Raw genomic sequence first — 72,089 nt, 5'->3', positions numbered from 1 at the left:
GAATAAAGCATGAAGAAAGGACAATGGTAGCCTAGAGAAGGGACACTATTAGACAGTACTTCTCTTATGTAGAGCTTATATGATTTGTTAATTCCATTGCATGCATGTTATTTACTATATGTGACATTTTTCATTTTTAAAAGTTAAATTAGGATGGAGATTCAACCTTTAATGATAACCATAGCCCACGGGTACTTTTGTTGAGTTGTATTTTTTAAGAGAACAAGGATATGACAAATGTCACATCAGCAAATTAAGTACTACAAGGAGCAATGTGATTTGATAATTTTTATAAATTTGAAAGTTTTAACCATATATGAAATATATTTTTACGACAGTAGATTTACATTATTCTATAACCAAAAAGAAATAAAATAATTATGTTATATAAAGGCAACAAGTGGCAACTATTCTGTAAATCTAGCTACTACAGTTTCGTTCTATTCAAATGATGCAGAACAAATTGCAGGAATCATGGCAAGGATGCACTTTGAGAACAAATGATTTTTTGCGGTGTTCAAGCAAAACACAAAAAATGTTGTGCAATATACTGTTTATCCGAGATTCCTATATTATTTTTATATTATATATATATTGTACATTTGGGTTTCAGTATTGTTTAGTACTGTTTATATTTATAAAAAAAAGCGCTTGCCGTCTATTATTTAAAAAATAAAAATAAATCAAACAAATTTTAATATGTATGCAAGATTTTGTTCTCATTTGTTGTAAATCATAATTGTAAAATATTTACTTGACATATGTGAAGTGTCACTCAAGGCTTATAATTTATATTATCATCTTTCAAGGACTTACAAGAAATACATCACATGGAATGATCCATGTCACTCTCTTTTATCATAATGTAGTATTGGATGATCCTGTTGTCCTAAATCAGAAATTAAAGTTTATAGGAGAAGTTGTAGCAAAAAAGATGAGAGCCCTGTAAAAATATTGATCTATCAAAAAAGTCGTCAAACCCTCTAAATATCTTAACTTTGTCAATTCATCTTTAACAAAATTGATTAACTTAATAGATTTGCTTCAATCTCCTTTATGCATGAATGTGGTTTTAAATAAATCTAAATAAATTAAGGCACTTAAATCAAAATGATTAATAGGATTTCTTGTTTAAGATATCCAACATAAGGGATATTTGTGCAGCTGAACATTCCTCATTAAATGAATGCCTTGTACGTAATTAATTCCTTGCTATTTGCTTATTTGAGGCAATCTTTCCAGCTAGCACTCATTCTAAATTCATGTTTCTTGCCTCAAACTAATTTCATGGGTATGCTATTTGAGACACGCTCTTCATTAGGCATATATCCTAGGTCTTTAATATATTATTTTATTCTACCAAACAAATCCCATGCTATTTTAATGTCAATAATACAACAGGAAAGGTTCCCAAGTGTATGCATTCATGAAAAACAGTAATTTTCTTTTTCTTTTTTTCTTATAATGTTTTCCATTGGTTTACGAAACTATTTGTAAAATTGCCCGGTATCAATATCACTCAGATAGGAAACTATGCACACTAATCAGCACATGTAATCCAAAAAGAATTTCAAATTCAAAGCATCACAGGTTTGCTTGTAATTATCTATGGAGTAGGACAAGTAATAACATGGTTTTCATTCAGTTGGTTGGATAGTTACTACTCTTAGCAAATCTTAGGGGAATTTGGGTCTGTGCAATCTTAGACTTGTCAAACATTATTAAATGGCTAAAAATATTTTTCCCATTCTTAATTCTAAGAGCAAGATTTGGATTGATATCTTTAACTACAAGTATAAAGATTGGTATGTTTGGAATCCTGGCAGAGCTTCCCATTTTTCTTGGTTTTATAAATCAATTTGTAACTCTGCTAATTTTTTAAAACCCTATTTTTATTGAAAACTTGCAATCCTTCTAATACTGATTTATGGAAAGATCCGTACATCTTTGACCTTCCTATTTCTCAAAAGCCTACTTTCTTAAATATGGCTATTCATTTTAAGAATATGCAGTTTTTGGACCTCATTAATTCTGATCATCTTTGCCCGACTAACCTAGACTTATTATTTGGAAATTCTCTGGATTGGGAGTGGTTTTCAGAAATCAGAATTGACCCCCTTGAAAAGAATTATTGGGTTGGTCCTTTCTCCTGTAAGTCTTCCATCGTTGATACTATCTATAATCATATCAACCATATAAATTCTCCCACGAATCCCTGGAATGGTTGGTATGCTATCTGGAAACTTCTAGTTTTACCCCGAGTTAAGATATTTATGTGGAAGTTGGCTCACGGGAGACTCCCAACTGGAGCTTCCTTTACTGTCTAAATATTGGCCCTTTCTCCCTATGCCCTTTATGCGGTCTTGTTGAGGAATCGACCGATCACTTAATTTAGAAGTGCAGCAAAATCCTTCCCTGCTGGCATGAGCTATATAGCAAGCTTGTTTGAATAGAAATGATATAAATAACCTCAGCTTTGGGGCTTGGTTAGGGGAGAGAAGCAACTCCTTTGCTGATAACTCACGGTTTAAAGCTCTAATTGGTAGTAGCTAGGACTCATCATGTTCTCCTTATTGCTTTCCATTCTTAATGACAGAACTTTCTACTCCTCATCTATAAGGAACTAAAAACTTTGGCACTTGGGCATAAAGAACCCTAGAACTGATTTGTTTGTTTTTATGTATATCGACCTTTATATTAAGATTGTGTTAGAGAATCAATTCCATCTTCTTTCCATTATTATGCCATATATCTATAGCAAGCGCTTGATTACATAATGTTGATGTCATTAATGAAATTGAGAGATCCATTAATGATAGACTTACCGAAGTTGATGAGAGTTGTGAGCAATTTTAGGGTAGAAGTCCTTTGCCTCCCTCTTCTAATTAGGGTCAGTCTTACCCTTGAATCTTAATGAGCATAATGCAATCATACTAGAATTGATAAGAGAGATATCCACATTTTTTTCCTCTTGTACAAGATTAGGATCTAATCATCTTGAGAGAGAGAGACTAGCTTAGCTTAGGAGACTTGAATTACCCTTAGTTGCGGGAACCCATTGTGTGTTATGTGATTATATAGATCCTTAGCTAGAAGGAGAGATTAGCATGGTTTTATAGGGAATTGGATGAAAATTACTTTGATAGAGGAATTAGCATACCTTTGGGATTCCCCTGATCCAAACCACCCAATATAAATCTGATATCCTATTATGTGCATAATAGAGAAGTTCTAGGATAATCATTGCCCAGGTATCTCTTTTTATGATTTTGAGTCCCTTTGGTTACTCTTTCTTTGATTCTTTGTGATTTCATTCTTTCTAGATTGTGTGATATAAGACTATTTGGTGCTTGTAATTTTGTTTCTCGTGGGATACAACAACATACTCATCTTTTATTACTTGATACGACCTGTGCACCTGTGGTGCACCACTACCTATTTGGCACATTGCCCATCATCATCTATTATCCTTCTTGGAGGACTATCCATCGAAAAACACTTGATAGTGGTTCATTAGGAGGCTGCTAGATAGGGAACGATCCCAACCCCGACCCCAGTTTCTTGTGTGCTCCACTTTCTATTTGACACAAGAGGGAGATGAGGTGGTAAGTTTATCATTTTTTGCCATCGGTGAAGGTTCACTTTCGCACTGTGTGGCTCTTGCAAGGTCAATATCCTCTTGACTAACAGAGATGAGCTCGAAAAATTGAGATAATACTAGTGTTATATATTAGACAAGAACTCTAAAAACTAAACATAATACATGTATACTAAACATAAACGCTAAATTTAAAGGGGAAACACTTTCTAATAAACAAGAACATTTAATAATAAGCGGAAAATTTTAATATAAATATAAATCTTTAGCGATAAAAGGATTGTTTAATAATAAACAGAAACCCTTTGTGAATGACATAAGAAGACAGATAGATGCTTGTTTTTTGTTCCGATCACCTCGCCCACATGCATGAAATCGGCATGATATTTTATTTTATTTTTTTTGGGGGGATAAAATATGCCTTCATATGCTGCAATTTTGCATTGGCCATAATGACGTTCTTTTTACTCTCCTTGGTCACAAATTCTGTTTTATCTATGGCTCTCAACGGATCTTCTTCGTCACCACGAGAAAACAATAATATATATTTTCAACTAATTTTGAAATCTTACACTAATAAAAATATTTAAATATTTTAGTTTAAGTTTTAATCAATTTTGTATCCTTTTTCATCTAATTTTTTAAAATTTTATAATTTAAAAAATAGGTACCTCATTTTCATTAGATTAAAGTTCTATTTAATAAAATATAAAACTTTAAATTTTATTTACTTATCATATGCACTTTTTTTTATCTTTGTTCTTTCGGTTTTGCTTGCAAATGACAAGTACATAATATACATATATAAATGGATGAACTAATGAATGAGCAAATAATGTTCATTGGATGATTTTAGAAAAAAAAAAAATACTAGGCAATAATACAAAACACATGAACCCCAAATAATTTTGGAAATAGGATTTTATTAAAATATAAAACACAAAAAGAAAATTTAAAACCCCGATTTTGTGCTCTCACATCTAGTTGGCTTTAGTACCTTTTAGCTATCAGTTCATTTTTGGCATCTTCACATCATGTTTTCTCTCATTACAAGATGTAGTTCACTATTGAGATGACAAGATAAAGCCTTTGGGGCAAGGGCATATCCAAGAAATGGAGAAGATTGAATGCAAATATAAGAGAAATCGAAAACAATCAAAAGGAGAAGTTTTGGAAACTGAGAATAGAGAATGTCTTCAAAGGTGAAATTCCAGTAAACGATGGATGATGGCCTCTTTGGAAAAGAAATAGAGAAAATGAGTACATGTGTTTAGAGGTTTTCTCGAGCCACAAACCTTTTTTATATATAAATTGCCTAATTTTTAGAGTGTGACAAGTGACAACTGATGTCATTGTGAACCCAAAATTAAAATTCAAATATTTTAAGAATTTATTTTCGTAGAAGGGCATTATCATTAATTTATATCAAAACTAATCCATTCATGGATGGAAGGACTGAAAAGTAAATTAGGCTGTGTTTGATTGACCATTTTAACATGGAAAATTTTTCTATCAAGGATTTTCCAGTCAAATGGGTTGTTTGATTGCAAAAAATTTTCATGGAAAACTTTTCCACAAAGCTGGTCACATGACCACTTTTTCTCAAATTTGTGGAAAAGTTTTCCTCTCCCAACCTAAAGAAAACTTTTCTATAAAAAACTCAGGTGCTATTTGAAAAAAAAATTGAGCAGCAATTTGAAATTTTTTTTTATAAGCTACAAGCCGGTGCCGTCGAAGATCTATCTGCTACCTCCAACCTCCACAAGACCAGCATCGCAGAGTGTCTTGTCGTCAAGGAACCATCATCTTTACTGCCCGGAATTACCAAGGTTGGATCTTTTGATCTTTTTCTCCCCTTTCTTCATGAATCCATGTGAATGTCTAATTTAGGGTTTTATTTTGCGCATATGCCTGTGAATTTTAAATCTTTGTTAATATCTTCAAGGAATTTGTGTTCTATTTGTTGATATGTCTACTATCTGGAAGTTCATAAATAGTTAATTGTGAGATCCCAACATTGGACAGAGAGATGCATCAACAGTATTTAATGTTTGGGATTTGGCCACTTGAGAGACTCAAGATCCAATGAAGAAATAGCAGTGATTTGCAACTCCCCATAATAATCTTTTATTTAAGTGGTATTTCATTGTAATACTACTGTTTCTTAATTGTTGCCTTTTGACCTGGTTTAACTATATTACATACATCACATTAAACTTCTTGTTACAAGAGTGTAGATGGAATATATATTAAATAACTACTATATACAAATGTTTTAGAAAAAAGGCAATGGTGATGTTAATTTATGCATGCACCTAACGAAATTGACATCATAGCATTATCTGCTGCTTATGCCAATTGACATCTAGTAAATTATGTTATATATGAATAATGTTCATGACATAGATACTTAGGGTAGCAAACTATTTAATTGAGACATTATTTATTTATCTTTATTTAATAATTTACATAGGTTATTGAATGTCGAGAGCATTAATTGAAAATCAACTTTGGGTAGCGTTTTGGATGATGGTCATGCAAGCCTCATTGATCTATAATTATATAAGACACCACTATCATAACAAAATTATCCACAAAGCTCCTCATAGGAATTAGAGAGCTAAGAGAGAGTTAGCATTGAACTGAATGTTCAACACCAGTGATAGGATTTTCCGCAAGCTACTCAAGATGAAAATGGGTGCATTCCACAGTTTGTGCAATCACTTACGTGCTTATGGATTAGCTCGTAGCCGATTTTTGAGTGTTGAAGAGAAAGTAGCTATTTTTGTGCACACAGTTGGCCATGGCCATCGCAATAGAGTTGGAAGTTTTATATTTTTTAGGTTTGGCCAAACTGTTAGCTATTAATTCCATAGAGTGTTAAATGCATGTCTTAACCCCTATAGAGACATTGTCAAAAATTCCAATTCTCAAAACTCCCCCAATGATAAGGAGAATGTTCAAGATTGGTTCCATTACTTTCAGGTTATATGTGTATACCTATAAGATTGTTTCTATTTCTGTTAGGTTAGATATTTATCACTAAAATAAATTGTATCTTTAATAGAATGTTGTGGGTGCAATAGACAGTACTCACATCTGCTATCATCCCTATGGAGGAACAACCTAGGTATCGGAATAGGAAACAAGTCATTTCTCAAAATGTTTTGGTGGCATGTACATTTGATATGATGTTTACTATATGCTTGTCGGTTGGGAAAGATCAGCACATGATGGTCATTTGTTGCATAGTGTAGTCTCATGACAAGGAACTAGGTTGACAGTACCTCTCAGTATGTTATATATCCCTTAAATAATAATAACAAGAACCTTATATGACCATTTTGCTAAAGTCATCCTTATAATAATAGGTAAATACTATCTTGCCAACATTGGGTTCCCCTTGGTCCCTAGTTTTCTTACACCCTATTGGGGTGCGCGGTACCATTGTAGAGACATTCAGGCTCTACTTCCTGAAAATCACAAAGAGCTTTTCAACTTTCGGCACTCATTTCTTCAAAATGTTGTTGGGAGGACTATCGGCTTGTTGAAAAATAGGTTTGCATATCTTAGGCATCAACCCTTTCATGACATAGATACACAATCAAATATCGTCCTTGCATGTTGCACCTTGCATAACTTCTTATCTATTGATGTTGTGCCTGAAGACACACATGTTAATGCAAATCTCACAATCACCTCTGAAGTAGCATGGACCAACCGAAGAGATTCACTGTCTAATATTATGTGGGCTTTTTTCGACGCTAGTAGCTACAACGCGACCTATTATGATTAATTAATATGCTATGTTATGTTATAAATTTTGACATCTTATTTTATATTACATTATGGCATAACTTTATATTATACATTTATGCACTTTTAATTGCATATTTTAGTTACTTATGTTAAGTTTTGTCATAACTTTATTTTACACTTATGTACTTTTAATTACATATTTCAACAATATATGTACTATGTTATGTTTTAATGAATTTTAAAGTGAAATAGAAAATGGAAAGTCAAAATTTGGCAATCAAGGCTTATTTACTGCTTCTAGACCTACTACAGTCTCGAGCTTCTTTGCACATGCATGATGTTGAGGAAATCACTCTAGCCTCTGCCTAAGTAGAAACAAAAAAGCAAGTTTGTTGGTCAAACGATATGGATCAAGCACTAATAGATACTCTTTTAGAGGTGGTGCTTGAAGGGCCAAGAAGAACAGAAAATGAATTTAAGGCTGACGAGTGTACAAAGTTTGTCAACAAAGAACTTGAACATTGCCAAGTGGTTGTAGGAGTTGCTCACGTGAGGGCTAGGTTGAAGACTCTCAAAACTGACTACAAGGAGATCACAGAGTTGTTTAAGACGAGTGGGTTTTGGGTTGGATGAGAACGGACGAGTCACAGCGGATCCTCTTGTCTGGGAGAAGCACCTTCAAGCAAAATCTCCTTTCTTCACATTTATGATTGGTTGTGATTTAGTGATATTTATTTGGAATTTTATCCATGGAATTGATAACATTTTCAGTTTTTTTGTTCATTATTTTATTTTATTTTTGTCATATAACTTGTTACGATTTTATATTTTGGATTTACTTTTATCAATTTTGATTAACTTTTGTTTCTCATGGCTTTTTAGGAAAATCCAGATGAGAAAAATTTGAAGGAAAATTTATGCCCTCGCTATTATGACTTAGCTACAATTTTCGGCAATGACAAACCAGCCAGATATCAAGCTGTCACGAGGAATGACTTTATACAAATGAATGAAGATGAAATCAACAACCCGGTGGGAGTTGGTTTAGGGGATAAAGATGAGATGGAAGAAGCACACCCAATTCACTTGAGCATAGCCAATGCACCTAATGAAGTAGCAAAAAAGAGAAGTTCGAGAGCCAAACATAAATGTCAGAAATCTATGAATGATGTCGCCTCAGTGCTCACAATTATTGCTTATTTGTCACAAAAAAAGGCTAATGCGTTCGAGAAGCAATCAAGTCAAAGTCACATCAATGTGCAAGTCATCCTACAGAAAGTCTGAGAACTGGGTTTTGCGGATGATGATGTTATGGCTCTCATGCAAATATTTGTGCATAATGAAAAAAAGGCTCGTTTCTTCTTTGAGATTAATTATAAAGCATTTTTGCATGCTTGGGTTAATCACAAGCTCGGCAAATGATCCATGTCTCAGATTGTGGTTTTGCTTCAATGGAAGAAATATGTGTACTTTGAATTTTTTTTTTTTTTAGTTGGAGTACTTTGAAACAATAGACATATTTGCAAATATAATTTGAATTTTGTGGTTTACTATATCAATTTTTTAAGGAATATAAATGAGTTACGTTATATGAATGATTTATTATGATGATTTTTTAAGTCGTTAATGCATAAATAATTTTTTTTTTTTTGAATGATCACAAAATAGAAAAAATGGTTGATTAGGATTAATAACATTTTTGGTAGCCAAAAATATAATTTCCATGGAGAATATAAAAAACTTTCCATGAAAAATGTAATTTTTTCTGGGGAAAATTGATGCAATTAAACAACAGATAAGATTTTTTCCATGGAAAATATGAGCAATCAAACAACAAAATAAGATTTTTTATAGAAAATTCTTGAATTTCTAACCTAAAAATAATGCCAATCAAACAACCATTTTTTTGTTTTTCATGGAAACAATTTTTTTCCATCAATTTTTTATGTTGTAATCAAACACAGTCTTAGACTAAAAATGATAAATTTTTTAGAATACTAAAAGGAATTTTTTGTTCATTTACTTTTTAATTTATAAGGGTATATATATATATGTATATCATTAAGAACAAAATAAAACTAATCATAAATAGCTTTAAATTCCATCTAAAACAGTTTCGGATCTATATCACCCACTTAAAACTATTGGTTTGCATATGATGCAATACCCTTTTGACACGAGCCCATCATCTTCTCCCAATGCCATGTTCCACCGATGCACTCGTTTCACATCCAGCTGACACGCTCACTTCACGCTTGCTGAAGCACTTGCTGCTCATCCATGTTATTGTTATCTGTCACCCACATTGCTGTCGTTGCCCACATTTTAGATGTGGCATGACTTCCAAAGCTGGCTATCATCTTACTAAATTGTCACAAATATTCAGTTACTTCTCCATCTTATTGTTGATGGTAAATAGATTTCACAATCAATAGATGTTTCTTTATTTATTTATTCAGAAAATATAAATATATCGATTATAATTATGTACGGGGTCTAGTGAGAGAGAAATCCACTTCTTATCTTGCTCTTATCTTGCGGTATTCTAAAAACTTTTATTCTACATTATCATTGTTTTAAGGGAAAATTACTAATTGTCCCTCATGAATTTCAAAAACTCCCAAATAGACCTCTAACTTTTGCACACCCCCGACAACCCTTCAATTACTTCAACTGGGTCCATGTTATGAAATTTCATTTTTGCCCTTGTAAATGGTGGAAAAAAAACTGCCCAATCACATCATGTCTGACCTTTATGCATACAATTTTGCATTTTTTTCTCTTCATGCTTGTTTTTTGTCAAACAAAGTTTAGAAGGCTCAGCACATCTTCTTCTTCTTCTTCTTCTTCTCCTCATTTGGTTTGTTCGATTTGAGTTCTGCTGGTTTCCCGATAAGGTGAGAATTTCTTTGTTGCTCTCACTTTGATTATTCTGCTGGAGGGAGTAACAATTTATAAAAATGCAGGGTTATTATGGAGAGTTTTTGTGCTATTGCTAGATACAACGGGGAGGGATGAGTGCTAATGTTCACGACGTTGACTTCTTGAGAATCAGTGTTAGCTAAGATATGTGAGCGATGGGGTCTCGATATTTTCCGTGTCAGTGTGAAGTTTATCACACCCGATGGACATAAAATGGTTTGTCCAGTAGAAAATGAGATTGACTTCCAGCGCATGTGTCACGTGTACTCCATCTTCAAATGTGCTATAGTCGATCTTGTTGTTGAGACAGATGATGTGCCATTGTCGTATCCTACTAAAAACGATTTCTTCTCGTTATAAAGCTCTTCTCTTTTATGTTTATCTAGTTGTAGAAGTTAATTATTATTTAACTATCCCAGTTACCGTTTAAATATATTACGTTTACATTTAAATATTGCTTTCTCCACTTAAATTATTTTGTTTCTGTTTAAATATTTGTTTTAACGTTTAAATTTTTTAGTTATTGTTTAAACATTTTATGTTTCCGCTTAAAATATTGATCGCTTTTGTTTAAACTGAAGTGTTAATAGGAATTCAGATTCTGCGACTGTTCCCGTTCCACCTCGTGGCGACCTTGACGATGTGGCATGCCTTCCTTCCTCGTCAAAACAATCTGAAGTGTTGTCATTGGATATCGGACAACGTTTTCAAAGCGTTGAATAGCACTTCAAAATTTTGCAATCAAATGGAATTTTGACTTCAAATTCCTCAAGAACGAAAAATACCGGGTAACTATGGAATGCGCTGCCGATGGTTGTCAATGGCGCCTTCATGCATCAAAGGAATATAATAAAAATACATTCAGAATCAAGACAATGCATCCATCACACACTTGCGGTGGTGGAATTGGATCTGCTTCACATCCGAAAGTGTCCAAAAAATGGGTAAGCGAGTGAGTGATTCAGAAGCTCAAGGACCAGCCCTTATATAAGGCCATAGACATTCAAAAGGACATGTCACGGGAACATGGTGTCCACATTCCATACAAGCAGGCTTGGTTGGGAAAAGAGCATGCCCGAGTGATCCTCGATGGCAGCGACATCATAGCTACAATTTATTACTTTGGTACGTGGATAAGGTGGTTGAGACAAACCCCGGCAGCATTGCGATTGTGGAAAGAGACGATGAGCATTTTATATGTGCATTCTTTTCTTTCAATGCGTGCATCGTGGGATTCAAGAGGGCTTGCAGGCCGTTGTTGTTTCTCGATGGTACCCACCTCCTTGGAAAGTATCGGGGGTACTCTACTGGGCGCCATAAGAAAAGATGGAAACAATGGTTTTTTCCACGTCGCCTTCGGTATTGTCGACAATGAGACCGATGCCAATTGGACGTGGTTTATTTCCAAATTAGGTGATGCTTTATATGATGGAGATTATCAAGAGACAATTACATTTGTGTCGGACAAGTCTAAGGGCCTTGTGAACGCCATTGCGAGAGCCTTCCCTTCTTACCCACATGTATACTGCCTTCGACAGTTGGAAGCCAAGTTTATGAAAGCCAATATCATACTTGGAAATGCATTGAGGAAGGAGTGCTGGTGCATATACTTTCGTATTGCGTGGGCATCGACAGCTAAAGAATCCGATGATACCGTGAATGAACTACAGGCCATATCACCCGAAGCCTATCAGTGGTTGATTCATAAATCAGATATGTCACATTGGTCGAATTATCTATTCAGAGGTGAACGCTGGTGGGAGATGTATTCAAATGTCGCGGAGTCGTTCAATGCGTGGATTAAAGAAGCTCGGCATTACCGGTGACGAAAATGGTTGACTCCATAAGGTATTCGAATGTTGATTTTATTTAACGCTTAAGAATTGTACTTATCCTTTAAAAAGATTTCCTTTCTATGCAAAAACCATTGTCTGTGTTTAACTATCCTTCTCTTCGCTTAATTTTGTATCATACCGTTTAAAAATATTTGTTTCTGTTTCAATATCAGTATCTTTGCTTAAACTTGTTTACTTCTTCGTGTTCTACGTTGTACAGGTTCAACTTGATGCGCATATTATGCAACCACCGTGAGCAAGCAAACAAATGGGAGACCTACTTATGCCTAGAGGTGGGCACGGGCCGGTTAACCGGGCCCAACCCGCCGGGTCCGGTTTATTGGAAACCAGACCCAGAACCGGCCCTTGCTACAAGGGAGACCCGCCGAGCCGGGTTGACCCGGCCCGGCTCGCTTGACCCAGCGGGTTCTTACAATTTTTATTAATTATTTATTATTAAATTTAAATATTTTATTTACAAGTTGTTAAATAACAAAAAAATTGGTGTCATGGGGTTTGAACTTTGAACCTAGGACCTTTCACTTGGGATAATCACATTAACCAATTGGCCTACAAATCTTTCTTGTTTTAGTATAACACATAAATAAATATAAATAAGTTTCAAAATATTTTTTAAATTTAATCCCAAACAACAAAAAATTTAAAATAATTTATAATAAATTAAAAAATTGTAAGACATATCAAAATAATTTTAAAAAGGATAATAAAACCCACATTTTAATTTGTTTATCTATCAAATTAAATTATTAGCACACCTTTATAAGTGCAGCAAAAATTACATATCAAGTAGTATTCTTATTTTAAATCGTAGTTATCATCAACTTATTTATTTATTATAATTAGGGTTGGCTCTATATTTCACTTTGGTCTCTAACTATAAGGTTATTATTGTGCTCATCATGTTGTCTTTGAAAAAAACTTACTAATCAAAATAATATGATGTTAACCATTATTCAAAGATATTTCTTTTTTATTAATATATTTTTTATAAATTGATATACATAATTTAAAAAAAATTGTAATTTTATTTTTTATTTTATAAATTGAAACAAAATAATCTAATATATATGTGACAAATAAGATTGCCCCTATTTAAGAGAATTTAAGAGTGTGCATGTGTAGGGACTTAGTGCTTATTAGCTAAAAAACGATTAACAAAATAATTATTTTTAAAAAAATATTTATGAAAATTTATTGTTTGATACTTTGATATTTTACAGATTGATTTATATAATTTTTTAATTTATTATATGGTCTCTTAATTTTTTATAAATTAAATATATATGTAAAATATTTTGATCCATATCCAACATCCATCTATATATAATTTTTCCCAACATATGTTAAAACCTAGTTGTAGCTCAAGTGGTTTAGTTTTTGCTATCCAAGTTACCCGGTTCCAAATCAGGATTTAACTCGGCGGGTGACCCGCCGGGTCACGGGTTGTGAAAACCCCAAACCGTAACCGGTCCGTCTACAGTACAGGCCGGTTACGGGTTAATGAACCGGCCCGCTGGGTCATTGAACCAGCGGGCTAGTTCCGGGCCGAGCCGGTTTTTCGGACTGCCCGTGCCCACCTCTACTTATGCTCTGACATATATTCGAAGGTAGAGACACTTGTTGAAGAAGGTCGAAATCTTCATGTTGGTCGTTGTGTCAATGATTGTTATGAAGTGATTAACTAGTGCAGCAACTCTGTAGATCTTGCCAATATAACTTGCTCTTGTCGGAGATAACAAGTTTATGATATCCCGTGCAAACATGCTTGCATTGCAATAATTCAAACAGACACCAACGTTCATCGATTTATTAGCGGCTACTTTACCGTCGACAATTACAAACTGGCGTATAAGGAATCTATTTTCCCCATAGCCGATAATGAGAAGCCTACGGATGAAAATCACGAACTACGTTTGCGACTGCCTGTGACGAGAAGGCAACCTAGCCGTCCTAGACAAAAGAGTATCGAGTCGCAAGCGTTAGAGGTCTGCGAGTTACGTTGCAGCCGCTACCACACGTCAGGTCACAATCGTAGATCTTGCAATGAAACTATCACCGACTAGGCATTAAAAATAAACAATTATTTAAAAATAAACAAACTTATTTGAGGTCAACTTTTGATATTTAAACATACATTGCCTCTTAAACGTTTTATTTAAACATTTTGAGAATAAAAAACAACATTTCAAATAAACAAAAAGTTATACAAAAACTCTTAGAATTTAAACAGAGGCAACGACATTTAAATAATAACAACGATATTTAATCAAAGACAATGATTTTTAAACAGGTAGACAATAAACTAAGAATTTAAGCAGAGACAATGATATTTAAACAAAAACTATGATATTTAAACGAGATATAATGTTATTTACACGGTAACTCTATTATACATAATTATATATCAATCTTTTTTAACCCTGGTCGACGAATCTCCTTTTTCAGTTATGCCGACTGCGCTTCCTTCCTTAAGTATGTGGGTAACATACTTTAAGCGCAAGTAAGGGACCTCCGCTTGCGGTAGCCATAGCTTTTCACCATCAAGCAGCTATTTGATAAACCGCATGACAAAAACGGCGCAGGCAACACTTCAACGTTTCTGCCTTAGGGTATTAGTGTCGTAAATAAGGGGGTACGTAAGAGTCGCCAATTCGTCGAGGTTCATATCGACACAATTGTTGAGATTTAATATTTGATATTAGAATCCCGACTAAGAGAGCACTATATATAAAACTCTAGTTATCAAAGTACTTACCATCTCTCCGGCGTTTTGTCGTACTCCTCACTTTTTTCAAAAGTATAGTGCCTGTATTCTTCCTTGTCGTTATCAAGAACGACCAAATGGAAGTGACCATTCGTGATGATTGGTAGGATGACTATGTCAACATCATGCAGGTTATGCGCGGCATCTCCCATCATAGCAAGAACCATTTCACCGGCGTCCACCTGCTTTGACATGAATAGTACCAGCGGTCGCGTGATAAAGGCGCGCTTTGTACATGGATATGGTACTCTCGTCAGAGATTTCTGGACTATGCAAACGAAGGCGTTTATAACATCGTCTGTCACCATTTTTGTCCTCTCCAGCATCGTGTATAAGCTGGCACGTGTAGTGCTGACACAGTCATTCTTCCATACGACAGTACTGTAGTTAAACCGTAAAAGATAAAGTTAAACGGAGACTAACAAGGTTAAATGGTAACTCATCAATTTAAACGGTAAGGAAATATATAAAAGGTAACTCATCAATTTAAACGGTAAAAAAAATATTTAAACGATAACTCATTAAGTTAAATGATATCCTATATATTTAAACTTTAATGGAAATACTTGATACTTACGAATCCATTTAGCAATTTAGGAAGATCTTTAATAACTCCTGCTCGAACATGTTGAGTCACCCCTGTTTAGGGTATTTCTTCTTCTTCGATCGAAAGTCCGTCCGCACTTTCTTGTATTGTTGGTTGGCTAGGACCATACTGTCAACCGCAGCAGCAACACCTATCATTGTTTTTTCGCTGATATTTCCTTACCCCTCATCAGCAGCATCTTTCGGTTCATTGCCAGGTGTTGTTGTTGATGATTGTAGGAGAGTTTCTTCCTTCGGTGCGGCGGTGCCGTGCGCCTGTTTGACCGAAGCAACAATTTTGTTAACAATGCTGTCAACGATCTTATCAACCTCAAGCATGACGACAACATCAACCGGAGACACAATCTTTACTAGTTCTTGTTGTTGAGGGATTGTGATTGTATCTACCTTCGATGCGGCACCGTCATCCATCGGGTCCACCGAGAAGGGGATCTATTTGGCCATTGTATCAACTATAGCTGTAGCTTCTTCCTGAACAATTTCCTGAGACGCTGCCGTTGTAGCAGGCCGATCAATCGCCGGTGGTGTTGCTGTTGTTTCATCATTGAGCGATGGAGAGAGAGACATTATTATTTTCCTTCTTTTGACGAGTCTCTTCCAACGTTGCCCTTTCCGAACAACCATCCCAATGACGCCGTTGTCATCAAAATCCGACACCATCGCACTCACATCCTCGGCTGCATCCAAGCTTTTCTGAGTGGCGTCTGTGACGAGTGCTTCATTTATTTGTAGGGACGGCGTATTAGATTGTGGCCATCCCTCCAATGCCTTCACCCGAGCAACAAGCCAAGGGAACTCGGTCATTAGTATGTGGCACGCCTGCATCAGACGTGCGGTGGCATCATCGCCAAGGGGAGCTGTTCCTGTCGGGGGAGGGGGTCTTTCGTCATGGATGGATAAGGCGGGGCTCTTCTGGTGATGAGGAATTTGTGCGCTGGTTGGGATGTCATCAGGTGAACAGCGTCGAGGGCGCCTTGAAGAGGATGGTCTCTCATCCTGCCTTCAAGCCAGTGGTTCGGAAACAATAACATCCCCCGAAAGAAGATTTATTTATCTGCATTCTTCGTGACCAGCTTAGGAAACTAACATAGTTAAACAACACAATGTCAGTGAAAACCGCGTTTTAAACACAAATAACTAGTTTTTATACGATAACAAATATTTTTAAACATCTAACTCAACAATTTAAACAGTTTACATACGTTTTTAAGGGTTCTTAAAATATTTAAACAGAAAACAGAGAATTTAAACACTAAGTGAAATTGTTAAACACTAAATCAAATGTTTAAACATAAACTTTTAATATTTAAACAAAGACTCATGATTTATTACCTCCTTTCCTTCGAGCGATGACAACATGGCTTTTATCGACGCTTGCTTTCTGTAACTATTTTCACCGTAGTACAGCATCCTTGGGGTCTTGCCAAATCGCACCTTCTTTCCGGTGCTGGTCAGCAAGTAAAACCTAATGTTCAATGCGACCGAGCAACCTTTGACGTACCTAGTGTTCGTCTTCTTCCCGACGCATTTTGCTTGCACTCAAACGGCCGCTTGTGGGACGTCCTTTATTAGCCGCTTGTGCGTCGCTTGCGCCCATGCATACCATCCCATGCCAAGTAGGTCATTGACATAGTCAACAATCAAATTTGGAACCGAGCAGGTGATGTTTGGGGAGAGGATTGTACCCATGAGGTACACCATCAGGAGTTTGACAAAATTTTCTTCTTCTCCCCTCTGCTTAACAAGCTGCTCAAGTGTTCTCTTGATAGAGTCTCTGTGTCTCTCGTAGGTTTTAGAAAAATATCTATCTTCAAAAGCATAGCGTGCTTTCTTCTTCTTCTGAAATATGACTGCGTCTCCATAGCAATGCAGTCCAAGAAACAACAACTTTTAAACATAAACATCAAATGTTTAAATACAATTCCATTACTTAAACGGAAACCTTATTTTTATAACTGCAACCATATCAACGTAAAGGGAAAACCTACATTGTAAACATTACACAGCACAACAATCGAAGTACACAAACGAAAATGAAAACCAAAACAAAACCCTAGCTAATGAATCTCCCTGCAGAATTCAATATCATCTAATAAAAACATAATCACAAAACAAAACCGAAAAATTTCTTTTTCTACAGAATCGTTTAAAAAAAACCATAAACACATCTTCTTCAACGGCATCCACCTCGGCTTAATACCTTAGACCGCGAGTTGATGAAATGCCGAATACTTGAGCGGGAATTCTTCTCCGAGACAATGGCGGAAAGCGAAGTTCTTCTTCGAGACAAGGATGCCCAGGTAAAGACAACTTTGGCAATGGAAAAGCTGAAGAGGCGAAGAGAGAAAAAAAGTATAATCGGCGCCAATAATGGTTGTCTCTAGGGATTACCCAAAACAATAACCCCCCACTCTCTCTCAAACTGGACACATGATTGCACTGCTACAACTTTCCATGCAAGGGGAAATTTCATCCATAAAATTCAAAAGTAACTATGTTACAGCCGGTTATAACTTTTAGGGGTTTAAAAATCATTTACTTTGAAAAAAAGGTGTTTTTAGGAATTGCCAAATTAAGGGGGCATTTTTGGCAATATTACAAAGTTAGGGGTTTTTTTTTATTTTCTTTTTGAACATTATCAATCTTTCTTGCTTAACTCCGTTTCAATTTGAATCAAGTCTCTCATAATTCTCTCTTGTTTTTACTTTCTCGTGACCAAAAATTATTTTGGATTTTGTCCTAATATTCATTTCATTTTTTATATTTTAATAATTTTAGGAATCAGTAATGTATTTTATTCTATTTTTATTGTAAAAAGATATATTTTAATCAGTGGCATTTGTCTGTTGGCACCATGGTCCCTTACATACAGGTGAGATCAGGCTTCGAGTCTCTCATCATACAAGATGAGGATGCATGAAATATTAAGAAAATCACCTGTTCTCATATGTAACTAGTCCATTTTATCAAATATATATATATATATATATATATATATATATATATATATATATATATATATATATATAATTTAAAATTACTTGAAATCGTTTCCATGCTCAATTAAATTCTTTTTAATCGTGTTGGTCATTTCACCAACTACATTAACTCCACTGTTTAAGTTGGTATTTTGAATCAATATACACAGTAGAAATCATGTAAATCTCAAAAAAAACAAAAAAAAAATAATCTACAAATATGAATATTAAAAAAATATAAGAAAATGCACATGTTGATAAAATACAGTGATTAAAATGAGCTGTCTCTATAAAATCTGAAAATAACCCTTTTGGCATGAACCAAACTATTCATGCTTGAACAAAATTTGTGGTGAGATGTTAGTGTGCGTTGCTTTTTTAGCTGACCCCATTGCTGAACATTTTTAGCAAGTGTGAGGTTGATTTGATTATAAACATTCAATCAAAATGGAATTATTCTCATACATAATATTCTGAAAAACATGTGTTTAATCCTTTTTAAGACATTACAAATGAAAGGGGGACCCTCTCTGGAATGGAATTATTATGAGATGTTTGTCGTCAACTGTTGCACCATCTCTGTCTAGCATTGCATGTGATTTGCATTGAAGCTTTGTATGCAGCTTTTTATGGTATATCTGCCCTGTCATGGCCATTACATAAATGCAATTTCAAATGTTTATTTCATGGATGGATGTATATATATATATATATATATATATCCTCATCTAAACCATAAGGCTTTATAAATTTTTTATTTTTAATTTTCAGTAATTTAACCAATCAAAAAGCTTTTGAAACTCGAAAACTTAATAATATCAAAATATTTAGTTGATTGAGAGGGGTATTCGCTTGGGATATAATTATGAGTTTTACTTCATATTTCTAATGTCATTTGATTTATGTAATGGGGAAATGCCTCACTTTACTACTTTTACACATTGTTGCTATATAGTCATTTTTATTTATAAAGATATAAAAACTAGAATAGAGTAGCATGAAATAAATAATTAATGACACTTATTTAGCAGTGTTATTAAATAAAAATAATTGTTCAATCCAATTTATTCAATAACTTCATAAATTACTTGATCACTATCTTAATTGAAACAAAAATACTTAAAAAAAAAAGACTAAAGTGAAATATTTTAATTGAAATGTAAATTGTAATTATTAAAGTAAATATTCTAATTTAAATATTTATATATTCAAATATAATAATTAATGTGATTTATTTAAAAATAAAATATTTAATTGTAATAATTAAAGTGGAGAGTAATTAGCATGAATTATTTAATTTAATAAGAAATATATCATAACTCAAGTGAATACTATTTAAAATGGCCATCACTTATATGAGGGTATGAAGATAATTTTATGATATTTTCTCAGTTTTCTCATCCCCGATTCTAAATCCTTTCCACCAAATTGTGCTTGCATTGTCATTTCATTTCATCATTTCCATTACAATTTTCATTCCTTTCATTTCAATTTCGTGAATCAATGGTAACTAATTATAAGTTACATGAGAGTAAGGACAAATTTTAATGGTAACCTAAATATTAATGAGTTTGATTTATTCATTTGACTATATACTAAAAACACATAAAGTCTTAATTAAATGACATGGATACAATTCTAATTGACCTTGACGTTCTCGTAACTTTGCAAGTGAATTCAAGGTCCTTTTTTTGGGAAACAGTTCCAAAAAGAGCAACAATTAATGTTGGAAGAAAATGACTCTCCTATCCATACTTTTTTTTTTTTTTACTATGTTTGAATTCTGAATGAGTACGTTAGCAATAAATGAAATTTCTTTTAATCTATAGAATTCAATTTTTGCCTTCTCCATAAGGCATCCATCCTTGTTCGATCAATCACGCTCATATTTCCTCTTTAGTTAATCATATTCAGTGCTTATTTATTTACAACCACTAGTTGTTTTGTTCGTATTCATTCTTTACATGGTTAATTAAAGTCATTAGCTAGTTAGCAATCTCTTAAGAATCAATTACAAGCACTAGTAGAAAACCAATATCTTAAAGGTTAGTTTTATTTATTCCATAGTCATTTGGAGTTACTACAAGGTTATTTTTTAGAGATCAATTCATATTCATTAGCAAGTTAGGGATCTCTTAAGGGCCAGTTCATATTAATTTTTTTACGTGGTCAACCATCTTTTAATTAGTAGTCAGTTCATATTCATTTTTCACTTGATTAGTCATTTTTCAAGGGTCAATTCACATTCGCTCATTGCTTAATGAGTTAAAGTGTTAGCTGGTTAATAATCTCCTAGGGGATAGTTAAAGTCACTAGATGTTTAGACTTGCTCTCAATTTGCTCTTTTTTTTTCTTCCTCCTAGTTATCTTAACTCGTACAAAAAAAAACTTTATTAATAGAGTTCTACAATTAATATATAAAATAAATGGAAGAAAATGAAAAACGTGAATAAAAGAAAAAAAAAAGAAATATTTACATACAAAATAATAAATAAAAAAAACAGTTAGAAGAATGTCTAAAGTGATGACAAAAACAAGAACAAGAGAATTTTTAAAATAGAAAAAAAAAAATGAGGAAGCCGAAAAAATAGAGATGAAGCACAATGAAAAAAAAAATAGCACAAAAATATTTTTTAATATAAAATTGTTAAAACTTAATTTGATATCTGTAATGACCTCAGAAGAATTATACATACAAATGAAGATATGTTAAATGTAATAAAAACCTTTTGCTCGGTACAAATACCCAAAGAGAGTACAGTAATTTTTAAGGGAAAAAACCCACTCATTGAAATTAACTCAATTCAATTTATTCAGTTATTAAATTCCATATAAACCAAATAGTACACACAAGATCTTGTTATATACTATGCAAATGTACAAGTAAACGAGATGAACTGTTGAAATTACTAGATTTAATTGGATGAATTGCATTCATTGCAGTGCATGTGCTGTGGGGAATCCTTGTACTCTGAGCATTGTCTAATTCCATGGTTTCTTTTTCGTAAAAATATTAAAAATAAATAAATAAAATACAAAAACAAGGATTGCATTCTGAATATCATGTAAGGAGAAATAATCTGAACTGAAGAAATAAGGAAAATAGTACTTTTTGAAAGTATTTGGAAGCCACTTCTGTTCATTTTGTAAAACAGTAAAAAAAAAATTCTGAAATAAAAAAACAGTGAGAAAAAAAAAATAATCTTACATAAAATTTTACTTTTCGCACTTTAATAAAAAAATATTAAAATAATTTTAGTTCAAAAGTAAAAACATAGTGAAAGCCGAAAAAATTACGCTTCTAATTTCCCGTTTCAGAGTAGATAAATTATTAATATAAAAAAAAAAAAAATCAGTTCACTTCGGTAAGTTCCGCACCATTTCCACACAAATAAACGCACTTACTCTTTCTTTTGGGGTTTGAGGAATGGAATCTAAAGGCACAAAGGGGAGGTCCCACGTTGAGCTGGAACATTTAATGCAGGAGAGTCACAAATTGTACAACCAAGAAGCCAAAAACCCTAGCCCTAACCCTAACCCTAACCTCTCGTTTGCAAACTAAAAATCATATCACATGCTTCCTCTTTCTCCTCGCCGACCACGGGCTTTTTTTCTCTAGTCATTGCTATTAAAATATTGCCAAATATTTAGGACCCTCATAAATGATAAATGTGGTATTATGGAACATAAATGAGTTCATGTCTAAATGAATTTAATTAATTAATTTATTTGTATATAACCCGTTTAAATTATATTATAAATTAAAGATAATTAGTAGATTTAAAAAAAAATTAATTAAAAAAAGTTGTGTTTAAGAGGGTATTAGAGAGGATTAACACTAAGAATTAGACCAAATAAGATATTAAGAAAAATTGTTAATCTTTTGTGTTTGAATGGATAGGAGAGTAATCTAAACCGGGATAATTGTTTGTTTGGGTAAATAAGAAATTACAATCGTTTTATTTACTGATTTTTTTTATACTCTTTCTAAAAAATAAATTTAAAAAAAAATTAATGTTTTTAATATTATTAAAAAAAAAATTGTGTTATAAATTATGGAGTACTAGCTTATGGCTAATGATGTTTTGATCTATTAGTATCGGGTCTTTTAGTCTATTAGATTTATTCATATCTTTTCATGTGGTTTACCGATATTTTATAAAAAATAATTTTTAGTTAATAAACTTTTGTTATATATTGTTATATATATATATATATATATAGTTAAATATATCAAAATAGTTTTAGTAAAGTAGAAATTAGAACTAAATTGAAGCATTAGGCCCAATCAATCAATTTTTTAGAGATGTTGGTATATACATTTTTTAGGCCCAATCAACCAGATAATTGTTTAAGATTTTAAAATTAATAATAAGACCAACAACTTCCATTGATATTATTCATTTTTTTAGTCATTGATCCACAAGGTGTTTTTTAGATGATGATGATGATGATGATGATAGTATATAAAAAAATTAAACTTTATATATATATATATATATATATATATATATATATATATATATATTTATATATAAATTTAAATTTAAAACCACTTAAACCAATCCACAGTTAAACGAGTTGTTTTGCTAATGCAGTATAACATTCAAGCATATTTTTACAACTCTAATATGGTGCATCAGCCGATAAAATTTATTCGTGGCAACAAGAAGGATCATGCACAAACGAACAAAATAATTGATTAGTAATTGAGCCCCCATTAAAACCTTTTATAAATGATAATTCGAATTATAACAGTCTTCTACTCACTCCCCTGGATTTAAAAAAAAACGATCATGCATCAATCAATAGGTGAACAGTAACTATCTGCCATGGCAAAGCTGCTGAAACATTAAAAAGCTTCCAAATGATAGAACAATGTCATCAATCGAATCAAAAAGTACATCACATAAAAAGAAAAGATTAAAAAACACAAAATAAAAAAAATAAAAAAAAAAATAAAAAAAATCTCAAACCTGCAAGTATTACATGCGGTTCTGTACGCAGATTCCAGGATAAATAAAAGACTGAGACATCAAAGCAGAACTGACAGAAGATATCAAGCTGGCAAAAATAAAGTCTTATTGACTGATCATTACAACAGTTTTTTGTTTTTTTTTTTAACAAATAAAATTAACACTGACAAACCAAATGTATAAATAAATATAACAAACATGACAACTCTTGTTCCTTCTCTTTTATGTCTGTTTACATCACTAGATATAACAAGAACAGAAATACCCAAAAATGGGAAATAACATTGACTAACTGAACAATTCCTGAGCTTCCTTTGTGAGTTTCAAGCAGCAGGGAATGCCTGGTTGCTTGATTTATTGTGAACAAATCTATATAGACATCAACAGCAATAGCACATGAACAATTTGTTGCCTCGTCTCTCTCACATTTTCGTCCAAACTAATAAAGAATTGAAGGAGCAATGCTGCAACTAACTGACCGACCGACAACGGACGTTCTTACACCACAAACTACACAAGGGAAGCCTGACCTTCAGATTCATTGTTGGAAAGAAAATGCAGCAGCACGGCTTTTGTTTCTACTTACACTGGATTTCAGATGTTGGGATAAACTTCCATCAATTCTCTCCATCTTTCCATTCATTGTGATCAATGCTATGAGCTTGTAAGTTTAGTTGCAGTCCAATCCACACTCTTCGAGAACAGGGCCATCATCCTTTGGCAAGAAGGGATCGATACGAACCCATAGAAGGGAGAAAATTGAAGCAAGGAGAATCGACCAGACGATGATGATTGTGGGTGTGCGGTTGTGCCGGCCAACCAAACCTTTGAGGAAGGGATAGAGATGCACAATCACCCAGAATGCAAAGAAGAGCCGACCGAACAAAGGTCCCCATGATTCATATCCGTTGTTTATGGCATTAGAGATACCGGCGACGACACCGATCAGGTTAAGCACAAGTAGTGTGGTTGGAGGGATAAGCAGAGTGGTCCACTTAAAAGTATACAGCTCTGAGAACTCCTCATCATCTCCTGCCTTTGATGTTACAGTGAAATTGGTGTCGATACCGGCAAGGACTTTCAAAAGACCTTGGAAAACAGCAAAGAGATGGGAAGACACGCCTCCAATAACCCAAAACTGCTCATTTCTCCACCAGTCATCAAGGCCGATACCACTCCATCTCATTTCCAAAATGCTTGTGGCGAAGATACAGATGAACATTGACAAAAACCACAAACTAGCAATATTGCTAAGCTGCAAGAGCACAATGACATGTGAGCAACATATCACACCAGCAAAACTAGCAAACTCTCACAGAAATATAGTTTTAAATATCAAACCTCTGGAGTGATGAACTTTCCGGTAAGCAAGCAAACAGCAGGCAAGGTACAGTAAGCTAGAAGGGGAATTGACGTCCAAGGATACACAGTTGCATTTATGTATGATAACCTCTCTAACCATTTCAAGCCACCTCCGTATCCATACCACAGGGGGCAGTGCCTGCTCAAGAAAATCTCAACAGATCCAAGTGCCCACCTAAGAACTTGATGAAGACGATCTGAAAGATTAAGTGGAGCAGAGCCTTTGAATGCAGGCCTTGATGGAACACAATAGATTGAGCGCCATCCATGACAATGCATTTTAAAACCAGTCAAAATATCTTCTGTGACAGAACCATAAATCCATCCAACCTGGAGAAAACCAAAGATTTTAAAGCAACATGTCGTTGAATAACCAAAAATCTAAGAATTAAAGAGTTATAAATGGAGACCAAAAAATCACCTCTTTGCCCCAATCAGTCTTGTCTTCATAGCCGCAACTGATGACATGGATAGCCTCCTTGAGCAGTGATGCTGGAGTCGCACTTTTAAGTGTCCCTCCGTTCTCCAGTAAAGTAGAGGCAACAAAAACAGGAGATTGCCCAAACTTCTTTTCTAACTTTGTTTCGGACATCATGATTGACTTTTCACTCTCAATCCCTGTGGCACACATATATGAAGGTAAGTCAGCTTCACTTAATACCACTCAAGGTTGAAACACTAATTTGATTACCGAGTCAATATCATGAATATGTTTTAGTTGTATGAAAACCAGAATCAATGTGAAGCCAAACTCTACGATTAGCAACAACTTTCAAGATGACCTTTGGATACCATCTCGAGTCATTACTTATTACATGACATCTTATTCAGCCAAAGGGAATGCAAGTTTAATCACTAGACCTTGGAAATAATTAGATATATGAGAATAACAAGGACCCATAAGAATATCAAAGATGTTTAAGAATCAATGAAATGATTTAAGTTGAACTTGCCTTCAATGCCTTCTTCAATCCCCTCCAAAGCAAACACTGGAGCTGCACTTTCACCTCTCCTGAAACTTTTCTTTTTCTTTTCTTGCTTGCCCTTAGTTGACTTCTTCTTCTTCTTTCCAGGGCAGCAGCAACAGCAGCACCATTTTGGCCAACAGTTGCACGTCCTTGTTGGTGGCTTCTTCGATTTTGGAGCATCAAACCCATACAGTGCTTGTCTTCTGAAAACACACCCAGTTCCCACATAAATTGGTCCTTGAATTCCATCTAGGCCTTTCATATTGATCTGCATCATAAAACTTAAGTGTTAATTCCACACCTACCAGATGATTTAACATTAAGGAAAGACTACAATGAAGGTTTTAAAGATTCAGGATGAAAATGCTCACATCAAAGAAGACAATGTTTCGGTTAGCATATCGATCATGCCTATCAATGCCATCAAACCTTTGAGGAAACTGTACATAGCACACTTTCTTTCCCACAAGAGGATCCATCATGAAACACATTGACTCTCTGAGTGCTTTACTGTTGTTGATATAATGATCACAATCCAAGTTCAAGAGATAAGGTGCATTGGTAAGCACAGCAGAAACTCGAACCTATAAAGACATACACCAGCAAAAACAAATCAGTCTTAAATCTTCTAAATTTCTAAGTAATAGTACGAACCAATGAGACAATAGTAAATATTTACCAGAGCATTCATAGCACCGGCCTTCTTGTGGTGGTTGAATCCAGGCCTCTTCTCTCTAGAGACATACACCAAACGAGGCAGTTCATTTCCATCAGTATCATGCCCACCACTTTGGCCCAAAAATACCTGAATTTAAGAATAAGAATGGCCTAATGTGATTGACCAAGAAAAGAGGATTTCCAAGTTTTTAACAATACACAAGATTGAATGAAACATGCACCTGAATCATCCCAGGATGATCACGGACATTATTCCCAGGCCAGGGAGTTCCATCCTGCATTGTCCACCCTTCTTCTGGGACCTTCTGGGCTTTTGCGACCAGAGCATTGATACGAACCTTGAACTCCTCATACTCTCTCTACAATTGCCGATTGGTAAGACAACTGAAATACACAGAATAAATGCAAAACAATACATTAAACAATCACTACACATTTACATACCTTCATGGCTCTTCTTTCCTTAACAAAAGAAGGTAGGACTTTATCCTTCAAATAATCAATCTTTTGCTGAAAATACCATTCGGGTGCCCGTGGTTCAATGTTGAATTTCTTGCAGAAAGGAACCCATTTCTTTGCAAATTCAGAGGTTTCTGATAAAGCTTCAAATGTTAGCATTGCAGCACCATCATCAGAAACATAGCAGGAAACCTTATCAACGGGGTAGTCAACTGCAAGGATGGAGAGAACAGTGTTTGCAGTGACCAACGGAGGTTCCTTCAGAGGATCAACCGTACTCACAAATAAGTCAACTGCAGCTAGTTGAGAAGGTTGGCCTTCCTTGTCATACCTGAATCAGCAACTTATTTTATACATATTCTAGAAAGCAAATTGAAAACAAATGATCCTGCTAGAACTTAAACTAACCTCAGTGACAATCTGTCCAGATATGTCTCCCTCTCAATTGGAAGCCATTTGGGAAATTGATCAAGAATCCATGACATTGCAAACCAGATTTCACAAATCACAGATATGAGCCACAGGGCAAATGCATCATCCACAGGATGAGTTACTCGGTAATGAAAGAAGAAGCCAAGAACTACTAGACGGATTATGATAATCATCCTGTACGGGTTGATCTGGCTGGATGGAAGAGGCAGCTTTCTTGACAGTGGTTGCCTTGCTTCATCCATCCTAGTCAAGACAAGTAATCCTACATTACACACCCAACAAAACTAGTGCATTTTCTACAAAATTAATAATAATCATGAAAGGCATAGATAGAGTCATTATACATAAGTAATGCCCAAATCACATCACATTAACAATCAAGAACCATATATCTGAGATTTTGAGATCTTCTAATAAAAGCAATACTTTCAAGCAAGATTGTTTTCTCTGTGTATCGTAGTCTTAATAATAATAAATAATAAAGCTTTCATTCCTACATGCCCTAAATATTACCGCATTGCAAGGTACATTAACACTGACTTAATTACAAATCAAAATGAAAGTTTTCGCTAATCCAAAGAACAGTCCTGAACTACCCAAGCAACATGAAAGAAATGGTTCAATTTCCACAAAACCAACTTATTCTGCAAGAGATTTTTAAACCATAATCAGAACTCAGAAGGTTTGATTTGTTTAAATTGTTTCAAAAATGGCAACAAAACAACACAATCAAGCTAACAGAATAAGAAGTTTTCGAGGGGCTTACAATGGTAGATCTGGACTATCACCATCAGCATCCCAATCCTTGCCACCATTGTCATTCCTCACAGAGTGAAGTTTCTCTTGCTTTTGCTTCCAACTCTCCATCCTCTCCTTCCATGCCACACTTCCATAGCCATAGGCAGCAAGATCTTTTGAAGGATCCATAGATCTAGGTTGCACTGAAATAAAAAAATTCTAAGCATAAATATCAAACTCAATAGATATATGAGATTTATTCTCTCTTTGAAATCACCTGGAAGACTAGGGTCCATGAAAGGCAGAGGGTGAATCCTTTTCCCACCGCCGCCCATGAATGACGGAACAAGAGCATGCTGTTCAGGAGGAATATCATCAACCTGCAAAGAAAGAAATCCATTCAAATGAATCCCATAGAGAAGTTTCAATCACTGAAGGGGGTGGAAAATGGTGGAGCATTACCATTTGACCATTGGTAAGCAAGGGAACTTGAGGCATTGTATGAACAACTTGAGGCATGTCGACATCCCCACCACGGCCGTAGCTCATATGGCCTTGCAGCATGGCCTCTGCCATGTATTGCATGTCCTGATCATTCCTCCCTGCAAAGCTGAATTCGTTTTCAAGATCATCAATGCCTTCTTCCTCCTCATCACCAGCCACTCTAGCACACCCTGCAAAGTGAGAACAATAGCAATCAACACCAAGAAAAGGATCAAAACAAAATTTCTACAGAAAAACTCAAAGAAAAAGGTGATACCTTTGAGACGCTTGAACCGGGTCTTGCACTGAGGGCAGACCTGGTTGCCCTCTCGGCGCTCATACTCATAGCAAGTTTTGCAGATCGGAAAGGCACACTCGTTGCAGGCGACAAAGAGCTCGCCGTCAGCGGTGAGCCCAACATCATCCCCGCAAATCTGGCAGATTTGGCCGCTGAGCTGCTGCAATGGCCTCGGCTGCAGCAAAACAAGATCTCATAAGAAAAAAAAGGAACAAAAGATCCAATTTTTAGGTCAATCTAAGCAACAAGAACACCAGAAATATTACTCCAGATTCTCCATCTCGCCGGATAACAACGAGCTCGTTCCGGTTGTGCGACCCTGCGACCAAACCGGCGCTGGCCTCCATTTCCGCCGGAACTGGTTCGCAGATCTACAGAAAGATGTGATCTTTAGAAAATGAAGAAGAGAGCACTCCTCTTCCTCTTCTTATTCTTTGCTTGTTACCACGCCCAACAGCAATGAGGTGCCCAAATCATAAAGAAAGATGCAACCTTTCAGTAAAAAAACACAGAGAATCTCAACTCTACAAAACTTCCCATATAATCAAATAGGAGAAAACTAAATCCCATTAAAGAATTTAGCCAAATTAAAGGGAGTGGGTGGGGAAGAAGGAGAGAAGAGAATAGAATAGAGAGTAGTAGCAAGCAGCTCTAATCAAGATCACAGATCTCTGAAGAAGCCCCACCTCCCTCTCTCTCTCTCTCTCTCTCTCTCTCTCTCTCTCTATGTCTAACTCTATCTCTATCTCTACCACACCTGCCACTCGTTCCGCAAGCTTTATCAAACTCTCCGCCGACACAGCTAATACGCCAAAACAAGATAACAAATTGAGAGCTTTACCATCTAATCTGGAACCAAAATTACACAAAGCTTTCAACTTTTTACCTGGAGGAGTGAAATCCAAGCGGGAAAATTGAAAAAAAGAAAAGGAAATACAAAAGAGAGAAACATCACCAACACCTCCACACACACACGCACAGCGTATGTATGAGCACATGTGGGCTCAGTGGGCACGTCTCCTCGTGCGTGCAGCTAAGCATCTCTCGCTCACACACCGTCACCGTCTCCGTCTCCGTCTCCTTCGCCGCGCTTTGGCTTCGCTGCCATGGTCCCACTCCCCATTGTTTATCTCTAAAATTCCCGGTTTTGACTTCATTAATTCCTGCTTTGTGAGGGAGAAAGATCAAATTTTTTTCATTGTTTGGGGATCAATGAGAAACAAGAACATGTTACACTATAGTATAAACCATTAATAAATCTAATCAAGTGTTTAGAAAGAAGATAACCCCAATATTAAATAATTGAACAGGAAGTCCGTGCCTTTTTTTTTGTGGCATTTACTGTTTCTGACGTTGTGACTGCATGTGAGAGAAAGAAAAACACACACATGTACTATGAATCAAAACATACAGAGATCTATCACCAAACCAAACCAACCCAAACCAAACCATTGAGAAAGAGATTGAGTGAGAGCCAATTAGATAAATAGTGTTCACTTGTTTTGCGTTTGATGTCCTGCGCTCCTTTTTTTATTTTTAACCATTTAAGTGTGGTCCCTGCATGCATTTATGGAATGTGAGTGCAAATTTATAAATGCCAATTAACTGGCGGTTAGCAATAATTTAAATTATTTATTATCTTTAATTCCATGGTCAAAAATACCGCCAACTGTCAAAGACTCTTAAGAATGTTGTGAGATGGTTCTCCCTCATGTGATGATTCATTTTCTGGGTTGTAAATGGGTTTGCTTTTGCAAATAATATAATTTAATAATCTTTAAATTTCTTCAAATATTAATTTATTTCACATTTTTTAAATAAAATAACAATAATTCCACCGATTTTTTTAACTTCCATATACGAAACATTTGGAGTTTTCAAAATAGATTAAAAAAAATACTTTTTATTAGTGTTTTACACCACATGAATAAAATAATAGTGAATAATAATAAAAAACACTAAAAGGGAAACTGGACGTGAATATCAACACTGTTTTGGAGTTTTTTGGCCCTTGTATGAAGGACTTCGAGGTGACTCGGCCTTCGGAAGAGATGCATGATTCAGGCACTGGCTAGACTTTGAGTTTGTTACACAACTAATGATATGATATGAGAACTTTGTATCTTTATTTTTATTAATGCGATGTGATTTATCCATTTTTAAAAAAAAAATAATTAAAAAAATTTTGGTATTAGTACTGAGATAAAATAAATAAAGAATAAATAATTTATATTTTTATCATTGTTGGATTAATTATTTTTCAAAATACGGACTCTTGAGTCTTGTCATAAAAATAAGAGAAGAGACCTCTATTCTTTAGCTGTTTAATTATTATTTTGAAGCATAATAACTTATTAAAGGATAAGGATCTCATTTCATCCCTCACATTTTCCCATCATTGATATTCTTTAAAAAAAATCTAAAATATATTTTTAACTTGTATTATTGATATATCACAATCAGGAGCGTGTTGCTTTTAATATGTATTAGACAAAGGATTCCCATCATGTAACTCGAACTTTGATATAGCAATGTCTATAGCAGTAAAGTAATCGGTCTTGTTAAAAGATAATTAATTAAAAATATATATATATATATATCAACTAATTAAATAGATCTAAAACATATCATAAAAACCAACATTTCATTAAGCGAGTGACAGTGTGATAAATTGCCATGTAAGAAATTAAGAGTTTAACTCTTATCAAAACATAGTTGAAGCTTAGTTATGTTGCAACTGGCTTCTCCTCATTGTCTCACACGCGCACGCGCACACACATGAAAAAAAAAAAGCAAGTAATTTACCCTTTTTGCCCTTTCATAAGTTCCCTCACTCATAACACAAATGATATAATGAAGAAGAGAGTAGAATTAGTTTGGTAGCAAGGCAAGGAATCACAGAATCTTTTTAGTGAGTGTGTGTGTGATCTGTCCCAATGGCTTAGTTTCTTCACAAGCAAGTAGACAAATAAAGAGGCACTGGTTGGTAGTGTGTCTCTGCCTCTCCCACTCAACCTCATCATGCATATGAGAAGAAGAGAAAAGAGAGCATTCTTATTCATTCATTCATTCTCCTCATTGACGTCTCTGACCATCCCATGAGACATGAGAGTGAGACCACCAATAAATCATACCACCATATGCTTTCAATTTACATGTTTTGTAATTTCCAATTCAACAACTCCTTCCTTCTCCTCAAAGTTTATACTGTGGCACCACCCTGCCATATTTGGTGAGACAATTAATTCTCCCCCTTTTTTGGAACATGAAATTAATAAAATAAAAATAAAAAATAATTACCAAGCCAGATTTATATATATATATATATATATATATATTATGTGTTAGTTTCCTAACACTAATAGGTTTTAAACCAGTTTAGACCAAGTATTAAATGCCCCGGAAAAAAATAAACATCCTTAAACAAATTTTTTTCTTCTTCTTTTACGCACATAAACATTGAAACTCAAAATTTACCCAATTAAACCACTCAAAACTTTTACCACTAGGAGCAATTCCATTGTTTTAAAAATATTTAATAGAATTTGATTTTATATATTTTTAAAATATTCAATATAGCCAACCACTTCATGATATATTCGCATTGAATCATTTGCATAAAATATTTATATCCGATCGAGGAGGCATATTCAAATCTCAGCTTACACAAAGCTTTCATAGGGGTATAAATAGGCAAAAATATTAACTCCATACTTGTACAGACCCTAATTAATGGCTTATCCATATTTTCCAAAAAAAAATCTCAAATTGATGTATTTACTTTTAGTTTTCAAGCTAACTCATCAATTGACTTAAATGGAGTAAAATCTGAAGAAAAAAAAACTAATATCATAATTTACATCTCAACAACCTTATTGAATATTTGGAAAAACCAAAATAAAAAATTAATATACATTAAAACACTACTATTAAAATCAGCAATGAGACAAAGTTCAAATTAAGAAAAGGGCTTTAATCCTCTATTTAATGACAAGGATATGATTAATTGATGACACGCTAAAATTAACAAGCTTTTCCATGCACCAACCGCTACCGTGCTTCGATGCTAACAACCAATATTTATAATTTATAAACAACACCCCATTACAAAAAGAAAATCAAAGATTAAGCAACTAATTCAGATCACAAATCAATTTTCAGATAACAACATTTCAACAGCATTTTAATGCACTGCATTGTAAGCCCACAAAAATCAAAATAATATTTTTTTTTAACTTACAGCAAAAGAAAATGACAGTCAAACTACCAATACTATTAAAAACAATGGTCTATTAAAAACACTGGTCCCCAAATTTATAAGTTTTTTGCTTGTTATTTCAACCCCACCGACAACTCAATTAAAACTAGATAAAATGAAGAATAAATAAATAAAACAAATAAAAAGGTTTAAACACATCTTATATAGGTAATACTTTTTATAGAGTAGCTTGATATCAATGTCCTATGTATGATAGATGTAAACATATCTCTAATCATATAAATGAACATGTCTTACTAATTAAAAAAAAATAAAAAAAAAGGATTAATAACTCAAAAAGATAAAGAGAACATCAATAATTGGACAGCCTACCACAAAGACAAGTCCGGAAGAAGATTCTTCTAATCAACAAAGCAAACCAAATAAATAAATAATTAATTAAATAAATTACCAAAAAGTAAGCAAAACTTCTTTTCTTTTTCTTTTTCTTTGTGCTATTCTTTTTGTCACCCTCCAACACATGCATAAACAATGACTATAGTGACTCTTAATGAGTTGCACAATAAGCATTAAATATTCACCAAATCATACAAATCAGAAACCTAACTAGCCTTTTCCTCTCTTCATGCTTTCTATATATATATTTTTTTAATATTTTTCTCCAACTTCACTAATGAGTAATCTTTTTTCTATACCTTTCCATAATATATGTATGTATGTTTTATCTTTGATGCTGTTGATGAGTCATAATTGATGACAAAGACACAACATTTCAACAACTAAGAACTTGTGCCCTGATCTAGTCAACCCAATCATTGTGTGAACTCTTGTTAAATTGAATAGTAATTATCAATTAACTTATGAATTTCACGCAGATGCGTATGTACGTATATATATATATATATTAATATATATATATATATATGATATAAACTTTGGAAAAAGAGGAGTGAGAAAAGGCCAAAAGGGGGGACCGAAAGCTATTTCCCAACTCACTCTTCTCTAGCATATTGAAAGCAATAGTTTTCAAAGGAGAGAGAGAACAAGGAAAAGAGAGCTTTGATAAAGAGGACATAGATTAATAATAAGTAGGTAAGTTTCTTTGGTATAGCTAATTAGATTTATACATTTATGTGTTTACACATACATACCCTGACGAATCCAAATTATAAAAAAATTGAGATTTTACACACACACACACATATATATATATAGTATAAATTATAAAAAAATTGAGATTTTACACATATATATATATATATTTAATAATAATATCAATAACCTTATGGTCTATTGGAATTGAATCCTTTATAAAAGATATTTGTGTCCTATTTAAAAAAGTGGGTTCAAACCGCAATTCATATAAGATGAGGCTATAAGTGAGTTAAAATATTAACTCATCGTTTGTACATGTTTTTGATCGACTATTACATGTTAATTTGTTAACAATAAATAAAAAATAGGTCAATATATTTTTGTAATCTTATATAATTATATCTACACATTTTAGTAAGCATAGGAAAATAAAAGTCTGACAATGTTCAAGTGTAGGAAATTTTTATTACATATATGCAGTTTTTTTTGGGATGGATAATTGTATCATTATTATTTTTTCTAAAACATGGACGAGTCACAAATCATCAAATGTCGTCATCTAAAATTTTTTTAAAAAATATTTTGCATAAAAAAAATCAGATTTAAATTTTTTATAATATTTTATCCTTCTCACAATAAATAGTTAAGTGTTAAAATATTTGAATCCTACAGTAAAAACTATGGTAAAAATTAAGTGTTAGATTCACTCTCAATCCATGGTTAAAAAATAATTAAAAAAAAATATGTAAAGTTTTTTGTCCTTATAATTAAAAAAAAAAAAATCATTCCCACTTATGTGAGATAAAAATCAACATTTTCCGTGTGTGGACGCTTATCTTTATTCCCAGGACTGTTTGTTGTCATCGTTGTTGATTTTATGGCACTGTGATTTATGGTTATATATATATATATATATATATATATATATATGTATATATAGATATATATAAAATTCTAGAATTGACATAAATAGTCATGAAATTAGACAATAATGGATTGAAATAATAATGTACTAATATAGGAGATGTGGAGCCCAGGTGTCTATCATGGATCCAGCTGGTGCAACGACCAACGGAGAACCGTCTGATGATCTGATCGGACGGTGCAAAGAGGGACACTAAATGGAATAAGCATGGGCTGGGATCAGACCACAAGTTATCTCATTTTCTGACGACCGACACTCGGTTTTATGTCTCGTGGCCATTCTTTATTGTCTTGTACTATGTCTTCTCACTGTTTACGTTTAAACCAGTTTATTAACTTGTGTTTGGTACGATTTAATTTGGTTTAAATCAAATAAATACCATCTCCTTTAACAATATTGGATTGGATTAAAGGGCTGTAGGGTATTTGATCTTATCGTAAAAAATAAGAATGAGGTATTTAAAATATTTTGAGTTGAAAATTCATTAAAAATAATATTGATAATTAATTACCAATTATGAGTGCAGATACACAACCTAAATTTTTTGTCCTCGATTGATGATTTAAAGGATAAACAATTAGTCCTTAATCCCGTTATACGCATACATACCTATGATATATATAGCACTGGTTTTTTTCAGGGAAAAAAAAACACAATATTGGATTGGAATTATGTCACCAAATTTTTTTTTTAAGAAATTTAAATATATTTTTTCCCCCAAATCACAGCCAAGCATCTATGATGTTTTGAGGTTTTTCTTTTTTATTATCTTAATTTAATGGATGTGTTTGTCCCATTTAATGCTAACATTTATAGAAGCAGTATGGACTCCACAATCTAAGATGATCTAGAATTCATATAATACGTCACAAATAAAATTAAGACAAGTTGAGTAAAATAGAAGGATGATTCCAGAGTTCTATGTGATCTCAAAATATGTCTTAGATTGAAATATAAATTTTATAAAATAGTTATTAAGCTAATTATGATATATGATGTAGAATGCCAAGCGTTTAAAAAATAACATGTTTAAAAGATGAGTGTACTTGAGATGAGAATGCTAAGATAGATGTCAAGTGTTATTAAAAATGATTAATTTAAAAATAAATGTTGTATATACCCTAATAAGAAATATGGAAATTCGTCAAGTAAAATGTTGTATAATAAGTAAAATAGACTTAAAAAATGTTTAACAAATTTTTTTTTGTAATGATAGGATAGAGTTTGGTGTATTAATTTTTTAATCTTTGATAGAGAAATATGGAAAAGAAGGGTTTATGTAATTGACACTAAAAATTTATTATTGTTGTTGTTCATCACATTAAAAAAAAAAAACAAAATTTGTTCAGCTGGGTTGAAGTTAAGCTGGTGAATTTGGCCTATTCTATTGTGAAGCCGAACAAGCTCAACAAATTGGTTTGGGTTTCATAGAGCCTGTTTTGTGGACTCACAGCCCAAAACCCAACAAGCTTATAAAATGTGTTTTGTTTCAAATAATACAATAGTACTGGAACACAGATTAGGCAAGATGAAAAGAAAAAATAAAATTGAAGTCACTACATAAAGTTTCACAGGCCACTGTGTCAGGTAGGGAACCGAGCACTAAGGCAATCATGAACCAAAATCGTGTCATATTAACATTAATAAATTTCAATGATAACAATACCAGCACCAAGACTAATCATAGATATATTTGCAGTTCATAATACAAAGAACCAAGTTACCCAGCATCATCATCCCAATCATATTCATCAAACAAAGCAACCATCTCTCTGTATCACTTTGGATCGGAGAAATTATATTTAACACGTGAACCATCACCAAATATCTATAATATATATATTTATATATATATAAGTCCATATATATAAAATATAAAATATAAAATATAATAACACCAGTTAATTAGGTAAAAAAAAAAAAAAAACAAGATCACCTCCCCTTCATCTCGCCCAAATGAGGGAACACGTCATTGGCCATGGCCGCATTAGAGTGCTGGTCCTCGGAAGGAGCAGCAGCACCATTCTCTTGCTTGATCTCGCCTGCAACTACACCAGCATCACTCTTATTAGTGTTGGGTTTCAGCGCATGCGATAGTGGAGGTGTGGGCGGGTTAGCCTCTTGCAATTGCAACGCGTACTCGAGATTCCATAGCACGTCGCCCATGGACGGCCTATCAACACCGAACTCGGCCAAACATTTCTCGGCTGCTTCCACAAACTTGCTCATCGAGTCAGAGTTGATAGTCCCTTCAAGTAACGGGTCCACTATTTGCTCCAATGTATTTTGTCTCTTGTTCTTCATCGCCCACTCGGCCAAGTTCACCTGCTCCCGTGTCAGTGCTGGGTTCAGCGCTGGCCGAGCGCATAGCGTCTCAAGCAGCACGACTCCAAATGAGTACACATCAGACTTATCAGTCAAACGCTGGCAACGGAAGTACTCCGGGTCTAAATACCCGAAGCTGCCTTTCACTGCAGTGCTTACATGGGTTTGGTTCATCCCTGGAGCATCTTTAGAGAGACCAAAGTCAGATACTTTGGCTATGAAGTCATCGTCCAAGAGAATGTTTGTGGTTTTAACGTCACGATGGATGATCCCCTGTGCTGTGCCTGTATGGAGATAGTGAAGTCCACGAGCTGCACCTATGCATATCTCCAGCCTCTGTTTCCATGTGAGTGGCATTAAGTCATCCTTCCCATAAAGATGATCCCTAAATGGTCCGTTGGCCATGTACTCATACACTAGTATCATCTCAGAGTTCTCATCACAGTACCCAATCAGTGACACCAAGTGCCTGTGCCGGAGCTTAGACAACATCTGTATCTCTGTTTGGAATTCATTTATCCCTTGCTCTGACTGTGGGTTGCCACGCTTTACAGCAACCTTTGTGCCATCGTCCAGCTCACCCACGTACACATTACCAAAACCTCCGACCCCAACCACTGCCTTCTCGTCGAAGTTGTTTGTCGCGTCTTGGAGCTCAGCGAGAGAGAAGTATCGGCCAAGGCCTAGCGATGAAGAGAAGGTGTAACCACTCTTGTGTGAGCCAAATGTTGAGCCACCTTTGCTGGTCATGAAGGTTGAATGACCTGCATGGATTGGGAGGAGCCATGAAGAGAAGCTGTTCCTTCTCTGCCAGTCCTGTGGCCTCTTGTGCCACTTCACCACCATGGCACCTAACCCAGCGAATGCGCCAAACATCATCACGAACCCAACAGCGGCCACTGCGTGGCTTTTCGTGTTCCCACCATCCTCACTAGCTTTTGATCCATCAACACCAAACTCACCATCTAAACTCCCAACCGAGTTGCTCATCTTCAGAACCTCCACACCATTCAACAACGCATCGTTTGTCCCAGCACCATCATTCAACGGGCCAATCTGTATCAATAACCTGTCCATTGCCACTGTGGAGTTCAGTACAAAGTCCTTATAGTAAGCAGAGGCAAGCTTGGAAGTTAAGGTCGAGAGGTCCAGCCCAGATATTGCCATCTTATGATTTATGTATACATTGAAGTAAAGATTGTCAAGATTCTTGCTGATAATGTCAGCAAAATGTAGCCGAACAAGGTAACCAAAGGAAGGATCGACGTTGAGAACCCACGAAACGTTGAAGTTTGGACTACCAATGCGAGCGTCGGCCATGTGCACCGCCGTGGAGTAGACAAAGTTCGGGGCAATGAAAGGTGAAGTACCATCAGGGAAGTTAATGATGCCGGAAGACACAGACACTTTCTGCCCGGTGGATCTTGACTGGAGGTAGCCATGGTCAGAACTCCATGTCCGGGAGAGAGTGTCATTTGCAGAAGTGATCAAAGGGCCTCCAACATTAAGACGGTAAGATGTTTGGTAAGCGTAGTTGGATAGACCTGAGGTAGGACCAACCGGAGATAAAGAGGATGCGTAGTCGGAGATGAGAATGTCAGGGGCCGAGATAACCTCAATGGCGTTGATGAATGCAATAGAGTTGCGGAGAGGATCGAAGTGGATAGAGAGACGGTCAGAGGTGGCATTGATGAGGTATTCTTTGAGAAGCCATTGGGAGGAGTCGTCAAAGTTGAAGCTGTGGAGGAGGACGTAGTCATCGGTTTTGACGGAGAAGACAGCTTGAGTTAGGTCGTGGGAGGAGTCATTGACGGGGAAGAAGTGGAGACGAATCCAGTGCCAGCCAGGGGAGGTGAGGGGGAAGGTGTAGGTGGCATCCTCGGTGAAGATGCGGGCGGTGAGGTAGAGAGGAGAAGGGACGTCGGTGGTGGAGGGGGTGGAGGCAGTGACCTTGTCTTTGGCGGAGAGGTAGGAGGTGGACTGAGAGTCGGTGAGGAATTGGCGACCGTCAAGGCTGGGAGTAGGAGTTGTAGCGCCACAGTCAAGGAGGAAGTTATCAGAAGGTTTGAAGGTTGGGGATGGTGGCTGACCGAAGACGGAGGAGAGAAGGAAGGAGAGGAGAAAGAGTGAGAGGAGGGAAGACATGGGTATGAGATGGATGATCATGATAATGAAGGAAATGGAGCTTTTTCCCTTCTCTCTTGGTTCCTTTCCGATCCCACGGGAGGGGTCGGAATAGGGAAGGGAGGAGAGGTTGGTGCCTTGCTCAATTGATAACTAACTCTTATTTTGTCTTTATTTGGAAATGGATATAAGTTTGTATGGTGTTGACCAAGTCTTTCGGGAAGTCTTTCTTGTGGTTAAGACATTCCTCTTTTCACCATCATTAATCAAGACCAATGCCTTTGTCTATAAATATGTTTTTAAAAGTATAAATGGGTTTTATCTGCAACTATACTTCAAGATGTGAAAAAGCAATATTCTAAAAAAAATAAATATATTAAACACATCCTCCTATTCTACTCCTCCACCACCATCAATCCCAACCATCTTAAGACCTCTCTCTTTCCACCTCTTTCTCCACCTCTATCCTACACTTATGCCCGCTAGCTGGTCGTATCGACCATTCAAACTCCGACGGCATTCTCTACGTCCACTGCACTAACGATGACGCCATCTTCTTCGAAGCTGAAGTTCATCAAGCTTATAACCTCCAGTCCTTTCTCACAGCTGATCATCATGCTTCTTCTTCATCTCCCATTGATGAATTCCCAGAGCTTTTGCCAATCAAGAAGGCCCACTTCAACCTATCAGACCCTCTTCTTACAGTGCAACTCACTGTGTTTGATTTTGGTGGCTTTGTTCTTGGCCTCTCCATGTCTCATTGCTGATGGTGCTTCAATGGCCACCCTCCTCAAACATTTGTCTTCCATTTCCAGATCAGGTGCAACCATTATTAATGGCTCATTACCAAACTTTCACTCTGCTTCCTTCTTGTTCTCTTCCAATAAACCTTTTCCTGAAACAGTCAATTGGTAAAAAGCTCATCAGATGGTGTTGAGGTAGCCATCTTAAGGTTTGTGATTGATAAGGATGGAGTAGAGAGGTTGAGAGTAATCAAACAAGGGTGGCGGTCGTGAATGGGCTCTTTTGGCTGTGTCTTCGGCGAGCCAAGGTGTCAATGGCCTGCGCCCGGCGGTCATGTAGTGTCATAAGCAGTAAACCTATGTAAATATAGGAAATATAGGATAATATATCTACGACCATAAACGATCCAATGTCAATCCAATCAAAATATCTACTTGAACATCAGCTGAAGTAATGGACTGCTGGCCTATTGGAGGCAAAAAAAAAAGGGCTACAGATACACTATTTTTTTCTCAAACAAAAAACTAACAAAAACGATGCTTCAAACTAGTTTAGCAAAAGCCATGGAGTGCGCAAAAGATTTTTATCATATATTAATGTTTTGTAGATTTATTTTCATTTTTCACTCATACCAAATTAAATATCCTCCAAAGGAAGTCAGATCAAAGGTTGAAGTATAAGAGCACTGGCTGAAAGATAACAAGAGATGAAGCTCTAGTCACAAAGGGAAGATATCCTAATTTGTTGCTTGTTCTCTCTCTCTCTCTCTCTCTCTCTCTCTCTCTCTCTCTCTCTCTCTCTCTCACTCTCTCAATATGAGGAGATGAGGCTAGCTAAACTCATGAAAGAACCAAAATGGAATGGAATGTCATTTTGAAAGATTAAGTTGCAAAATTGGAATGTCATGAGTGGTAGAATGCAAAAATGTTTGAATTTTTGCATTCCAACATTTTTGCATTCTACCACTCATGACATTCCAATTTTGCAACTTAACATTTTTGCATTCCACCACTCATGACATTCCAATTTTGCAACTTAACCTTATTGTTAATTGGAACTTTATTAGTTTCCAAATTTAAAAATTAAATTTTAATTGTAATTTGATAATCACGTGTCTATGAGTGGATATTACCTGATAATCATTGAATAGTTCATATAATATTTGAATAGTTTTTGCTTTGTTATGATAACACAAGAGTAAAACCGTGATGAACTGATTATATATGTGGTCTTTTAAAATGTTTTTTTTTTAAAAACTTGAAATTTGTTATGCTATCCACAAAACTGCACTTGGGTTTCTCAATAGTTTTCTTAGGTTGAAAAATATGGGCTTTGTTGTATTATTCACAAATAATTTTTTTTTAATTTATTTTTTAATCTTTCTATTTTACATTGTAATTTCTTAGTCTTTCTATTATTTTAATTGACCCATGTTAATTCTCATAAATCATAAATCCTAACCCTAAACTCTCAAGAAAAGATACTGATATTTAAAATAATAGAAGGACTAAAATATTATAATTTAAGTAGAATGGTAAAAAAAAGTAAAATTAAAAAAATAAATGAACTATTTAAAAAATTATATATATATATATATATTTATTTAGGAAAAGAAAGAGTATTCTTTTACAACAACTGCATGTGATTGCATGAACCTTTGAATTGTTAATTTGTGGATACAGTTGTATTAATTTCAATATATGTTTAATGTTTATAGATCCGAATCTTTGGTATGGCATATTCATTGTCCTTATTGGGCTCAACTACGTGGATTGGTTGAGGGATTTGACGATAATTCTCATCAAAGAGAAATCTCATATATTCTAGATAATCGTAGACCCAATTTGATTAGGGAAAATGCCAATGAATAAAATAATGCTGCATTCATTAAGAGAATGGATGATATATACTATCATAGTTGAGTGTATATATGCATGATACTAGGATCAGTGAGCATAAGATTCAAAGGCAACATTAAAACATCGATTCTAGCTATATCCATGTATACAACACAATCTAAAGGAAGTGTTTGGAAAAAGTAGAGCAGAATATCTAAGCATGAGATATCTAAGCATTTGTTTAGAGTAGGGATGTCACCATGGCCGTCTCATGTCCTCAAACTGATTGATCTCATCATGTACAATCAAGCAACTTGGTTTCCTTATAGATTACAAGCTTAAACTTGATCTCATATAGTACAATCCCTCCCTGATGTTTTCATAGTTGTCAACTTCCGCCTTGCTCATCATGTTGAAGATAGTTGAAAGCCATTTTAATAGCAGCAAATTGCAAGTGTTGATGGTGGATAAGCTAGTAATGAAAAACACAGAGTAATGGTTTCACAAAACGGAAGAAATTGGGTCCTAAACCAAAAGTTGGCAAAAAGTAAAACCAAAGAACACGTTATCCAAGGGAATTTGTTTTCACTGTGGAAAATATGGGCATTGGATGGGTCAGTTTAAGGGACAATAATAAGAGGTTTACTTAATAGCTAATAAGTTTGTCTAAACCTTATTATATATATATATATATATCCTGACACCTTGGTAAATGATTAGAAAATAAGAAATGAAAAGCTTTTTAAATAGAGCATGTTTTTGCTGAACATGTACGTACATATTTGCTTATTGGTGTACTAATTTCTAATTCTCTTTGCTTATATGGTATTAGAGTTCCAGGCAAAGCGAGAGGGACTTTTTACCTTGCCGATATATGCTGATATCACCATAGTACGCCACTTTCTTTTAGATCCAGGGTTAATTTTTGTTTTTTTAGTAGACTACTAAATTATGGCCCTTTTTATTTTGGGGTCTAAACTTCAATTTTATTTCACTGAGTGGTTATCTAAGAGATTCTAGCTTATTTTTGATGATATATATGTCCGAAATTCTCTGCCATCATCTATATGACACACTGTCTGTTCAGCTGATAATTCCATCTCACCTGCTAATAGAGAATTTCTGACAATACATTATAAAAAATAAGCTGGAATCTATTGGACAATCCTTTGGTGCAACAAAATTGAAGTTGAGTAATCATTTTGATTCAAATTGAAGTTTGGACACTAAAATGAAAAAGTGTAATAGTTTGATGCCCTATCAAAAAATTTACCAAAGATCAAGAGATCCTTTCAAGTAAATCATTCCAGATCTTACTTTTACTGTAAAGGTCATATCTTCTTTTACAAATCTGAGTAAGTGAGATGTTGTAAAGATCCTAGCTAAATGAAGAAGAATATGATCTTTGGAGGTGCTTTCTTACTACACCAGTTAAGAACTTCGTCGGCGGGTCTTTCATTATTTATTGGCATTTTAAAACACAGTTATAGTATGTGGTGGCGCACCTATAAAACGCCACGCCTAGCATGGGCAACGGCATTGTCGGAAAAGTAGCGGCGTTTTTATTCTACAACGCCGGGAAAGCCATAGCATTTGTATTCTCAAACACCGGGAAGAGCGGTGCTTTTATTCTCACAAGGTGGGAACGTTGCGGCGTTTTACACTAAAAGGCCAGTATTTTCACTATTTTTCTGCAACCAAATGCTGCTAAAGTCACTGTAACATGTCATTACTCTCCTCTACTTTCCTAGCACTTGTATTAAAAACGCCACCACATACCGGTGATTGTATGGGTAAACACCATGAAACTAACAGTGTTGTTTATCCAAACGCCACCATTCCACCAGGGATTGCTTTATTAAACGTCGTTGAAACTGCCACACGTTCTCTTTAATGCCGGCATTAATTTGTTCAAAACACAAGGGATCAATTGCAACTTGCTTTTACTAATTACCAGCGTTGTTAAGAAAAATGCCGTGAAGATTTTAAAATCACATGCTTCTTGGTTACCTGCGTTTTTGTATAAAATGGCTGGAAAATAACAATCACATTTACTTTTTTAAATCTCATAAATACTCAAATACAAACCTGCTGAACATGTACAGATTACTATGAAATATCATACATGATTGAGTAATATAAAACTGTCCTAATTACCAAACTAGTAATTAGTTACAAATCAACTTTAGTAGTAGCACAATAAGAAAAGTTGCATATAACTAAGCAAGCATATGTATATATCTCATACATCAACAAACAATGGTAGCCATCCAAATCAAATCCATCCATCCAAAACCATAGACATAGATACAGAAGAACCAATCTTCACTCTTCAGCTTGAGAAGTAATATCATTGAGCTCCATGAAATAGACTCTATGTTTATAGTTAACTTATGAGAAAATAAACATAGAGACAGTAACTTTTATAACGTCTAATTACCTAGTCTTGTGAACATGAGCCATCTATGTTAGTTTTAGGGGTATTCGCTCCAAGAGATTGATTCTGTAATTAATTATGATTAAATGGTTAGAAGGTAAAATTAAAGACAATAGTTATTTACAATTGCATAATACCTGGGATTGTGAAGTTAAGACACCTATGTTAGTGATATGGAAAGTAGGTCCAGGAAATTGATTTTGCAGGAACATAATTAAATTTCCGTTCTATGTACGTTCATTCTCAAGCTCTTGTTCCAATTGTTGGACTTTTTGCTCCATTTGATGAAAATTTTCAGTTAAATCATCTACTTTGCTACTTGATGCAGTAGAAATGCAGCTACTTATAGAACCATAATAAGTTTTAGGTGTTGGGCCTAATCCAAGTCCTCGGACTCACTCATACCTTTCTTTTCCAATCACATGAGTCAAAATTTTTGCTTCAACCATTTGTGCATCCTCATCTACTCCTTGATATTTAGCTAACATTTTATTTGTCTTTTCCTACATTCATACACAATTTTTTTTTTAAAATTACATTTTGAATGAAATAGCAATAATAAAAAAAAAAATCATGAAAAACAATTGTACCATGATATTTCTACATTCACAAGGGATCCATGTGTGTGTGTTGCACTAAAAAAAATTCAAATTAGCCTACTTTTCCCCACTACGAAGCTCCTGTAAGTAAGTAAACACAAACAACTTTCAATCACAACATATCATTTAGAAATCATTTGAAGCAATCAATAGAAAAATAACAATAATGATATATAATAATAACAATGACAATAATAATTACACCAATGAAAGTTACCAACAATGATTGCATTTACAAGTCACTTACCATCTCTTTTTCGTTTCTTGCAAAACTCTTTGATCCAGAAGTATGTATATATTTTTGTTGCTTTCTACAGGCAATCCCAACTTTTTGGATTCCTACAACATGATATTCTAAATGATAAATATAACATTAGCTCCAAATAAAATAAAAAAAATTTATTCTCACCTCGCCTTTCCTTGAATACCAAAAATCAACCAATTATTTGAATTGCACCGAATAATTCCATCAAGATGGTTGTCCTTGTTTGCTTGTTGTCCAATATATCTTTTTTAAGTATCGCTTCTTCAAGTCATATTTATAATCTCTCCACTTATTTCCCCAAAGATTTGAGCACATAATCTCTTGGGATTTCGAGTGTGAATCATAACTATTAATGAACATTATAGAAATCTTAGTTTAATAATATAAAACAAACAACATTTTCATCATTATAACCAAAAATAGATAGTTATAATAAGGATGATTTACCTCAACAAATAAAGATTTCCTTCTTCAATATTTTTGGTACGTTATACCAATTCTCATAATGAAGGCCAATCCACTGACTAGATCAGGCAAGCATCCCCAAATAACCAGCTAACAATTGAGGCTTAGCCCCAATTGGTTGCTCCAAATGATTGCCACTCACAAAAGCCTTCTCTTTAGGAGGTAAAGACCACAACTCCTTCAAAGTCGTTGGGTCTTTCTTTGTTCATGGTCAAGAGTTGTCAACTACGATAATTAACATGGTTATTTTAAAAATAATTGAATATTTTTGCTAAGTTATGCGAAAATTGTATTTGGAAATCAAGATTCTAAGTTACCTGCATTTAGGTTAAGAGCTTCATTGATTGCACCTTCTTCATTGTGATTTGAATCACCTAAGGATGTTGAATTCGAATCATGGTGATGAACATCTGGTAATGGTGTAGATTTGTTGGAATTTCAAGGGTTATTCATTGTAGTGTTCACACCAACATCATTTGTTGGTTCATCATTTGTGGTGTCATCATACTGGATTATTTTCATACATTTCATATTTAATTTCGGCATATCTTTCTTATCTATATCAAAACAAAACAAATACTATTAAGAAGATATGTGAGAATTTTAAAACCAAAATGGGTATGAATGTTGTTGATTTTGTTGAAATGAACAGAAAAAAACTAGTATCAATATTGAATGAATGCTTGTATTTTAAAGGTTATCTTGTGTTTTTGGAAATCAAGATTCTAAGTTACTTGCATTTATGTTGAGAGCTTAATTGATTGCACCTTCTTCATTGTGATTTGAATCACTGGACGATGTTGAAGTCAAATCATGGTGATGAACATCTGGTAATGGTGTAGGATTGTTGGAATTGCAAGTCTTGTTCATTGTAGTGTTCACACAAATATAATTTGTTGGTTCATCATTTGTGGTGGCATCAGATTGGATTATTTTCATACATTTCAAATTTAATTTTGGCATTTTTTTTCTTATCTACATCAAAGCAAAACAAATATTGTTAAGAAGATATATGAGAATTTTAAAACCAATATGGGTATGAATGTTGTTGATCCCGCTGAAGGTATTAAATGTTTTGTTGATTATTTGAATGATTTTGTGGCTTAGTAGTTGAAGATGGTTATCTATTACCCTGCAAAATAGCTCATATTATTGTACTAGTAATAATAATGTTGAAGTTCATCATCAATATGGTTTATAGAAATGAACTTATTCAATTATAATCTAAAAGATTAAATTGCAAACACATATTAAATATTACCTATTCTCCAAGTGCTATTTATTCCAACTGAACTCCTATATACAGGTGGTAGCTAACTTCTATGTTACCAAAGTTTACTTTGCAAAACTATTTGATAGTATTATTATGATGTAATATCTAGTTTTATCATTTTCATTATTGGTATATTGATTACTGCCTGCACAACTCCTCTTAATAAGAGACTGGCTCTACTACCTTGGCAAATAAACAAGTTAGCTTATTCAAAAAATATCATTTCCACATTTTTATGTTAGATCCAATATGTGCATATCCATAATAAAGATACAATCTCCCCCCTTCAAGATAATCCTAACTAGCTGTCATATCATATACTAGCTTCACTAGAGCAAATTCATATACAAGCTAGGCCTAGATCACTATCACTGTAGATTTAATTTAAGTCTCTAGATTTACCCAAGGAAACAAAAAATCAGTATTTCCTCCAATGGTCTTATGATAGACTAAGCTGAAATATTCATATTAAACCAGATGTATTCAAGAAACCAGCTGTATTCAAGAAAGCATTTGATTTTAATTAGCTGTATTCAAGAGCATTCTTTTGTTTAGAAGATACATATTAAAAAAAAATGCAACACAAAATGTGCACATATACATATATATGCACATAAAACTTACTGAGTTCATGTGTCAAGTGGAAGATTTGAAATAAATATGTATTATAAAGGACGAAAACCTCAAGATTGCTATGCATTAAGGCTACAAATAAATGTCCTCCTCATCATCTTCATGGACCCACTGCTCGTCATCACTAGTACTTAAGAAACCCTCATGAGTGGAAGGAAAGCATTCAGTTCTAGGTTCATTTTTTGTAACTTCATCACCCATATCAAACACTTATCTTGATTGATCAAGTATCACAGCAAACCGGTTGGCTTCTTTGGGATCTTGAGACTAAAAAACTTGTTTCACTTGTGATGAGAACATATAAGGCTCATCAAGGATATGTTTGCTGGTGTGAATTAATCACATGAAGTTTACCATTGTAAATCCATAATTATCTTTCTTAATCCCTCTATTACCAAAATAATCTAACTCAATTATGTCATTCAGTATCCCATAATAGTTTACATTTCCTTCCAAAGGGTTTGCATCCCTGGCATTGGCATAGCTTGTTGTTGAAGAAGTGACAAGACATCTAGAATTTTGGGTTCTCCTAAATCTCTAGCGAGATTTAGTATGAAATCAAAATCCATTAGCAATATATCCCATCAAGTGCTTTACAATCTTGTTTGGACCTTGTGCAAGAAACCTAGCTTTTTTGGTGACATCTTCCCTTTGAGAAACCTATAAAAGTTATGTGAATATAATTATGGAAAAATATTGGGCATACTAATGGAGAATTCTAGTATGAAATTTTTTTCCACCACTTACAATTTCTCCTAACCATTCATGAAAGGTTTTGGTGAATTTTCTATCAACATCATGTGCATTTAAACGTCGACCTCGAAAGTGATCCTTCAATATATTCCTATACTCACTACAAAGTAGTAGTGGTAGATATCAGAAACTAGTCCAAATAGAAAAAAAACCCCAAAATGTTTAACTTACATCTAAAGTGTTTCAAAAGCTTTATGATGCAATAAGACATGATGATGTGCTTGTGCCCAGAAAGCATCATTTAAATTTGTTATCTCAACCTTGCCTATTGGTTCTCCACAGCTTGCAAACAAATAAGAGCTTGCACATTCCTCATCATCCACTTCTCTTAAGTTTTGTGTAGGTCTATCAAATATTGTTTTCTCATTAACCAAAAATCTATAACAAAAAGTCAAATTCCTCTACCAAATATCCTTCAGCGATAGACCCTATGCCAAAAATACTTTAAAATAAACAGCGCATAGAAAATTTAATTAATAATATATATTTAAAAAATAATTTCCCATGGAAGTAATACCATTCAATAGGGTACATCCACCAATAATGAATGGGTCCATCTAGTTTCTTTTCCAATGGAAGGTGAACACCCAAATGCACCATTATAGGGAAGAATGACGGTGGAAATCTTCTCCAACTGACACAAAGTTAATGCCGCTTGCTTTTAAAGTTTGTCCAACCCATTCACTTTAAGAACTTTTCCACAAAGAATCTTAAATATGTTACAAAGTTCTAAAATTGTAGAAGTTACTTGCTTTGACATTGATGAGGGTAGAGCAATTGGAAGCAAACCATGCAATAATTGTAGAAGTTTTCATTCCATCTAATTCACACATTTGAATATGTTTAAAGAATAAGCATCAAAAACTTTAATATCCTACAAAACTGGCAAAACACATCCTTCTCCTTTTTTCGTCATTGAATAAGAAGCACATGGCAATCATGTTTTTCCATTGGGAAGATATTTGTGGTGTAGTTAATGTCGAATTCCCATTTCTACCAAATCAAGCCTAAATTTAATATTATCCTTTGATTTGCCAACAACATTAAGAATTAATTAATAACTTAAATGGATTAAAACCATCGGAGGAGAGACTGAGCCTAACATTTTGAGGATCAAAAGCAAAGTCTAGATGCCTAACATTTTGAGGATCAAAAGCAAAGTCTAGATATCTTGTGTCGAATGATTTCCATGCCTGAGCATCAGTAGGATGACTCAAATTTCCATCTTTTGTTTGACCATCATCATGCCATGACATATCAGCAGAAGTTTTAGAGGACATGAATATCTTCTGTAATCTTGGAATTATAGGGAAATACCTCAAAATCTTCGTTGGTCACTTATGAACTACTTCATTGTCATCGTTCAAAGGTTGATTAGCATTTGTGGATGACCAACGCAAAATTTCACATACATGACACGAATGTTGACTATCTTTATCATCACAGTAGAGCATGTAATCATCCGGGCAGCTATGCATTTTCTCATATCCAAGACCAAGATCTTTAATGGCCTTCTTGGACTCGCAACCACTCAAAGGAATAACAACCAATGGAAAAAACTCTTTCAAAAATTCAATTAAGTAGTTGAGCCCTTTCCCAGTCATCTCGCACATGCATTTTAGATGGTAAAGGCGAACATAAAATATAGTCTAAAATGTTTCTACCACTCATATAGTTTTTCATTCATGTCTTCAAGAAATTTGTAGAACTTTGACGCTTCTTCAGAAGGTTGTTTATCAGTTGCCCCTTGGTGGGGTTCCATTTTATTATTCACTTCAACATTAAATTATGCATTATTAAAGTTTGAGTCCCCACGTGCTTGTTTCATGTTAAAAGCATCCTACAACAACTCCTCCATTCCATTTCTAGGCAACATGGGATTGTTGTTATGAGGATTAGAACTCGAAGGAGCCATGAAAGTATTTATCACAGAGGAGGTCGATGGCCCCACATCGTCTCCATGGAAAAACCACCAAGTGTACCCTTGGAGGATTCCATCGCATGCTATATGTTCAAATGGCATTTCACGAGTTTGCCAATGGGCATTCACGCACTTTATATAGGGGCAAACAATCTTATTATCTTGACTTGAGTTATCAAAAGTAAAATTGAGAAATTCTTCCACTCCATTTAGGTTTTCTTGGCTCAATCTTGGCTTGGTCATTCAACTTTTGTCCATCTTTGATTGATACATTTTAAAAGTAATTTGCTGCTTAGAAATTTTAGAGTCTATTCATGTGTATTAAAAACAACATATAAAATAAAAAACAAATTGAGTAATATGTGTCTAAGAATAACCAAAAACCATTCCTATTAATTGTTTTATCTCTTTCTACCAATGGTTTTGAAGGAAGGAAGCACAAAAGTTGCGCTCTTGGTTAAGTTCTCAATCAAGAAATCAATAACTTCTAACATTTCATCCAAAATTTAACATGACAATATTCTCCTACAGTTTTAAGTTAGTTGTTCTTTCCAATAAAAATGTATTTCAAACAATTAATGAAGTTGCAAATATATATAAAAATCAGAAAAAAAACAACTGATACGTAGCTTAACAAAAATATCTTAAATCATGTCATCATTTTAGAGAAATTCTATTTCTATGTGGCTGGTAAATTTTGTAAAGAAATAGAAAACATAATGCAAAAAAAATTCTATTTCTATGTTAACTTTTTTGGAAAACTAAGGACAACTTACCACTTAGCAAAAATTATTCCAACAGAGTTATTATTTATTTAAGGAAATGTGAGAGAAGAAAACTGTAATTCATTAGGGAAACAACCCAATAAATAGATATAAGAGTATGTAAGAGTATGTATTAACAAGGATATACAAGGTATATATGCATATACATTATACATAGAGCGATATCACTCTAACACACCCCCTTAAACTCATGGTGGGTTGTAAACCAATAGTTTGTCAAATAGGAACTGAAATTGAGTGATAATATGTGCCTTAGTGAAAAAATTAGTAAGCTGCTATGTAGAGGTAACATACAAAAGAAGAATATTACCAGTAAGATAATGATGATGAATAAAGTGAAGAGAGACCTCAAAATGCTTTGTGCACTCATGAAACAAAGGATTGGTAGCAATTTTGATGCCACTCTGGTTATCACAATAGATAGGAGTGGGGGCAGATATAGAGATACTAAAGTCCATCAAAATTTGATGCAAGCAAAGAACTTCCTTAGTAATGGATGACATAGCACCATACTCAGCCTTAGTAGTGGAAAGCGCAACAGTGGATTGTTTCTTGCATTTCCAAGAGATAAGTGAATCTCTAAGAAAAATGCAGAAACCAATAGTAGATCTTCAATCAGTAGCATCACCTACCCAATCAACATTACAGTATGCATGTAACTCAAGAAAGGACATGGCAGAAAAAAATAGAGATCAAGTGATAGTGCCATAGAGGTAACGAAGAACTCTTAAAAGTGTAGCATAATGAGTAGATCAGGGAGCACTAACAAATTGGCTAAGAATGTGAACAAAATATGCAATATCAGGATGAGTGATGGTCAAATAAATAAGAGCACTGATAAGTGCTAAACTGATCATATTTTCTATATCATTTACACTACATCTTTCATGAAATTGCACTTGCTTAGCATTTCATTAGTACAAAATTACATTCTTTTGTTCACAACGACCTTTATTTATAATTTAGGTGGAAAGAAGTGAATTCAAGGAGGTTTTGATGCAAAATGAAGCAAGTTGCTGAATCAAGGCTGCACCACAGGCTCACAATGCCCGTTATGGGAACTCACAAAGCTAGTTGCCTACATTTACCACTGTCGTGATCAAATCGTGGCAGCATGAGTTCATTGGTAGTAACATAGAAGCCATAACGGCCTCACAACGGCAGTTGTGAAGTCCATAATAGCCGTTGTCAAGATGCATAACTCCAAAAGACCGTGCCAGGATGAGACTTGGAGCCCAAGCAACAACTTACTCACAATTGTTATCACAACACCCGTGGTGAGGCCATGGAAGAGCCGATTACAATAAATACCCTAGTGTTCTCAATTTATAGGGGAGATTCTTTTGTCGAAGAACCTAGGACAGCCGGATTTTTGGAGATCTGAGTGGCAGGAGATGGTGTTTCTTTCATATTCCAACGGATTCCGATGGATTTCTCAAGAGTACGTCAGCGAGCATCATCAGAGAAGATATCGTGTGACATGCATCTTCAAAGATCATCATCAGAGAGGAGTGAGTGACACACGTCATTGGACAACCTTGGGATCGTCTAATCCCTACCTTTAGAGAATTATTGGAGGAAGTTAGTCTATGAACATATTGAATGTTTATTATTCATTATTTGGTCTTGTGGCTCTCTTTGCACTTTGATGTTTTACTTTCTTTAGTCCATCATGAGAACCTAATTTAAGTGGAATTGTATATCAAGGCCTTTGGTTATTGTTTATGAATCTTGATTGATCAATATATATATCATTGTAGTTTTCTTAATCATTTCATGCTTTAATTTGTTTTTATCTTTGTTAATGTGAATAAGGAGGATATGCCCCTGCATTGATGACACCCATGCCATGATAGATCTATGCATGTTCTAAGAGATTAGGCATAGCTAGGTTTTCATATTAGGGATTAATTAACCCTTAGACTTAGGGTTTGATTGATTTCTTCTTATAGGGTTCTCACACTTAAAGGCAAACATAGGAGGCTGAGGAGGATTAGATTCCATTTGAGTGACCCTGAGGGAGGGGAGGAATTCCATCTTAAGTTCCTAGTGATTTGGACCTAGTCGCCATGGCTTATTAGGTTAGTAGGCCTTTGAATTCTCCTGATTCGATCCTAGAACATAATTGATACTTAACGCCTATCATAATTAGTAATAAAGATAATCTTTATACATATTCCCACTCTTTCCAAGTGTGCTTAACACTATCTTCAATTATATTGTATCCATAATTTGTACAATTAGATTAAAGAGAGAACCTAAATGTTTAGGCTATTGATTAAGTGAAAAAGAAGTAATAGGAGCCTCTCGCCATTCCTGGGGAAATACGACCCTCATGTTCATCCATGAAGTATTACTTGATGATCCGTACACTTGTGGTATTACGGACCTGAATATGATATTTTATTATGTACTTTCATACTTATATATTCATATATCCATACTTTGACACACCCAACACCAGTAGGAAAATGTCAGTCGAGTTTTTGGTGCCGTTGCCTGGGAACCACAGTCAAGAGATTCTAAGAAAACCTGTAGCTTAGTGTTTTAGTCATTTATCCTTTTTGTATTTAATTTAGTCAATTCAGTTTATCACGTGTTTCTATCATTACTACACAATATTATAAACAGTTATCTTTTCTTTACAGATATGAAAGGTCAGTTGGAGAGGGTACTAGCCCTGCTTGATCAATAGGTTGAATACCTCATGACGCAGGAATTCTATGCATAATATCTCTATGCAGTTGAGCAGTCCTCTACACTCCATACTTCCTATGGGCATAATGAAGAGATAGTTTGGCAGAGAATGTTAGATTAGTTCAGAAAAATAGGAGAATTAGAAGAGAGAACAATGAGCAACGCCATAGAAGACTCCATAAGAATTGACAGTTTGCATGTAGATAGCATCACCAAGGAGGTAAACATGGTTTATGAAATAAAGAATGATGCCAGTAATGATCAAGCTTGTGAGGGAGAAGAAAGTACCACTGGAGCCACATTGAGCATGGATGATAGGCTCAAACCATCCATTGAGGAACTCCCGGTTGTGGAATTGAAGACATTACAAGAGCACCTTGAGTATGCATTCTTAGGGGAGGAGTAGAAGCATCTAGTGATCATTGCAACAGGCTTAATAAAAGGAGGAAAAAGAAAAGTTGTTAGGGGTTCTACTAAGGCATATGAAAGCCCTAGCTTGGAAGATAACTAACATCAAGGGAATTAGTCCATCCTTTTGAACCCATAAGATTTTGATGGAGGACAATCATAAGCCTTCTACCTTACCTCGACGAAGGCTGAATCTGAACATGAAAGAGGTTATCAAAATAGAAGTAATGAAGCTGTTAGATGCAGGGATCATTTACCCATAAGATTTTGATGGAGGACAATCATAAGCCTTCTACCTTACCTCGACGAAGGCTGAATCTGAACATGAAAGAGGTTATCAAAATAGAAGTAATGAAGCTGTTAGATGCAGGGATCATTTACCCAATTTCAGATAGTGCGTGGGTGAGCCCAGTGCAAGTGATGCTGAAGAAAGGGGAATGATTATGGTCACAAATGAGAAGAATGAGCTCATACCTACCAAGATAGTCATAGGGTGGATGTGTGCAATGATTACAGGAAGCTAAATGATGCCACCAGAAAAGACCATTTCCCCCTGCCATTTATTGACCAAATACTTGAGAGATTAGCAGGGCATTCCTACTATTGCTTTCTGGATGGATTCTCAGGATACTTTTCGATCCCTTCACCCTAGAAGATCAAGAAAAGACTACATTCACATGCCTGTATGGCACCTTTGCATACCGCCGAATACCCTTCAGATTATACAACCTACCTGCCACCTTCCAGAGATGCATGTTAGCAAATTTTGAGGATATGGTGGAAAAGACAATGGAGGTGTTCATGGATGACTTTTCGGTATTTGGCGACTCCTTTGACACTTGCCTCAAAAATCTAAAACAAATGCTAGTAAGGTGCGAGGAAACAAACTTGGTACTTAGTTGGGAGAAATTTCATTTCATGATTCGGGAAAGAATAGTACATGGGCACCAAATTTCAGAAAAGGGGATCAAAGTGGACAAGGCGAAGGTTGCTGCTATTGAAAAACTCCTATTACCTATGTCAGTCAAGGCAACTCGAAGTTTTCTAGGGCATGTGGGGTTTTACAGAAGGTTCATCAATGCCTTTTCACAGATCATTAGACCTCTCACCAAGCTTTTCGAGAAATATACACCATTCGATTTCAATAAAGATTGCATATTGGCATTCAAAACATTAACGGATAAACTTGTACAGGCACTGATCATGATTGCGCCAAACTAAGATCTACCCTTCGAGTTGATGTGTGACGCTAGTGAGTTCACAATTGGAGCAGTATTAGGCCAGTGAAAGGACAAGCACTTCCATCCCATATATTACGCTAGCAAAACCTTGAATGATGCACAAGAGAACTACACAACAACCGAGAAGGAATTGCTAGCTGTAGTGTTCGCATTCGATAAGTTCTGACCATACTTAGTGTTATCCAAAGTTGTGATCTACACTGATTACTCTTTGCTCAGGTACCTAATGAGTAAAATTGATGCTAAACCTCATCTAATCAGGTGCATTTTGCTTTTACAGGAATTTGATGTGGAGATCAAGGATAAGCGAGGAGTGGAGAACTTGGTTGCAGATCATCTATTCAGGCTAGAAGGTCCTAAAAAAATTGTTGGATGATAGAGAAATTGATGACGCCTTCCTTGAAGAATGCATGTAAAAGTTTAACACGGTAAGAGATGAAGACCCCCCTTGGTTTGATGACTTCGCCAATTATTTGGTTGCAGACACCCTTCCTAAATGGTTCACATACCAACAAAAGAAGAAATTCTTTCCAGACCTTAAGCACTACATGTGGGAAGATCCATTCTTACTTAGAATGTGTGCAGACCAGATCATCAGATGATGCGTACTATGAGCCAATAGATGGGAAATTCTAGAACACTGTCATTCAGGACCCGCTGAGGGCATTTTAGTGCAAGCAAGACAACCGATAAGGTTCTCAAATTAGGTTTCTATTAGCCCACAATCTTTTAGGATGCTCACAGGTATGTATGGAATTGTGATAATTGCCGACGGACTGGTAATATTTCTCGATGAGATGAGATGCCGTAGAATTCTATTCTTATATGTGAAATCTTTGATATATGGGGTATTGATTTCATGGGCCCATTTCCTACTTCATTTGGTAACAAGTTTATTTTAGTTGTAGTCGACTATGTCTCCAAATGAGTAGAAGCATAAGCTCTCCCTTCAAATGATGCTAGAGTTGTAATTAATTTCTTAAAGAAACTGTTCTATACACCCAGGATCATCTTGAGTGATAGGGGTACACATTTTTGCAATGATAAGCTAATAAAGACATTATGGAAATATGGAGTCACACATAGGCTAGCAACGCCTTATCATCCATAGACAAGTGGGCAAGTAGAAGTATCCAATAAGCAATTGAAACAAATTCTAGAAAAGGCCGTATATCATTATCAAAAGGATTCGTCCAAAAAATTGGATGATGTCATATGGGTATACATGATAACATATAAAACACCTATAGGGACTTCACGATATAAACTTGTGTATGGAAAAGCTTTTCATCATTCTGTAGAACTGGAATATAAAGCCTATTGGGTAATAAAAAGCCTAAACCTTGATATTCATCTTGTAGGAAGAAAGAGAAAATTACAACTTCAGGAGCTTGAGGTGTGGTGGTTAAACGCCTATGAAAATGCAAGGATTTACAAGGAATGAACCAAAAAGTACTTTGACCAGAACCTCAGATGCTTCAAGGAATTCCAGGAGGGGGATCAAGTCCTTCTTTTTAATGTGGGGCTAAGGTTATTTCCAGGTAACTTAAAGTCAAGATGGTCAGGGCCGTTCATGGTATTTCGAGTTTTCCCTATGGTGCTGTAGAAATAACTGACCCCGAAAGAGGTACATATAAGGCAAACAGTCACCGATTAAAATATTATTTCCAGAAGCATAATTCGAATGACCAGGAAGAAGAATTTGACCTTTTTGAGCCATCGTGAGGTAAGAACAGGTATGTCAGGCTCGTGACGTAAAACAAATGCTTCTTGGGAGGCAACCTAAGTAGTTTTCTGGACTTTAGTCCACTTAGTCTTAGTTTATCATTTATCAGTTAATAAAATACAGAATATGGTAATTAATGTGAGAGTGGGAAGTTGGATTGACCCCATTGAATTTCATAAGAAAAACATGTTTGGGGGAGTCTAGTACTATTAGTAGGAATTGTTTTCATGTTGTTTTACATAGGGAAAACCTCTAGTTTTTCATTGTGAGCATCACAATGGGCATGGTAAGCCTGTTATACCTGTTGTGATGACCACGTAAAGAATTAAGATTTCTAGAAAAATTGAGTCAGTCTGCAACGGGCTTATAGCGCCCGTTTTGGTTGCCGTGGTAACCTATCACGGCCGTTTAATAGAGCGTGCCATGATTCTAAATTTTCTAGAGTTATGGCCATTGTGAACAAAAAGAGCCCTGGAACGGCCATTGCCAACACTTAGAGATTTTTGATTTCTTCTCATAGGGTTCTTGTACTTGAGGCAAACATAGGATGCTGAGGAGGATTAGATTCCATCCGAGTGATGGGGTGAGGAATTCCATCTTGAGTTCATAGTGATTTAGACCTAGTCGCCATGGCTTATTAGTGCTTGTAGGCCTTTGAATTCTCCCTGTTCGATCCTGGAACATAATTGATACTTAACAGCTATCATAATTAGTAATGAAGATAACCTTTATACATGCTCCCACTCCTTCCTAGTGTGCTTAACGACATGCCCAATTGTATTGTATCCATAATTTGTACAATTAGCTTAAAGTAGAACTTAAACATTTGGACTATTGATTAAGTGAAAAGGAAGTAATAAGAGCATCTCGCCATTCCTGTGGAAATACGCCCTCGTGTTTATCCATGAGGTATTACTTGACGACCTGTAAACTTGCGGTATTACGAACCTGAATAAGATATTTTATTGTGTACTTGCATATATATATTCATATGTTTATATTTTGATACACCAAACACCAGTAGGAAAGTGTCTGTCAAGTACCCACAAGTGCTTAATAATGGGTAGGATCAGTGAACAGTTCACCATCTGAAGAGGAGAGATGATGATGCAACTCAATGGGAGTAGAGGCAATATGGATATCAGTGAGGCCAGCTAATTAAAAAAAATATCAGAAATGTACTTTTATTGAGACACCAAGTAACCTCGATGAGAATAAGTGACCTCAAGACACATAAAATAATGAAGAGGTCCAAGGTCTTTTATTTGAAACTCAGGGTGTAACTGCCTGTTTTAGAGAAAGAATAATATCAACATCATCACTAGAAATGACCATATCATCAACATAAAGAAGAAGAATAGTGAGGCCTTAAGGAGTTTACTGAGTGAAAAGGGCATAATCATGAGAGCTCTTAGTGGAACCTAGGGGAAGAACCACATTATGAAAATACTCAAACCAGGCGTGAGGAGCCTATTTGAGTCTATAAATAGCCTGACGAAGATGATAGACATGCTGAGGAGGATAAGAGAAACCAGGAGGAGGAGTCATATAAACATCCTTAGAAAGATCCCCATATAATAAAGCATTAGTCACATCTAACGGATGAAGTGACCAGTGACGAGTGGTTGCAATAGTTAAAAAATGATGAATAGTAGTAAACTTGGACACAGGAGAAAATGTCTCCTCATAGTCAATGCCGTACTCTTGAGTGAAACCATAAGCAATAAGACGCACCTTGTGGTGCTCAATGCTACCATCAGCTTGGGTCTTAACCCCATACACCCACCGACAGTTGATAACAGTAACACTAGAAGAAAGTGGAACAAGCTCCCATGTATGTGGTTGCTGAAGGGCATCGAGTTTCCTCTATCATAGCCTGTTGTCATTGGGGATGACTCACATCCTTACGATAAGACTGCGGCTCAGAATGGGAGTGAACAGTAGTAAGGAAGGCCTAGAACTCTTAGGAGTATGTAGAGGAAAGAGAAAGTGCATACTAGGTAGAAGGACGACGAATGTGGTCTGGGTAATGATGGAAGACTTAGTAGCATCTTTAAGAGAGGGTGAGCAGGCGGGGAGAGGAGGTGAATTATCAGAACCATCAATGCATGCGAGGATGGAGGAGTAGAAGAAGTGTTAGTGGAAATTGTGAAATGAGGCACAAAACTGGTAGTTGATGAGTGCATTTTACATCATATTTATTTACCCTTAATTCATTCTTTTACTTGTCCTTTAGCATATTTTTGTGTATATTCAGTGCTATTCTGGGTATAGTTACTCTGTGTGCAGGATTTTGGGGCTTGAAGCAATTTGGAGTGAAAAATCGGGGATGAAATGAGTAAAGAATGAAGATTTTTGCTAAGTGCTTAAGCTGAACATGGGTAGAGCACGGTCATGCTCTGTCCCATTGATTATTTTAGCCTTGGGGACAACCCAGTGATAATTCAAGCAGGGGTATGCTCTCAGGCCAAGCACGGCCTCATCACAATCGTGCTTTTCCCCTGATTATCCCAGTCTAAAGATAGTTTCTACCTAGTGGGAGAAGCACGCTCAGGATGCTCTTAGCACAGTCGTGCACTGGATAAGCATAGGCGAAGCATGATCGTGCGCCTTCCTTTGATTTCCAAGGTGAGCACTTAGCCTATTCACTCAAAGATCTCAAAGAGATAGCGCGGTCCAAGCATGACCGTGCTTGGACTGTGTCGAGCCCAAAATCAGCCTTTTTACTCTAGCTTTCTAAGGTTTCAAGCTCATTTTTGTTCGGTGATTTTCTTCTCCACTGGGAAGACTTCGATTAGGGTGAAGATCAAGCTTCACCATACCATCTAAGGGGATCAAGGATGAGTCGGAGGCACAAGGGAACTGGGGCTAGCATACGGAGCTAAACTAGGATGAATATCTTGAGAAAGAGGGAGTCATGTCTTCTTCCCTTAGATCTTTATTTGTTTTTTCCATGTTGTACCCATCCATGAGGGGCTAACCATCCACGGTGCCCCAGGATGTTGAACTATAATACTTTGTATGCTTTCAATGCTTTCTTCTAATGATCTACGGAGTTCTTTTGGTTTCTTGTGTTTGCATAACTTGATGTGTTTGATTTGCACAGTTGCTTAGGTAAAACTTGGTGTGTGGATTGCCATAGTTGTAGATGCCGCGTGTGATTGCAAAACTCGACAAGTATGAAACCACAGTTACCTTAGCAAAACTTGGTGTATTTCAGAACCATAGATGCAATATTGCTTTTGAGCACACACAAGAACCATAAAATGTACCTGGTAGGCATTAGAAGTCAGTCAGCATGCTATAGCTTATAGGAATGATCCCGGGGCATTGCTCTCTTGCTGTTGAAACACTCGATCCTAAACTATTTGATAAATCCACTTGTCCTATCCTTTATTTGTTTTATTTTCTATTTACAAACCAAATCCTATTATTGTTTAACTAGAGATTAGAAGAAGAAATAGTACTTTAAGTCCAGTCCTTGTGGTCAACAATCCTACCCCTCACGGGGTACCACTGTATTACTTGTGTGTAACCCGTACACTTGCGGAGAATGCATCAGTAGTGATGGTGGAACCTAGAATAATGACTGAAGGAAGGGAAGAGGACGCACTAGATGAAGACTGAAGAAAAGAAAGATTCGGAGAAAATGAAGAAAAGTAAGGTGTGTCTTCAGAAAAGGTTATGTGATAGGAAATACGAAGACGATGAGATAGAGGATCATAACAGCAATAACCTTTGTGTTTAGATCTATAGCTTACAAAAATGCACATGGCAGAATGAGAAGAGAGTTTTGTTCGCTCACCACCAGGCAAAAGGATAAAACAAGTATAACCAAAAGTGCAAAGGTGACCATAAGAGGAAGATTGAGAGTAAAGACGCTCGTAAGGAGTGACACAAGAAAGAGTGGGGGAAGGAGTTCTATTGATGAGATAGATTGAGGTAAGAATAGCCTTTACCCATAATGTTTGAGTGACAGTAGAAGAAAAGAGAAGAACACGAGCAGTTTCTAAGATGTGATGATGCTTGCGCTCAACAACACTGTTTTGAGCAGGTGCGTGAGGAATGAATGCTGAGCCAAAGTGCCATGAGTAGATAGTGACACTCGAAAGGATGTAGAGAGATACTCATGTGACCCATCAGAGCGAAGACCTTAATGCGGTTGCCAAATTGAGTGTATATTATTTATGCAAATTGAGAATAAATGACAAAGAACTTAGATCAAGAATGTAGTAGGTATAATGGGAGAAATAATCAATAAAACGGATATAGTAGGAGAAACCACCAAGAGATGAGAGTGAGGATGGACCCCAAACATTCAAGTGAACAAGGTCAAAAGGAGATGTCACTGTCAGCCAAAAGAGGAATTTATCTTGGGACTTGAATGTCAGAGAATATAATAATAATAATAATAATAATAATAATAATAATAATAATAATAATAATAATAATGGGGAGCAATTTGCAAATTTGGTCTCTGGCATTGAATATAATAATGATAATGTTAAGAAATTTGAAAATCTGGTGAGAGGCAATCAAGGACTGTGGGTTTGGAGGTAATGGATATGGGGATGTTCGATGGTAAGAAGGACGGTGGTCAATAAGAAGTTGATCGGGCTCAACGGTGGGATCTGATCGGCAACAACAAGGGTTGTGGGTTTAGAGGTGATGGATATGGGAGCGGCGGGTTGTGCGGTGCTGGAGGTGGTAGTGGGGGAGGTGAGACTGAGACTGTCGATGGGAAAACAAAAGACATAACCAGGACAAAAAGACAAATCCGGTGAAGAAAGACAAAACCGGTGAAGTAGGCACAAATCGGGTTAAAAAAAGATGAAACTAGAGAAGTAGGCACAAATCGGGCGAAGAAAGATGAAACCGCCGAATTTGGCTTAAATCCGGCGAAGAATGATAAATATGGTAAGAGACGAGATGGCCGAAGTTTTATCAAAAAATGGCCTTGGAAAAAAACCTCTCTAATGCCATGTAAGGAAATGTGAGAGAAGAAAACTATAATTTTTTAGGGCAACAATCCAATAAATAGATACAAGAGTATGTAAGAGTATGTATGAACATGGAGATACAAGGTATATATACATATACATTATTCATAAAAGAATATTACTCTAACAATCTATAAGCATTATAAGATATTATCAAACAAAATGCATGGTGCATCAAAGGGCTAAACTCTCCGGCCTTCTATCCAACGATGATATCTTTATGGGTTACCAATTCTTTTGAAATGAAAAACATGGAAAGGGACTGCTTGGCTAAGCTCCTAGAAAACTTATGCAAGTCTTGGGAAAGATTGCTAGGTTAATTTCTGCTCTAACAAGGGTATTAATAATCAACGACCTCAATCTAAAATTAGTACCTTCACTATTAACTATAAAACTTGCTCATAAATCTTGATAGATAAAAGATGAAAGAAGAGAATGAATAATAATTCATTAGAGCAAATTAGCACATATAAATGCAAGAATGGTGTACACATAAGTATGTAACTCAAGGGTATATATGTATAAATACAAGATATATGTAGACATATTATTATTACTCTAACATGCCCCCTCAAACTCATGTAGGTCATGAACCGAGAGTTTGTTAACTAGAAACTGAAATTGAGAGACAATATGTGCCTTAGTGAAAGATCAACAATCTGCTATGTGGAGGTGACATAAGGAAGAAGAATACTGCCAGTAAGGTAATGATGATGAACAAAGTGAAGGGTGACTTCATGATGCTTCGTATACTCATGGAATACAAGATTGGCAGTGATTTTGATGGCACTCTGGTTATCTTAGTATATAGGAGTGGGGACAAAGATAGAGACATCAAAGTCCATCAAAAGCAGACACAACCAAAAAACCTCCTTAGTAGTAGAGGACATAGCACCATACTCAGCCTCAGCTAGGGGTGGACAAAGGGCGGGTGACCCATGAGCTGGCCTGGGCCATCCCAAAAAATATAAGATCTAGGCTTAGAAAGTTGGCCCAAAGGGTCAGGTTAGGCTCAAATTGTAGGCCCGATCGAATTTCGGGCTGGGCTTGGGTTAGATGAATTTTAGCCGAACCCGACCCGACCCGGCCCGGCCCGACCTGAATAAATAAATAATATATACATATATATAATAAAAAAGACGTTTGAAAATACTAGGTAACTTTCTAGGCTTTGCTTTTGGTTTTTTAATATACATATATATATATATATATATATATATGTAGGGATGTGTGCATTACTTTTCATCTAGTTTTATCCTTTTATTAATTGTTTATTTCGTTATTTCTATTATTTCATAATTTTTTTTTGGGTTGGGTTAGGTTGGGTCTGGGCCTAATGAAAATCAAATGGGCCTGGTTTGGACCAGAATAATTTGGCCCAACCTAGCCCAACACTAATATATGGGTTGAATTTTTGAGTCTGGCCCAGCCCAGGCCCAACCCAGCCCAGCCCATGTCCACCCCTATCCTCAGAAGTGGAATGAGCAACAGTAGATTGTTTCTTGCTTTTCCAAGAGATAAGAGAATCTCCAAGAAAAATGCAGAAACCAGTAGTAGATCGTCGATTAGAAGCAACACTTGCTCAATTAGCATCACAATATGCGCGCAACTTAAGAGAAGAGGTAGCAGAGAAAAGTAGAGATCGAGATATAGTATGAGGAAGGCATAATAAGTAGATTGAGGAGCACTCGCAAATTGACTAAGAACACGAACAACATATGTAATATCAGGTCTAGTCATGCTCAAATTGACGAAAGCACCAACAAGTGTGCGATAGTGAGTGAGATCAGGCAGAAGCTCACCATTAGAAGAGGAGTGTTGGTGATGCAAGTCTATAGGAGTAGAGGCAGTACGGAGATCAGTAATATCAGCTCATAAAAAAAAAAAAAATGTACTTTGGTTAAGACACCAAGTGACCTCGATGAGAATAAGCAATCTTAAGACCCAGAAAGTAACAAAGAGGGTCAAGATCTTTCATTTGAAACTTGGTATGTAACCGCTATTTTATAGAAAAAATAGTATCAACATCCTCACTAGTAATAACCATAACATCAACATAAAGAAAAAGAATAGTGAGGTCTCGAATAGTCTACCAAGTGAATAGGGCATAATCATGAGAGCTCTTGATAAAACCAAGAGCAAGGACCACACTACGAAAATGCTCAAACTAGGCACGAGGAGCCTGTTTGAGTAAATAGATAGTTTGGCGAAGATGATAGACATACTGAGAAAGATGAGGGAAACCAAAAGGAGAGGAGTTATATAAATGTCCTCAGATTGATCCCTATGTAAGAAGGTATTGGTCACATCTAATTGATAAAGGGGCCAGTGACGAGTAGCAGCAATAGCGAAAAGTAGAAGAATAGTAGTCAACTTGGTCACATGAGCAAATGTCTTCTCATAGTCAGTGCCATAATCCTAAGTGAAACCACGAGCAACAAGACACGCTTTGTGGCGCTCAATACTACCATCGGCTTGGGTCTTGACTAGATAAACTCACCGACAGCTGATAGGAGTAACACTAGATAGAAGGGGAACAAGATCCCATATATGCATGCGCTGAAGAGCATCAAGTTCCTCTGTCATAGCCTGTTGCCACTGGGGATGTTTCATAGCCTCACAATAAGTCTGCAGCTCAGAATGAGAGTAAATAGTAGCAAGAAAGGTATGGAAATTGAGAGAGTAGGTAAAGGAGTGAGAAAGTGAGTACTGAGCAAGAGGACGACGAGGGTGGTCTAGGTAATGACGGGAGATAGCAGGAGAATCTTCAGGAGAGGATGGGTCAGTGGAGAGAGGAGGTGAATCACTAGATCCATCATTGCTCCCAAAGGAAGGGGAAGGAGGAATAACGGAAGTGTTTGTGGAGATGTCAGGAGAAGGCAAAGAATTAGCAATGGTAGTGGGACTCGAAAGTATGATGGAGGGAAGAGAAGATGATGCACTAGTGGAAGACTGAAGAAAAGAAAGATTTGGGAAGGATGAAGGAAAGTTAGGGGTATCTTCATAAAAGATGACGTGATGGGAAATATGAAGACGGTGAGAACGAGGATCATAGCAATGATAACCCTTGTGTTTAGAGCTATAGCTGAGAAAAATGCACATGGCAGAATGGGGAAATAGTTTATTTCGCTCGACGATGGGCAAACGAATGAAACAGGTACAACCAAAAGTACAAAAATAACCATTAGAGGGAGAAAGTGAGTAAAGATGCTTATAAGGTGTGATGCCAGAGAGAGTGGAGGTAGGAATGCGATTGATGAGATAGAAGGAGGTAAGAATGACCCCAACCAAGAAGGATTAAGGGGCAGAAGATCAAAAAGAAATGTGCGTGTAGTATCTAGGATATGACGATGCTTGCCTCAGTGCCACTGTTTTGAGCAGGTGTATAAGGACAAGATAACTGAGGAATAGTGCTGTGAGTGGAGAGTAAGGTGCGGAAGGATGTAGAGAGATACTCTCGTGCCCCATGAGAGCGAAAGATCTTAATGTGTTTACCAAATTAAGTATATACCATTTGTGCAAATCGAGACTAAATGACAAAATTCAGATCGAGAACGCATTAAATAAAAGCAAGTATAGTGTGAGAAATCATCAATGAAAGATATGTAATAGAAGAAACCACCACAAGATGAGAGGGGGGCAGGACCTCAAGCATCAGAGTAAATAAGATCAAAAGTAGATTCTGAAATAGATCCTCATAAAGAGAAAGGAAGAGAGGTGTGTTTAGCGAGTTTACAACTCATACATGGATGTGAAGAAGGGAAAGAAAAAGAACCAAGACAACCTAAATTTGTTAAGAGTTTCTTACAAGAACTAGACAAGTGACTGAGGTGACTGTACCAACGATCAAGAGAACACATGGAAGTGGCAATATCAGAAGATAGAAGAGTGGGAAAATGAAGATAGTCTAAGTAATATAGGCCACCAACTCTACGCTCGATCCCAATCCTCTGGCCTGTAAGATGGCCCTGCACAGAACAAGTAGAAGAAGAAAAGGTAACAGTGAGACCATGATAAATGAGATAACTAATAGAAAGGAGGTTTAGAGATAAGCCGGGGACATGATAGACGTCATGAATGTCAAATAAAGTAGACTAAAGATGACCACACTATGTGACAGGATAAAGGCTCCAATCAACAGTGCGAATACTGGAAAAGGTCTGAGGCGTAGAATTAGATATTAGGCTAGAGGTATCTGCAGTCATATGATGAGTGGCATCATAATCTAAAATTTAGGAGGAAGAAGGCATAGTAGAGGAACCAAATATAGCAGAGGAAATGCTAGAGGGCAGAGTGCGCTGTATAGCATGAATCTATTCAGTTGGTTGAGTAACCTGAGAGAGAAGATCAGTAGAGGAAGGAGAAGCTGAAGCTGAAGTAGAGGTAGCATGAGGGTAGGAAGCAAGAGATTGAGGCGGAGGGAGAGACTATGGTGACTGCTGTTACTGTATTTGCTGAAGCTTAAGACACTGGCTCTTCATATGTCTAGGACGATTGTAGTAATGACAGATAATAGAAGATCTAGAAGAGGTTGGTGAAGCAAGAGCTGGTTGCACAGAAGGGCCAGAGGGTACCCGAGAGGAGCATGGAGAAGTCTCAGAGATAACTGTATCTGTAGAGATAAGTCATGGAGATAGTGTGATGAGATGGGTCTCCTCAGTAATAACTTTATGAATAACATCATTAAATGAGGGAAGAGGGTCTTGATTAAGTAGTTGGCTGTGAACAACCTCAAAATCAGGATGAAGACGCATCATGAATTCAAAGGTGCGTTATGTTTGGAGAGATTGAGTGCGAGTTTTGCCACATTTGCATATCAAGCAAGTAGATTCCTCCAAAGAATCAATCTGATGCCACAGAGACTATAGCTCACTGACATACTCCCTGACGGACCGCTCTTGTTACTGTATGTGGGTAAGGTCCTATAAAATGTCAAACTGGTGAGCAAAGCTAGAATGCTCAAACGTATGACCTAAGTAGTCCTATATTGCATGAGCAGGAGGAAGATGTCCAATTTCCGTATAAACATCAATCTTACAAGACTGACAAATAAGGGTCATGGTACGGTAATCAGCAAGTGTCCATGATGCATCGGGTATGGAAAGAGGGGGAGAAGTACCATTGACATGACCAAGTAGATCCCTCCTAAGTAAAACAATAAGAACGGTAATAAACATTCCCTGTAATTGGAGCCATTTAATTTGGCATCGATTGGAGCTAGGAAATGTAGTGCAGAAGAAGATGATGCCATTTTTTTTTGTTTTTTGTTTTTTGCTTTTATTTAATGATAGGTCTTGTTATAAGGAATAAAGGAACTGGAAACAAATAAGAGAGAATGAGCCAAATATCTGGACTTGGAGTGAGGAAAATAAAGGCCTAGAATTGCTTGTTTGTCCGCTTGTCTCATGGTCAGGGAATTAGAGAAAAAGGCCGTTAGAGCTTGGCTGGACCGTGGCGATTAAGGGGTGAGCGAGATCTTCTTCAGAGATTGGACAATGACTTGTTGGAGTGTGCGCTAGTGCGGGATTGCAGCGGCAGGGAGAGCACAACGTGGCAGCGGTGGTCTGGTGTGGTATCTTAGTGACAGGGCGAGCATGGAGTGGCAGTGGCGGTCTGGTGAGGGATCTTGGTGGCATGGCGAGCACAGAGTGGCGGTGAGAGTCTGGTGTGGGATCGCGGCGGTGGGCGAGCACAGCATTGTAGGATGAGCAAATAAGAAGTAGAAGTCAGGCCGAGCGTACAAGGATTGTCAGAAGACAGACAGAGTTCTGTGGAGAACTAACAAAGCTTGTTGGAGAGCTATCAAATCACATCGGAGGGCTTATAGAGTTCTGGCAAAAAAGAACGACGTAGGCATCATAGAATGGATTGAACAAAATTCTGATGAGATCAGCTGGCATCTGATAGCATGATAGATAAAAGATGAAAGAAAAGAATGAATTTCACTTCATTAGAGAAAATCAACCCATATAAATACAAGAATGGTGTACATATATGTACACTTAAGGTTATATACATATAAATACAAGATATATGTACACGTATTATTATTACTCTAACAAATTCATCTCTTATTGCCAGGTTTCATTTTGTTCTGTCCACATTGAAAGGAATGGAGTTTGTGGTTGATATTTGCTAACCTTCTCTTTGGAAGTTTTAAGTTATTTTGTAATAATCTCAAAACTTGCTAAAAATTTTTTGGAATCCATGAGTTTGATTAATGTTCATAAATCCAAGCAACTTTTGTGTTGCTTTCATCAAGCCACCAATTAACTATGATTTTCTTAGCAAGATTAATTGTAAAATATTTTTCGCTTATGTGGTATTATATTATAAATGTGTGTGTGTGTGTGTGTGAGAGAGAGAGAGAGAGAGAGAGAGAGAGAGAGAGAGAGAGAGAGAGAGAGGAGTAATTTTTTCAGAGGTTACTCAACTTTGCCTTTATTTCATTTTGGTAACATAACTTTAATTTGCTTAAAAAAGGTTACTCATCTTTAATTTTGTTTCTCCAGCAGGTCACTCGCGAGTAACCTAATTCATCTATCTGGTTGTTAGAAAAACACAATCAACCAATATTGGACTCCTCATCATCTTATGTATAGAGTTCAATCCAACCGGCCTTGCCACATGGATTACGTGACACCATGTTAGCATAGTTGGATTCTTATACTTAGGTTTTTCTTCTTTCCTCTTTTGCTAACCCTCATTTCAGAACCCTAATTCCTTAAATTCCTCTTCTCTTCATCTTTTCTCCCATCCCTTCTGCTCTTGGTAAGGCAATGATCTTTCTTCCCTCATCCTCTTCTTCTCCAACTTTTTCTTCCCATTTGAAAGCTTCTCCCATCCCTTCAGCTATTGGTAAGGCACTGATATTTCTTCCCTTATCCTCTTCTTCTCCAACTTTTCTACCCATTTGAAAGCAATGGTCTTTATATCTTAGTTTTACAGTAAGGAAGGCAAGGATTTAGTGAAATTACTTGAGATTGGTGCTCAATGTCGATCAAATGGGAGGTTCAACCACCGGGAGGAGAAGTCCCAGAATATTGTGAGTTTTTCTCTTTTCTTTTCGGTGTGTTTGTATTAATATCTAGTTTGAACTTGTGCGTGAAGGTTGTTTTTTCCACTCCCTTAGTTCTTGTAGGTTATCACTATGTGAAAAGGAAGGTTTTTATTTTTTTGATGGTTGCTTTGCAAAAAATTTTAATTATTTCTTTAAATGTGAATAGAGATGATGATCTTTATTTCTGGGTGCATGATTTACAATCATTTTATTTTGAATTTTGATTTTGAGTTTTACTTGTAAGACTCATCTGTTTTCTTATCACTAAGAAAAGAAAAGGGAAGCTCTATTTTTTTTTTCAGTGTTCTGGTTCTACAATGTATGGTGGTGCAAAGAAAATTTAGATTTTTTTTTTCTAATTGAAGTGTGGTATGATCTGTAGTTTATTCTTTGGGATGCAAACAAATCCCTTTGTCTCAATTTGTCTACCATTTTTAATATCACCCTTTTTCCTCCAATGTAAGTTTGATGCTTTGTGGGAATAGCTTTATTGAAATAGCTTTTTGTTAGTTTGTGTGTATGACTATGTTTTTGTGATAGAAATTGTGCACTTTGTTTGTTTCCCCAGTTTGTGATGGAATTAGTTTTTTAGGTTATTGTAGATTTATTATAACCTTTGTTGCTTATGCATTTATATAGTCCTTGAAGATTTGTTGAAATGACTTTTGTTAGTTTGTGTGTATCACTGTGTTTTTGTGATGGAAATTGTCCACTTTGTTTGTTTCCCCAATTTGTGATGGAATTAGTTTTGTAGGTTGTTGTAGATTTATTCTCACCTTTGTTGATTATGCATTTATGTGTAGTTCAATTAATTCTTACCCTTGTTGTGTATGTATTTATTTTTTTTCACTATTTTTTTTACACTAATTGTTCATAAGTGGTTTAATACTTCTTCTTAATTGCTTTTATGTACTCCTTGAAGGTGTTGGGAATCACCCCCTCCCATTTGTAGCTTAAGAGCAACTTGGGCTATGGGGTAATGAGGCTTTTGAGCCCTAAACCCTATCCCCAAACTGATCGGGCGTCGAATGGATTGCGGTGATTCCCAATATACTCAACATATACTTGGGGGAAAAAATAATGTAGGCCATTAGATTTTTTTTTCATATGAAGATGACAATTAATTTATTATTGGAATTGCCTCATGTGTAATTGGAGTCTTTTTATAATTGTAGATTTATTCTAACCTTTGTTGATTATGCATTTATATAGTCCTTGATGATTTGTTGAAATGACTTTTGCTAGTTTGTGTGTATCACTCTGTTTTCGTGATGGAAATTGTCCACTTTGTTTGTTTCCCGAATTTGTGATGAAATTAGTTTTGTAAGTTGTTGTAGATTTATTCTCACTTTTGTTGATTATGCATTTATGTGTAGTTCAATTAATTCTTACCCTTGTTGTGTATGTATATATCCTTGTTTCACTATTTTCTTTACACTAACTGTTCATAAGTGGTTTAATACTTCTTCTTAATTGATTTTATGTACTCCTCAAATGTGTTGGGAATCACCCCCTCCCATTTGTGATATAAGAGCAACTTGGGCTACGGGGTAATGAGGCTTTTGAGCCATAAACCATGTCCCCAAACCTATCAGCCACCGAATGGATTGTGGTGATTCCCAATATATTCAACATATAATTGGGGGGAAAATAATGTAGGCCATTTGATTTTGTTTTTCGTATGAAGATGACAATTAATTTATTTTTAGAATTGCCTCATGTGTAATTGGAGTCTTTTTATAATTGTAGATTTATTCTAACTTTTGTTGATTATGCATTTATGTAGTCCTTGATGATTTGTTGAAATAACTTTTGTTAGTTTGTGTGTATCACTGTGTTTTTGTGATGGAAATTGTCCATTTTGTTTGTTTCCCCAATTTGTGATGGAATTAGTTTTGTAGGGTGTTGTAGTTTTATTCTCACCTTTGTTGATTATGCATTTATCTATAGTTCAATTAATTCTTACCCTTGTTGTGTATGTATTTATCTTTGTTTCACTATTTTTTTACACTAATTGTTCATAAGTGGTTTAATACTTCTTCTTAATTGCTTTTATGTACTCTTCCTTGAATGTGTTGGGAATCACCCCTCTCATTTGTAGCTTAATAGCAACCTGGGCTACGGGGTAATGAGGCTTTTGAGCCCTAAACCCTGACCCCAAATTGATCGACCACCAAATGGATTGCAGTGATTCCCAATATTTTCAACATATACTTAGGGGAAAAATAATGTAGGCCATTTTAATTTTTTTTTCATATGAAGATAGCAATTAATTTATTTTAATAATTGCCTCAAGTGTAATTGGAGTCTTTTTATATTTGTAGATTTATTCTAACCTTTATTGATTATGCATTTATGAAGTCCTTGATGATTTCTTGAAATGGCTTTTGTTAGTTTGTGCGTATCACTGCGTTTTTGTGATGGAAATTGTCCACTTTGTTTGTTTCCCCAATTTGTGATGAAAATAGTTTTGTAGGTTGTTGTAAATTTATTCTCACCTTTGTTGATTATGCATTTATGTGTAGTTCAATTAATTCTTATCCTTGTTGTGTACGTATTTATCTTTGTTTCACTATTTTTTTACACTAATTGTTTATAAGTGGTTCAATACTTATTCTTAGTTGCTTTTATGTACTCCTTGAATGTGTTAGTAATCACCCCTCCCATTTGTGGCTTAAG

The 72,089-nt window shown here is 35.6% G+C and overlaps 3 protein-coding genes across 3 annotated transcripts; 1 reads left to right on the top strand and 2 right to left on the bottom strand.

Moving 5' to 3' along the window:
• Window positions 1–23,616: 23,616 nt before the first annotated feature.
• On the bottom strand, window positions 23,617–29,224 carry LOC120267662 (probable cellulose synthase A catalytic subunit 3 [UDP-forming]). Its single transcript, XM_039275334.1, has 14 exons — window positions 29,144–29,224; window positions 28,857–29,052; window positions 28,559–28,770; window positions 28,374–28,476; window positions 28,125–28,299; window positions 27,335–27,601; window positions 26,912–27,257; window positions 26,689–26,826; window positions 26,469–26,594; window positions 26,161–26,373; window positions 25,775–26,057; window positions 25,243–25,439; window positions 24,801–25,151; window positions 23,617–24,714 (listed from the first exon to the last, which is right to left on the bottom strand). The coding sequence occupies exons 1-14, from the start codon at window positions 29,222–29,224 to the stop codon at window positions 24,130–24,132; spliced, it is 3,273 nt and encodes a 1,090-aa protein (XP_039131268.1). The 3' UTR covers window positions 23,617–24,129.
• Window positions 29,225–37,048: 7,824 nt separating this feature from the next.
• Window positions 37,049–39,586, bottom strand: LOC120267317 (probable receptor-like protein kinase At2g21480). The gene has a single exon (XM_039274974.1). The coding sequence runs from the start codon at window positions 39,584–39,586 to the stop codon at window positions 37,049–37,051; it is 2,538 nt and encodes an 845-aa protein (XP_039130908.1).
• A 14,543-nt stretch (window positions 39,587–54,129) lies between these two features.
• Window positions 54,130–56,000, top strand: LOC120267316. The gene is made up of 3 exons (XM_039274973.1): window positions 54,130–54,356; window positions 55,010–55,199; window positions 55,905–56,000. The coding sequence occupies exons 1-3, from the start codon at window positions 54,130–54,132 to the stop codon at window positions 55,998–56,000; spliced, it is 513 nt and encodes a 170-aa protein (XP_039130907.1).
• The last annotated feature ends 16,089 nt before the right edge of the window (window positions 56,001–72,089 follow it).

Source organism: Dioscorea cayenensis, chromosome 8 (genome assembly GCF_009730915.1).
Source record: "Dioscorea cayenensis subsp. rotundata cultivar TDr96_F1 chromosome 8, TDr96_F1_v2_PseudoChromosome.rev07_lg8_w22 25.fasta, whole genome shotgun sequence".
Lineage (NCBI taxonomy): Eukaryota > Viridiplantae > Streptophyta > Magnoliopsida > Dioscoreales > Dioscoreaceae > Dioscorea > Dioscorea cayenensis.
The sequence above is the reverse complement of the archived record's forward strand: the minus strand, read 5'-3'. Positions and strand labels throughout refer to the sequence as shown.

Coding starts and splice junctions, on each gene's coding strand:
- LOC120267316 (XM_039274973.1), top strand. CDS start 54,130: ATGAGCAACGCCATAGAAGACTCCATAAGAATTGACAGTTTGCATGTA. Junction 54,357..55,009: donor ACATTACAAGAGCACCTTGA/GTATGCATTCTT, acceptor ATGGATTCTCAG/GATACTTTTCGATCCCTTCA. Junction 55,200..55,904: donor TGTTCATGGATGACTTTTCG/GTATTTGGCGAC, acceptor TTGCTTTTACAG/GAATTTGATGTGGAGATCAA.
- LOC120267317 (XM_039274974.1), bottom strand. CDS start 39,586: ATGTCTTCCCTCCTCTCACTCTTTCTCCTCTCCTTCCTTCTCTCCTCC.
- LOC120267662 (XM_039275334.1), bottom strand. CDS start 29,224: ATGGAGGCCAGCGCCGGTTTGGTCGCAGGGTCGCACAACCGGAACGAG. Junction 26,827..26,911: donor AGGAAAGAAGAGCCATGAAG/GTATGTAAATGT, acceptor CGGCAATTGTAG/AGAGAGTATGAGGAGTTCAA. Junction 25,440..25,774: donor GATTGAAGAAGGCATTGAAG/GCAAGTTCAACT, acceptor TGTGTGCCACAG/GGATTGAGAGTGAAAAGTCA.